Source organism: Melanostigma gelatinosum (assembly GCF_949748355.1).
Source record: "Melanostigma gelatinosum genome assembly, chromosome: 4".
NCBI lineage: Eukaryota > Metazoa > Chordata > Actinopteri > Perciformes > Zoarcidae > Melanostigma > Melanostigma gelatinosum.
Genome location: NC_136637.1, coordinates 22,932,191 through 23,003,048, shown reverse-complemented (window position 1 = coordinate 23,003,048; position 70,858 = coordinate 22,932,191). Strand labels below are relative to the sequence as shown.

Here is a 70,858-nt window from a genome sequence, read left to right as displayed (position 1 = left end):
ATAAAATTTACTTTTTCTGTCATCAATTCCCCCCAAATGTGTTTCGATATCTGACGGGGCATTTATTTGAGTTCTTGTGAGAATTTCGCCCCGACATGCACCGCGGCGCCCACAAGCCTCCCACGCGCCCCTCCCTCCTCCTCCTTCACTTCGCCTACTGCGCGTGCAGTGCTGAGCGTCAGGCTAAACGGCTGAAGCCAACTTCTTCTCTGACCCGGAGCATCAGACAGACAGGTAATGACAGTGCAATACCCCGACGTTGTTTGGTGATAAATTAACAACAACAATTAGCGCCGCTGAAAACATTACGTCGCAACTGGTCCGACGTTTGCTAAAAAACAAACAAAAAAAACCCTCACGAAATCCATGATTTAAAAGCCTTGCCCAGTTGTTTACTGACGTTTGTCATGTTTAATGAAGAGAGAGGGGAGAGAGGCAGGCAGACATTAATTATTTTAATTATTAAAAAGAAAGGTAGGTCTTAAGTTGAGCTACATGACAGTCTGGTGAGGTATTGTGGTAGGCTATAGGCTATTATTAGTGTAATGCTGCTTATGCTTCAACTGTCAGAAAACAGTAAAAACATGGCTGTGTACTGTGTTGTCAGCTTTAGAGAGATATGTAATGTCTTGATTATTATGCACAACATTGATTTATGTCATTTAAAAAAAATTGCAGCATAATGTCAAGAAAAGAGAGACTACAAAAACAGAAGGACAGGGAAAAGCAGCAAGCAGAGAAATCTGGAAGCTATAATGATGCTCCTCAATGAGATCTGCGAAAGACATCCACCTGACCTGGCCCTAGGGGATGCAAAAATGTACAAAAATGCGATTAACTTCGCATTCATTCTCTGCATGGAAATCACCACCCCAGCATTTGAAGTCACTGCTCTTGCATCAAATGCCATCAGCCCGTCTTTGTTTTTGTCTGGCCTTGTTTTTGCCTATTATTCATTTATTTATTCAATTTGATAATTTGAGTTAGTATTGGTTGCGTTAACAAAAATAAATATATACGTTGAAAATATCCGACTGTGTTATTTATTTATTTATCATTATTTTAATTTCATGTATAATTTTGGCGATGGGTGCCCTTTTTTTTGCTTGAGCACCTGCCCCCCAAAATGTCTGTGCACGTGCCTGTGTGCACCTGTAGATAGACCTACTTGGATGGATGAGTCAAACAAACAGGCATTTCAACCAGGAGATGGCTGTTGTTCTGTGAAATCAAAAGTCAACATTGACCGATTTACTTTGACTACTTAACTCACATAGGCTATATAACTTTACTCGCACATCAAACATACTTATTTTAACCCAAACCACCACGTTTAACCTAAACTTAACAAAGAGTTGGTAATGATTGATTGATTGATCTACTTTATTTCAGACTCGGGGTCCATAGAAACAAATACATAAAAAGACAGACAATAAAAGTACGTAGGCCTAGCAATGCCTTACAAAGAGACAGCTGTAGCAATGTCGCCACAGCTGGGACTGTTGTACGACAAAACTCGGATATACATTTAGCAAGGCAAGTGAGTGCCCACAGCACCAGTCGGCAAATGCCCCTTCTGGCCAGAGCTCCGGAACGTACATTTCATCAAACTCATTGCATTCAGCAGATACTTAATGAGAGAGTGTTGACAGCAGCATAGCCAGACAACAATTATCATCTCCTTTGTCCTGTTAAAGATGCTTAGTTTTTACACTGCCTGTATGTAAGTTAAGTATTTGGCCTGAAACCTTGTCTTATTATATAAAACAATATATCTTGAATCAATAAAGTATAAATCTGCTGGAAAGCATACAATAATGTAAGTGATTAAGCAAAATATGCATCATATGACAGACAGATGTTGATTGATTGACTACTAAATAGTTTTAGGGCAAGAAAACCTTTACCACTGACTTTCAGACACTCCCAAAGTAAGATAACAAGACTTTGTTGCCAGAACCAGACCTTATACTCAATAGGTTGTGTGCATTGCCAGAGACTATGTGGAACCAATGTTTTTGGTAAAGTGATCTTTTATATCACTGGTCAAAGCAGGTAGAAGAAGGTTATGATTATTAAAGGGAGTCAGAGAGTCTCAGATAAACACAGACGGGTAAACCTAATTTGAAAGGAATAGGAGAGCAGCCATAAAATAACAGATAAACCTCCAGTGACATGCTTCCGACATGTTTTGGGTGATATGTTTGACAGAAGCATTCAGATCTCACAGGCTTTTTGTGTATTTGTGTCAGTGTCCACTGGGCTTAACAACCTAACACTGGCATCCATCCGGTGCAACAGTGAACAGCTGTTCTCTACCGGCTGTGCTGTTCCATCCCTCTGCAGCCAGACCTCATATCTCCACTCTGTCTAAATGAACTTTGCAGTGTATCAAGAGTTTGAAAAAGCTTCTTTTCAGTGTGTTTTTTTGGATATCTGCCACGAGTTGATCCTGAATTTACTGTTGAGGTTTGAGTAAATTGGTAATATGGTTTGTGTGGGGCCATTGTTTTGTTGATATGGTAATTTGTTTGTGTCCTCTATTGATAAAGATTACATTGTGGGTGTTATAATTTCAGCTCGTTTAAAGTATCAGCTAAATGCAATGAGGTTGATGAAATGTACATTCCGGAGCTCTGGCCAGAAGGGGCATTTGTCGGGCGCTTTTATGAGCTGCACAGGGAGGGAGTTATCGGGTCAGACTCCGCACATGCTGTGGGGGGAATAAGTGTGCCTGCTGGTGCTATGGGCACTCACTTGGTTTGCGACATGATAATCCGTTTTTGTCATACAATTGTCTGCGTGTGGGCCACAGCACAGGGGATAAAGCTCGCCGCATGGTTGTTGACAATCTTTTGAAAATTGTGACATACTATGTACACAAGAGACATTGTTAGCAAAGCAAGACTTGAAAAAAGTAAATTCTTTTAATGATAACTTTAATGGGACACGGGAGTCTACAACTGACCGTGGGGGGTAGCTATTCTATGGAATAATAAGTTTGACTCATTGATAAATGTGGTCAGGCTTGGTGTTGACTGGTAACCATATTATGTATGCAGGTGATCTTGTGATTCTTAGTCCATTTGCGCTGGTCTTAAGAACGCTCCTTACTATTATGTACTATCTATGGTGTAGAACATGATATCAAACACAATGCCAGTAAGAGTGCTATCTTGATCTATAGAACCAAAGAGAACAAATGTCAAAAGGTTCCTGACTTCAAATTGTCTGATAACCATCTTGGTGTCTATGATAAGGTAAAATATCTTTTTTTTATGACAGAAAAGATGGCCGATGATGATGATATTTGTAGGCATGGCGTAGGATGTATGAACAAGCAAAGACTCTCTCACGCAAGTTTGGTCTGTGTACAGATGGAGTGAAGATGTCTCTGTTCAGAGCATATTGTACTCCACTCTACACTGCATTTAACAGTATATTGTTTGCATCTTGCAATAAATATTAATATGTTTTTGATCACTTTGTGTTGTGTCTATTTGCCTGTTCTGTTAAAAAAAAATGTGTTTCGAGGCACTGCTGGCCTTTCAATGTAATTTATAAATGCTTTGTAAGGCATAAATAGTCCTCACTTTCGATGAGGTCACACAATATACTTAATAAATGCTTTATAAGGTATAAATAGTCCTCACTTTAGATGAGCTCACATAAAACACTTTACTAACGAGTAGTAACTACCTTAATAAATCATGAATTAATCATGAATTGCAGTATTAATATGCATTTATAAAGCATATATTAACATAGTCCCTAACCATTATATATATAAATGCATGAATAATGTACATCTAAATAAGTTATTTATCATTTTCTAACACTTTATAAATGATCTTATTAATCATCTACAACTCCTTAATAATTGGTTTGTAAAATATCTAATACTTCATTTACAAATGTGGAATCCATCATTCATAAAGTATGAAAACACAATAAAACACATAATAGACGGGCTTATTGATCAAGAATGAAACATTTACAACTGTTGTTATGAACTGCATACTAATGAATTATTAATGTAGGAACAATGCTTTATAAATGATGAATTAAGTGTTTACTCATACTTAACTAATGCTTCATAGTGTGTAGTTATTATAAAGTGCTACCGCTGCATTATATTACACATTATATATTGAATTATTCTTGTCAAAAATGTGACGTCCGCAAAGAAATCTTCATAAAACCGTTTCCATAGTAGGTTTGCTGAGAAGCGCGATGGATTTCATCTCCATTGTGCCCATTTGAAATAGTTCCACTGCACATTACTGCACTGGGAAAGTCAGCTCAAAATACATTGTAACAAATAATCATGTTTAATCTCACAAAATACTTCCCTTCAGTGTTTGCCGAAATGTCAAATATAATTCTATTCAGGATAACCCTGACTATGACCATGTACTATCTGAAGTTATATTACTTTCTCACTGCAAAGCAAATTGAAAGGTTGACAGCCCTGAAACTGAATATGTGACAAAGGAAAGAACAATTCATGCCACGGGTAAAGGCCGACAGGGCTCTTGGGAAAGGTTACACTTGCAGCCACTGGATGACTGAATCCAGCCAAAGTCAGTCATAATCTTGAAGAGCATCTGCAGCAGTGCACAGTTTCACAGATAGGCATTGCGTCTGAAGGGAAAACGATGTTCGAACACATCAGTGACCCCAAGCAAAAAACTGTGTCAGTGTCGGCATGTCCCCAATGTCCAAAGTTAATTCCAATGAAAATTTGTGAGATGATATTGGGACAACACTTAACAGGCAGTACATATTCAAGTACACCAATTTTAAGGAATACATACCAAGATAAAAGCCTTAAAGATATCAGACATCTCAGAGACCCCAGTACAGTATTGATCTGACGATTAATACACATCTAAAAGTTGTGTATTGTAAAGAGCTAATGAAGTGAGTGTGAGGTTAGGGATGTGAGGGGAGGACGGTGGAATGAGGGGCTGCGGGGCGAAGCGGGTGCATAATGACAGCTAAAGAGCTTTTATTTTGGGCATTAAGCAGAGAGAGCTTAGTTTCCTGGATAAGAGCAGGATCACCACTCGCATACAGCGAGCAGAGAAGGTTTCTCCTGCGTGTGTGTGTGCGTGTGTGTGTGTGTGTGTTCATGGTACATGGTGACACAAAATGAAACATTAGGATGGAACTAAACAGAATCACTGGTAAAAAAAAAAAAAAAAAGGTACCGGTACAAGTTTGACTATGAACACACATTCTTTCATCTTGTTTCTTTGAATCATCACGAATAAAAGTGAGAATTAAAAGCAAAATAACTCACAGTGCTCAATTTACCTTTTGTCAAGCCCCGTCCCCTGCTGATACTCCGTCAAGCTGTCAGAGCTACCATGGAGCCCACACTGTCATTAACTGCACTCGCTGAATAGATATTCTTGAATTTTAGCTAAAAACAAAAAGGTAATTTTATAGAGAAGCAGGCAGAAGGGTCTACAAGAAGCATTCAAAGGATACATTCAGGATGTCAAACTGATTCATCAGTGAAAAAAGGCTAGCTCTATTTAGATAGAAGCTAAAGCCTTCAGATCACAGTGTAAAAGTGAACCACCACATCACCTGGTGAGCCAGACTGAAGACAATGAAATTAAGGAACAACACTGTTCCTGTAAAGCCGAGTTGGACTTTATTCACTGTTACATTCATTAAAGAGCAAAAGCAGCATGTGTAGACATTCAGTATACCTTTAATAGCTAGCATAGCATAGACGTGCTAACTAATGTAATGTTAACTCTACAGCTTTTAGCGTCGAAACGTAACATTTTAGAAACGTATATCTCCGTCCAATGTCTCCGGGTAACAAGTATTACTCTTACACAACGTTAAACGATGACTAGCTCCAAATCCACTAAACAGGCCTGAAAATGAGGAAAGTCTAAAACGATGTCATGAGAGACTATGGAGCAGAACCAGATAGGTTTCAGACCCTGGTCGGAGTTGGCTAATGCTACCCTATGATTGGCCAGTTTGTGTTTGAGGGTGGGATTTAGCGAAGGTTAATATTAACAAACTTTACATATTAAAATACTTGTGAATTTGAAGAAGGGTGACATTTTCTTTTCTTTGTAAAAATGTGTCATACAGAAGCTGCTGATTTAGGGAGCATTATGGTATGGGTTATTATTACCGGTATATAAACCTGAGGATTTGACACATGCCCTTTAAGATGAGCCTATATGCCTTTTGCTGAACAGCAGAAACTTTGGCCACAAGTGACAATTAAAGAGTAAAAGAGCATAGCAGTAGCTAGAGGTAGAAAGTAGTACATCTACTCAAGTATAGCATGTAAGTACAATTGTGAGGTACTTGCACTTGACTTGATTATTTCTTTTAGGGTATTTTATACCACTACTACATTTGAGGGCCAAATATTTTTTACTCCGTTAACTTTATTTTACAGCTACAGTGAATTTTAAGATTGTACTCACAACACATTTGGTTTTGCTAGACCAGTTCATAAAGTGTAATGCATTATTACAGATTAAACTAAAAGCAGATACAATTAGCTCCTCCTCAAGATTGAGGTACGCCTTAAATATTTATTATACATTATAAATAATGACCCAATAATATAACACTGACATGGCCCATTCTGCCTCATGACTACTTTTACTTTCGATACTTTAAGTACATTTTGTTGCTTTTACTTTTAGTCTTTAACTTAAGTAATAATGTTTGAAGCAAGGTTTTTACTTTTAATGGAGCAATTTAATAGTGTGGTATTGCTGCTTTTACTTGAGTAAATGATTTCAGTAATTGACGGTAGTAAGACAGTAGGAGACGAGCTTAAGTCAAACCACTAATACTGTTGTTGCTTCTTATGTAATCTGTGTTATAAATCTCTGACAGACTTCATACTGCCCATTAAGCATCACGACAAGACATGAATGTTTGAGGTATTCAGTTACATTTGACAGTCAATACAACTTTCAGGAACAATGACCATTGAGGCTATGCTCACCAAGTAATAGTAGATGCTTTCAATACAGCGCTTTGACAATAGTGGACTCTGACCTCAGTCACCTTTTGCCAAAAAGAGAACTGCTGCTGCTAGCAAGAATACTGGGATCCTCCATCATACAATTGCAATTCTAATTAATTTCCAACCACTTGACAAGGGTTTTTTCTTTGTTGGGGCTATGGAATATGTGGTAAATATATGAATAAGCAAGGATGGAAGCAGATTGGTGGCATTTAAAAGTCAATGTCAAGTACCTTACTACTGTTGATCTAAAAGTAGCTACTGCTCTAAAAGTAGCCTAACTTTGTAAATATCTCCAAGGTGTGTCTTCAACAACTGCTGAAATGTTTGATTGAATAAATACAAACCACAATTGTCCCCTGTTTCGACCGCAAGTGTGTCAGGTGCGTTTTTCACTTGATACGCGCTCATTTTAATCTATGCACCGTCTGCACCAGCTCCTTGCAGCAGTACAGATTCGATGGGTTTGGTAATGCATGCCTATCTCATACAGCCTATTTGCAAATGACTAGTTTGGGTGGTAGGGAGACCAAATAGCACAAACAAATCTATTCTGGTTGGTGAAGGACTACATTATTGCAATTTTATTTGGAAAACATCCAGCTTGTTGTTTGGGTTCTCGTCTATAAATCTGGATTTGTGTTCTGAGACAGTCGTACATTGCGAACAGCTGCTGATTCTGTTTTACTCGGCTATCATCCAGTCTGTTGTCTGTTCTTCCATCACTGTGTGGTTTGGATCGGCCACTAAACCGGACAAGAACAGATTACAACGAACTGTCAGGTCTGCAGAAAAAATCCTTGGTGCCAGCCTGCCCTCCATCCTGGACTTGTACACTTCAGAGTCAGGAAACGGGCTGGAAAGATCACTGCAGACCCATCACACCCTGGACACAACCTGTTCCAACTCCTCCCCTCTGTTAGGTGCTACAGAGCTCTGTACACCAATACCACCAGCCAGACACAGGAACAGCTTCTTTCCACTGGCCGTCACTCTCATGAACAATTAATCAGACATACTGCACCTCCATTTGCACTACTACCACCATTCTGCACTAATATCCCAAATCCATTGTCTATTCTCATTGTTGTTGTTCTTTATGTTCATATATATTCGTCGATATATATATTTATATTGTACATAATAGTTAAATATGTATGCTTAGTTTCTCTGTTCTACTTTGATGTCTTTAATATCCTTGTTTTTATATTTTTCCTGTTTATTTGTATAGTCCATGTATGTATGTTGAGATCAATGTGAAAACAAATCAATGCAAATACAGAATAATGATTTGGATTGACCTTCATAAAATAATACATTCATGGGATGCTCTTCTGACCAGCATTATTCAAGCACTATAAAAGCCTGCATAACATTTTCTTAAAGGAGAATTCTACATAATTCATAATTCCGATTGAACCTTCTCTGTGCAGAGAATAAATACTTTAAAGACAAGCGTCTTTTCTCAATGTTTCTTAATTTCAGTATCACAGAACTCACTCTGTACTATTAAATCGTTTTTTCCACCACACCTCAGTAATAAACATATAATTGAATTTGCACATTCTCAACAATGTGAACACAAACTGAAAATGATCAACTTTGTAAAGGTAAACAGCAATCTATGGTGTATTGCAATATATTGTGAAGGTGCAACTTGTAGTGGCCACTGAGTGTGTGTAACATGCAAAATGTCCGTCTGTCATCTGACGTTCGGTCATTTTACTTTCTCACGGCCTACTAAATCAATCACTGTCCTCTTTCTGTGTGGAGGCACAACACTGTTTAATAAAGATCAGCAGGAAAACATGATACAGATAAAAGCATCCACACCGTTTCATGAATAGTTTTAGGTAAACTAAATAATGTAAAATGCTGTTCATGATTTCAATATTCAATCAAACTATTATTAGTTAGATATTGTCTATAAACTGATATTTTCTGTTTCTGCAGTTGATGATGGGATTCTACAGACCCCCCCCCCCCCCCTCCCTAATACGATAATCCAGATTTATGTCATAGATTCATCCGTACATTTCTACTCTGTGTTTTCTTGTGTGGAAACTGTTCAGCATGTTTACATACCGGTAGTTGCATCGTTTTTTAATTCATATTATTTTTTTTTTACATTTGGGATAATCCTTCAGCATTTTTGCTTCTGTCTACACAACACACACACACACACACACACACACACACACACACACACACACACACACACACACACACACACACACACACACACACACACACTACCCTCTGTGCGCTCCACTCTCAAACACAGAGGGATCAGGCCTTGATAAATTGTCTGAAAACATAAAGGTCTGTGCCTCCTGTGTACTTTGTCATCGCACAGACAGGCACTCTCACTTGATATACAATTAGAGAAAGCATTTCACATGATTGGATTGTAATCCCAGAGCCACGGGCTATTTTTAGGCCTATTTGAGAATATGATAGAGCTTTACTCAGAGGGGTGATGGGAAAAGAAAAGTCTGCATTTTGTTTATGGAGCCCCTCCATAAAGCTGCTTGGCTGTATTTAGAGCAATGTGCCGAGGCTGTGGCATGTATTAACCTCCGTGTATTTACAGTGGGTTTGTTTGTAGCCTGGTTTTGTGCATAGATGTTTTCACACACCACACTTCACTGCATGAAACGCCAACTGGAGCATTTTTCAGCTTGTGTATTTCTATTTAGTTCAAAGGACAAAGGTCAGAAGGAAACTGGTAACACTGCTCACCTATTAATGTGAGTTTAAATGATTTGCCGACTCAATATAGCCATAGCCGATGAGACAAAAATATTTACACGCTAGAAATTTCTCATTTTACGCTTATAAACCTTCCAAAAATAAAAAATGCATAACACTCTAATCACAGTAAATGAAGGATTGCCAGTTTAAGGATACAAACACTTTTGTGAAGCCTTTAATGTGCAAAATTATTAGTGTTGGCAACTCTGATTTTGCCCTAGTTTCTCCCCTTCATTTTTCCCTCTGTAGAATTGCCGCCTTGCTCAATGGTTTTTTCGGCAGTGCCACGGAGGTAAACAATGAGGGTCTAAACAATATTTGGCTGCATAGCGTAACTTTGGGATAACTGGTTATCATCCGTCGAATACTAGACTTTTAAAATGTGTTTTTCTAAGCCTCCATGGCAGTTCTGCTAATACATACAGATGACTGTGGTATGAAAGTTAATTGGCAGACAATAGAGGCTCCTGTTTTTAAAGTAATGAATCACAGTGAGCATCACGTCTGCTTTTATTATTGCTGCAGGTATGCTGTTGTTGCTTGCAAGAGTAGATTGATGAAGGAAGTCTGCACTGTGTTACAATGTAACAATAACAAAATGCTATCTTTTGAAAATAGAAGCCAGAGTGATGTTCATCGATGTATTACCGAAATCACAAGTGTAAAATAAGATTTTCACAACACAGTGACATGGACATATTATCTGTTTGGTAGACATAAAAATCATTTTCATATTTCAACCACATTTTCACGTTGATTATTTGATCGATCTCAGCTATGATGTCCCCAAGACATGACTGAACTGATGACATCATCTGTGAGGTAAAATCACAGAGTATGAATTACTCCTCCCCCACGCAACAAACTTGCTGGATTTAATTTGGTTTATTTTCACTGTAGTTTAAAAAATGGTCTGTACGAACGGGAAATAAATCCCCAACTATAATAATGCAACACTGGGGCTCCCCGGTGCTCACCTGCTGTGCGGGGCCCTATGTACTGAGGCTGAGTCTTCACCACAATAGAGTTGGAGCCCCCTCAGCTTTATGTGACATGATAAATGAGGCAGGAAGGAAGAGAAAAAAGTGATGTTTTTTTCGCTTTTTTCACTTTTCAAGTATTCAAGAATTTGAACTATTTGGGCCTCAAACCGTTATTTAAATGAAACCATGGGAGAGGTTTAGAGGGATAATGTCTCGGGTGGAACTCCCAGCAACTCACAGACATCTAAAATGGGACACCAACAAGACACAAAGGGTTCTCAAACAGGGCATGAGTTGGTCTAAATTTTAACAAGCTTACACTTTTTATGTAAAATCTTAATCTCATGAATGCAGTGCTTTAAAAAAAGAGTATTTTCCTCTGAAATTCAATGGAGCAGAAGTAGCATAAAATGGAAAAACTCAAGTAAAATACAAGTACCTCAAAATTAGTTCCACAGTACTTGAGCAAACACACTTTTCATCACTGCAAAACTATAATAGACAATTATGTGCTTTTGGAAAATCTATTAAAGGGTGTCAACATGATAATGACTATAAAGCACAGAGGTCAGCACTGATATGGGGCCAAGTATCAGTGTGACATTGTGGGGGAGAATGCAGTAAAGCAGGAGAATAAATGAGGTGAAGCACGAAGTGTAAAGCCCCGCAGGTATTAGAGGCCATCTTCTGCCTGCATGACGCCACACTGGGTCAGGGGGAGGAGACAAACCGACCTGCTCCGTGAGGCGCCGCGTCCTCAGGAAGAATCCCAAAAGACACCCAATGACCACAGCCAGCACCGACATGATGAGGAGCCCATTCTGCTTGCAGACGTTCTTCACCCTCAGCCACACTGCGTCCAAAGCCATCGTGAGTCAGCTGTCCTGCGTCCTATTGGCAACCCATAAATGTTCCCAACCCAAAGCCTAAAATCCGGGTGCAATGATCACAACGAGGGCAAACAAGAAAAGAAACGATGAAGAAAAACTCTGCCTTGTGAAATATCCAATCCTCCGTGATGTTTTAAACCACCTTCGGCCTCAACATCCCTCTCGTCCTCTGGCTGCGGCGATCTGCACTGAGCTAAGAAGATCCACTCTCACTTTCCAGGCATCCCCTCCCACCCTGCTCCACCCATCAGCCAGGGGGGTGGAACAGCTGGCGACCATGTCCCCGGGGGTTAGCATCACCAATCCTGTTAGTGTGCTGCTGTAATGAACAGGTCTGAGGCTGGATTAAAGATCCATGAACAATTTGACAAAGGTTAGCAGAGCGGAGTCATTTCGCTCAGTGACCACAACAATGTCTAAAAAAACAGTACACGGTGGTTAATGAACTGCACACATTTAATGTTGTTGATGGATAAATCAGCAAAGCATTATTGAGGTGCATTATACAGCCATTTGGCACATGACTAGATTTAAAAATCATTACTATATGTAGCACAGGTTGACTTAAGAGGTGACGCTGTCATTGTATTTGGATCCACTTCAGCTGTTGCATAATAAATTAGATATTCTGATTTAATTTAACATGTTTTTATGAGACAGATTAACAAAAGTCACAATCGAGGCAGCAGAGGCCGAGATATTCTGCCTTTTTCCATTACATTTCCCATAATGCAACTCGTTAGCATGTCTTCGTTGGACCTTCACTGACTGGAAAATTCACGAACAGTGTCTATTTAACTCCCCTTCCCCAGTTTGTGACGCCTGATGACAACGTTCGGGTGATTTTCTCAGACCATATAAAACTAATCTCGACTAATCTATCAAAATGTGTCCCCATGAGGAGTGAACTGACTGCAGAGAGTACAAAAAAACATGAATGCCCTAATCATTCAATTACATAATTCGGAATATTATTGCAATCATAATTATCTCAGCTATCAGAAGAATAACAATTATCCTCAGCACTATTGTAATCATCATTATTATATAATTATCACATACATCTATACAAAGGCTGTTACCTGAGACGCCAGATCAGTGCACTATGTGAAGGGAAAGAGAGGCAGCACCGATTGGTCCTCATTGGGCTCTTATCCAGTATTGCCCAAAGCAAGACACTTTGCTCCAGTTAATTTACTCTAATCCCGAGGATGACAGCTGCTTAACTTCATGAAAATAACTTTTAAATATTTTTACAATAATCATTTCATTTATCATGTATTCATTTAAATGTACCCCATAAGGCCCAAAACTCATTTATTCAGTCTTTGAAATCTGATATGTAACATAGAGTTTACTGTGTATGAAATTAGGAAAAACCTTATCGCAATATTTTTCTCCTTTCTGATTATCTTCCGTCATCCGTTCTCACCTCCAGATCATCTTCAGTGTCACGTTTTCCTCATACAAGTTTTTGTACTTCGGATATGAATTTGAGATATGACATTGGCAATTTGTACCGAGCACCACCCTCTCCTGATGCAGATGCCGACCAGTGCAAAGGGTTTGCCCAAGGGCCAGCTTCATGGCAATTCCTCACCTTTTGCCAAGGCATCACTTTTTTCCCCTGATCACGTGAACCGTTTCTCCTTAATCAGAGGTTGTCAGAACATTATGGCAAACATGTGAGTAACAATAGTTTTTAATATGTAAATCGGGGGGGAAATAATCGGAGAACAGTTACCCTTACCGAAGTGGGTAATGGTGAGCAATGTGAGGTCTGGTCTCTCTCATGAACTTCTGCACATGTCTGGAATGCCTTGGCCTGGCCAATGGTGAGCAATGTTACAAAGAAATATATTTTTGTGACCCTAGCTGCACCAACTGGATGTCGAGTGTTTCGTTTGGTCTTTATACCATCATAGTTTAACTGCCCATCTTTGCACAATATCCCTAATTTTGTCATGTTTCTGTGCTACTGCACTCGATGAGTTTGACAATCATTTTCTTCAACACTCCACACCATCACATAAATGATTACCTGGTGTGTGTCTGCTCTCATGCCACCACCAAGAACCATATTGGTGATGAGTTAGCAGGCCGTTACGTTACAGACGTTGCGTTCACGGTGGCATTGGCGTCACCTATAATACGTTCTGTTCGGTTGCACGCTCATTGGGGTGGGAAAGTGTTGGAAAGTCGGAACCGCACATGGAGGTGAAAATGGCAGGCTGACAGAAATCGCAACTCGGCCTCCATGAATTCTGTGAATAGCCCTCTCATCACACCTTTCTCAATATTGATCAGTTAATGAGCTGCTGTCGGACACAGAGGCCATTTGACCTTTTCTTGTCTCTCTTTCAACCTCCCGGCATATTCAGAATTTGGTGTGAAAAATAAAAAAAACATTTTAATAAGGTTAATGAACTTTTTGCTCCCTCAAAATCATTTGAGCAGTTTCAAACTCATTCATAGTGAAAGTGCAACTATTATTAATTGCTTGTATTCTAATTTTACATCTCTTCATATAAAAACACTGTTGAGTGTAAAATTTGATCTGCATGATTCCGAAAACGGTGTCTTGAATGAACTTTGTCCCAGCCCCACATCATATAGGATTATTATGATAAATTAACTATTATTTCCTGTGTACTATTCGGCATTTAGCCTCATAGACTACAGTTTTCTAGAAAATTATACAAGTGAGTTGACTTTACAAAGCCTGGGAGAGCTTTTGAAATCTGCCAATATAAGCAAAGTTTTTAGTCCTTTACTTTTTTATTTTCTCAACACCATTCATTTATTTTCCTCCTGAGAGGAAATGAGAGCGCATCTGTTGCGTGAGACATGTGAGTGAAAAAGAAAGAACTGCTGTTGCTGGCAAGCTCACGGGTTACGTTCTGTTTACATGCTAGAACTAGTCAGTCATGTTTTTTTTTGTTTGTTTTGATACAGCCTGCCAAAAACCCTGAATAAGTATAGGAGTTTGGTTTGATCCGGAGCAGAACGGATAAAGTATGGGAGCTTTATATTACGTTTGTGTGGTGAATGTTGGATATTACTACCTTTTACCTAATGTCATATCCCATACTATACCATGATTACTGTATTACACTATATTATGTTAATATGTGACTGACCATTGCACCATATTCTATATTATATTATATTAATAGAGACAAATGCTAAGTGTCATTACATAATCATATCAGTCCGGTGTACACTGACGTATTGCTGACTCTGCTGCTTTATATTAAATCACTACTGTCAGTTTACCTTGTTGGTTTGTTTCTATATGCTCTTTTTATTCTTACTTTACTTTTTTATATACCTCGTATCATTTGTTTCTTTTACTTCCTCTATTTATCTGGACAATTGTTGTCTTTGTTCTGCGGCAACAACCAAATCTCCATGCTGGAGACCATGAAAGATGTATCTTAGTTCTTGGTGTTGGGCAGGTGTTAGGCAGCTTTAGCTGCGAGGTATATTATTGAGATTTGAGGCTCATGTTGCATCTTCCTCTTTATCGACTGCTAAAAAGTGCCTCAGAATAAACTAGGCTGTCTGTCCAAAAGGAAGCTCACAAGTGACGCAGTCTCGCTGCGTGCTTGCACATGCCCAGCGCTGGACCGTTCTGTCGGCTGCACAGATTTTATTTTATTTATTTATTTCACCCAGAGAGGAGTTTTAATCTTTCGCTAGCCCAAAGCCCGAGTGATTCAGGTCGCTTTGTCCTTCACAGTCTGTCCTCAGGACGAGACCATGTGTGTCAGGCCACACAGATTCCATTTGTCGATCGAATGTTTCGTCTTTCTTCAGCAGTGCGTTGCTCCCATTAAGGGCTCGGGTTCTTTGGACTCTGACGCTCATGCCCTCCTAATAACACACATGCTCCTCGCACCCTCCTCACATTCCCTTGCATGTGGAAGAATCATGAATGGAGGCCTGTGCTGTGGCGTGTTGCCTGTGCGCCAGGGGAGAGCTGCATATGTGTGAGTAAAGTATGTGTGAGTAAAGTATGTGTGAGTAAAGTATGTGTGAGTAAAGTATGTGCTCGTGCAGCGATCACATGTTTTGCCAGACTCTATGGTCAGTAATCCCTCTCTTTTGCCAATATTTCCACTCTATCTGGTTTCATCAGGCAGGGATTACACCGGATTAGACAACCTCCCACAAACTGACATGCATTCATTCATTAAAAACCCAAATGCAGTTGCTCACACGCCTCCAATTCAGCAAAATGCACCAATTAGACCTAGAGCAAGGACACATGTATGTATGATCCAGTTGTTAGAATGGCTTCATCACGTTTACTTACCGTTGACTGTTGTGCCAAGATCGTGTGCTATGTGATTATGTAATGCACTGGTGATGACAGCATGGGGACCCTGATGTCATCAGGGTGGGAGTGGTATTGAGGTTGCGGTTCAGCAACCTTAGCTTGCCCTTTAGCTCGGAGCAGCGGGCAATCAGTCCGAGCGTGATCCTCCGGCGGCCTGCTTCTCCGTGCAGATATGGAACTGACGCTGGCAGGCAAGCCTATTTACAAAAGATTACAGCCAGCTGACATTGCGACATTGTAAACAATATGATCGTATAAAGTTACATTTTAGAATAATCTGAATGACTACACTTGGATTGACAAGTGTTTTTTTCCCATCCCCCCAAAGATGCACTTTATGATTTCATTGACTAAATGTCTTGAGTGTTTGAATGTACATATATGTATATTTTATTTTTTTTATATGAGAGACTGAACCAGTTTTGATGCAATCTGTACTCAACCAGGTTGCTTTGTTTTTCCTCACAAAGCCATTGTGCTCTGCAAAGGCTCATCAAGCATCTGCTTGGGACAGATGTCATTTCAAGTAAGCCACACACAAAATGATTGACAGGCCACTGCTTCAATCAGAGCAACACAAACACCTACTGACGGCCGACTGGATGAATGCACCCCTCGCTGGACTGGGATTGTTTTTTGGTTTTCAAACGGGAAAACAACATGGAGGTTGCGATGGAACATTTCTCTCAAAGCATCTTCTGGTTCTGAAAGTGAGAAATCCAATTTGTATCACGCCTTGTCAGTTGTCATGGGCTCTCTTTAGAGAAACAAGATATAAAGAACATTCTGTTCTTCCTTTCAATATTAACAATCATTTTAAAAATCGCATTGACAGTTACCACACTGATCTGTCAAGAAATGGGAGCTCTTTGCTCCCATTTGCTCAAGGGCAGCGCTTTGCTGTGGCAGCAGTGAGTCATTGTGTCCAAACAGAGAGGAAACGACACGTTTTATGAACAGCTTTCAGTCAGCGATGTGTCTCGGCTTTGTTTGAAATCACAGAAAAGACATTTTAACAACCGTTTCATGAAGAAATGGCACTTGAATTTGTAATTCCTTGTAAGGAGGGGTGGGCGATATATCACACACACAAAGATCACTAGTTTTTGGTCTTTTCATGGGATTTTATTCACAGATATTATAAGAGTTACCACCAGCCTGATCCTGTCTTAAACGCCACAATTAGAGTTTTATTTAGAAGCATATGAAACAATACATTCTACAATTCATTGACTCCTTGAATAACTACCGACGCTCAGATCCTAAAGAAACGTCTTTCGTCATATAAGCAACGTCTGGCATTTTAATCATTTGACACTGTTCAAACCCTCTGAACCCAAAAACCTGCCGCTGGGATGGAAAGGCATGTTTTCTTGAAACAATCGCCAAAACTACATCATTTACCACAGCCAGAAGCTGTAAAGACTGTGACGATCATCAGATTTGCATCTTTCCGACAGCCGTTGAACACGTGTGACAAACGTTTCTGTCAGAAAATGCAACCGAAACTAAACTTAAAATTGTGATATTTCATCAAAAACATTTTATTCTACATGTCTCATTTAAAATGTCGCCCCAAATATACCGTTTACTCTAGAAACTAGGAAGCCATCATTGATTTGCCTCAGAATGAGAGCTGATTTTCCAACATAACACTTGTGGCAACCTTTAAACATGTTGGATATATAGATTCCATTGCTTGTCAATTTCTGTAAAAGAAATTATCAAAGAAATTCAACTTGGCATGATAACTGTGTTATACTGCATAAAAGATATTTTTGAGTTATCTCTACTTCAAGCCATGGTTGTGCTGTTTCCATAGTGCAGGACTTATAGGACTTATAGGACTTATACTGCAGTGAACTCAAGGCTACACAGAGAACAATGTGATGGGAGGGGAAAATGCCCTGAAACTGCTCGGCATTCAGAGGGTTAATGGTGAATGCAGTGAGGCCAGAGTTGAAACGTGTCAATATTTCATTTTTTCGAAATGACCAGAATGCAAGACATCCACTCGGAACCCCTCAATGCGAGTTACAGTGACTTGCAGTGAGAACAGCAGCACGGACAAAAGGTCAAAACACCACAACCAGCAGCATCGTCCCTCCATCCCCTCTGATGGTGTCAGAGCCAGACCGGTGATGTAGGACGTTTGCCCGTTAGGTTTGATGCCCCCGTCAGGCTGATCGGTGTTACTGCTGAAATACCACAACACATCATCATCATCATCCCTCCAGTGGTCCAATACTAAGGTCTCTGCAGGCGAAATCATTTGTGACATTAAGTATTTTTTTCAGCAAAAATATGAATAATGTTGTGTAAAATGCACTTTAACAAGTAAAAGTCCTGGATTCAAAGAATTACTTGAATAAAAGTACAGAAGTATCATCGCTTAAAAATGTATTTACATGTTTAGGTTGAAGCCCCCAGTGGATTAATGTGTGGGGAAATTACTTTGGAACAGTTTTTTTTAAAGAATCAATTATCTTTTGTATACATGCAGTTTACAGACCCAGACGAGGTCTCGTTCCTTCACAGAAGTTGTTTCTTTTGCTGTTAGGAATACGGGATGTGTTCTTTCTGGCTGGAATTTCTTCAGCAATTTCATATATAATCATATTTTTACTTTTTAAAATCAATTGATGATTTCAATGAAACCTTGAGTAATTGCTTTAAGTATAGCAAAGGTAAAAGTATATAGATCGCCCCTTCCACAGAGTTATATTGTTGTAGCTACATTATCCAGGCAGGTCAAGGTTTCAAGGTTTAAAACATTGTAGTAGCAGTAGGTGTCAGCAGGGAGGAAGGACCAGGGTCCAGATATAATCACGATCCATGGAAACATGTGAGGCGAGAAAGCACAAAGACGGAAGAAGCAAAGTGAGTAATGAGCATTAATGGGACATGAATTCATACAGAAGGAGAGAGAGAAGAGGCGAGAGGAGCTCAGTGTATCCTGTATAGGAGGTCCCCCGACAGTCTAGGCCTATAGCAGCTGATCTAGGAGCTGGTCCAAGGCAAACCTGAACCCTATATGAGCACTATCAAAAAGGAAAGTTTTAAGCCTACTCTTAAATGTGGTGAGTGTATCTGCCCTCCGGACTGAAATGGGAAGCTGGTTCCACATCCGCTCTGGCTCCCATCCTACTTTTTAGGACTCTAGGAACCACAAGTAGCACCGCATTCACTAGAAGCTGCTTAAGATATGATGGTGTCGGACCAATTAGGGCTTTGTAGGTGAGGAGAAGGATTTTAAATTTTATTCTTGCTAGAAACAGTGATAACGCTCTCCACCCAGACTACGCTAAGCTAATGGAGTGCGTCATGTTGCAATGCCATGTTTCTAAAGTAGCCCAGAACGGAAAAACCAAACACGCCTTTCGCGTTTTTACGTTACCTGAAGGCCAATGTCTATAATAGTGTTGAAAAAGGCATACATCTTCAAGTAATACCTGAAGATTTCACAATGTGACACAATGTTGGTGCCAAACCTCATATCAGATGACTGTAGACTGTAGAGTCTTCCCGAACAGACTCAACACAGGATTTAATGAGGCACCTATCCAGAGCCTCACATTGTTCTGTACCACCCTCACAGATGAACTGTCATAAAAGAGCCTGAATGTGGACGCTGCCAGTAGCCTTGAGAGCTCAAACACTGTCGGGAAATGAGCAAAAATGTAGTTGTTTTTTTGGGGGTTTATTTAAACATCAAACACTGTGATCGCACAATTCAGATATTTTTGCAGATAGTCTGCTTCAAGGCTGGCGTTAGCCTTTTGCCTGTTATTAGCCAGCCAACTCAAACAATCTGACAAAATACACACAATTGAAACAGGCTAACGTTACGTTAGGGCTATAGTTACTTTCAGAATTGTCACCTGGTAACATTAAACGATGAAAATGAATTGCACATTGTTTAATAAATGATTTAAAACAAGTCAAAATAAGTTGCAGTTTGCCGGCTTTAATAACATTTAAAAACTTTATATTTGTTTAGTTTTTCCACCCTGCCATTTGTTTTTGTCCGTGCCATCAAGGTGTTATCTGTCTGCCATTTGCCTGATTCTTTGTGAATGCAGCATTATTGTTAGGTTCATGCTTAGTACAAAACAATCTTGTAAGTGCATAAGAAGCACTACTCACTTCAATAAAGGGGCCTAATTTATCAAAAAATATCACTGCTAGTGCTCTCTCAATCAATCAATCTTTTAATCATACATTTACTCATGTCATTCAGAGTCATGCGAATTGATGTGTGCAGATGTGTAGCTTCATGTTCTTATGTGACTGCTTTACAAATAAAATCGTATTTTGATATCTATATGGGTGATTGAATTCACATAAAATAAAAAAAACTAAATAGGTCGCTCTTTTTAAACGAAAACGTGATGTGGAAGACAACCTGCGCCTGTAAAAGCTACGACGCGTGGTGAGGACCCTGAATACATCCAATTTGTATTCATAATGGCAGGCAGTGATCAGCGAGGGAAAGCAGAAAGTTATGATGGTGTTTGTTATTTATTTGGGAAGGTGGTATGATTTTTTTTCAACACTCCAAATTGGGACTTAAGTTGCAAAAGGTTTGGAAGCCCTGGTCTACGGCTTTCTTTCGGTAACGCTCATTGACTTCTTACTTTGTCACTAAATATTTATTGTACGCCTTTATGCTCTATTAACATGTTACTATATTAACACGTTAGCATAGTTCAAAGTACTGCGCTGAGTATGCCTACATCATAACGGAGCCGCAAGGATGCTTGTAGACTTGTTTTTCATCAAGTTATCTTGATTCATAAAAAGTCTCACCCTATTGTATACATATAGGTATTCATATGGGTGTCAGAGAGAGGGTGGGGGTCAGAGGTAGAGGGTGTCAGAGAGAGAGAGAGCGAGAGAGAGAGGAGAGAGAGAGCGAGAGAGGGGGGAGAGAGACAGACAGACATGGTGCCAGAGAGAAAGAGAGAGAGAGAGAGAGAGAGAAGGAGAGAGAGAGAGAGACAGACATGGTGCCAGAGAGAGAGACATGGTGCCAGAGAGAAAGAGAGAGAGAGAGAGAGAGAGAAGGAGAGCGAGAGAGGGGGGAGAGAGACAGACAGACATGGTGCCAGAGAGAAAGAGAGAGGTTTAATATATCTTTATTTGTTTGTGTTAAGTTCCATTTACAGAGTTCTACTGTTACTCAAAACAAACCGAATTTGTTTCAGAACACGATACGTCATCATATAAAACGGTTCAACAAATACGGTCCATCAAACATGAACATGTCTTTAATTGTCTGCAGGCTGAGATCTGACTCTCACTTAGCGCCCACTTTGTCCAGTTCTTTGTTCACTTTGTGAACTATTTTCTTGAGTCTGTATCCTTCCTGCTTCGTGAGACCTCCTCTGTCCTTGCTCCTCATGTGAGATCTGGCAGAGCTGGAGAGCTGCTCCTTGTCAGAGAGGTAGTCCTCCACTCTGACTTTTCTCACGTTCTTACTCCTCCTCAGAAACTCCTTTATCTCCTCCACGCTGTAGCCTCCAGAGCCCCTAGAGCTGCCAGCACCGTGTGTAGAGGGCTCACTGTTTACAGCAGAGTTCTCCTCCTGACTGGACTCAGAGTCCTCCAAACCGGACTCAGGGTCCTCTTCCAGCCTGGACTCACACTCGGCTGCTCCTCCACTTTCTGTAGTTGCCACTTTCTTGGCCTGTGAGCTTCCTCTGTCTCCTCTCTGTTTCCTCTTCAGCTGAGGGGCCTTGAGCTGCTCCTCGTCTGCTTCCATGGCCACCTCCCTACCTGCCTCCACCTGTCCTCCAGCACTCTCCCTCACCTGCTGGACCTCACTTGCCCCGTCCTTCATTACCTCTTGTCCCCTACTTTTCCTCTCTTTTTTCGCCATTTGTACCCCACTTGTCCCCTCCTCCCTCACTTCCTGTGCTCCACTTGTTTCCTCAACCCTCACCTCCTTGGTCTCACTTGTTTCCTCAACCCTCACCTCCTTGGTCCCACCCGTTTCCTCCACCCGCCCCCCCTGAGCCCCACCCGTCTCCTCCCCCCTCACCTCCTGAGCCCCACCCGTCACCTCCACTCTCGCCTCCTGAGCTCCACTTGGTCCCTCATGTCCGTCCTGCTTGTCCCCTCTGCCCTCCTCCTCAGCGCCTTTCTGGTTCTGGTCTTCATGAGAACCGTTTTTCCCGGGACACTCTCTGCTCATATGCCCTTCTTTCCCACAGCTGTAACATTTAAAATCATCAGTCTTCGCAAAAATGACATAGTCAAAGTCCTCTACAGTGATTTTGAACACGAGGTTCACCTCCCTGCTCCTGTTGCTGGGGATCATGCGGACCTGTCTCCTGTGAGACACTACGTGTTTTAACAGCGGGGACTTAAACCCAGAGGACATTCTCCTAACCGGAGACACCACCTTCCCGTGTTTGGCCAGCTCTCTGATGATGTCATCGTTCCTAATGAACGGAGGAACGTTCGATATGGTGACTTGTACTGCCGGTGAGCTGAGAGCGTAAGCGGGTAGGAAAAGCTCGCCCACCTCGACCCCGGTCTCCGCCACCACTTCCGCAGCTTCTACGCAATCTAAAAATACGACCACAGCGCTGTTCATCCGCGCTGCGGACTTCACGCTGCTGTGGCCGACAAGCTCACCTACTGCCAGACTGATCTGCTCCACCGAACACCCGAACAGCGGCGGGATCCGCACCCCGTGCTTCCTGGTCAAATCAATGAGGCTCATGGCGGCGCCTAGCCGCCGACAGCTCGCGCTGATCGGCTACAAACACCCCCAAACAAAGTCCCTGAAAGTGCACACAACCCCCGTGAACCCTCCACACTACACTACACTATCATCCCCAACATTACCCAACAAAGAAAAATGTCGAAAAACACGTTAATTCTCGCTCTCAAAACTCCGCTCCTGCAGCTCCGCACACCTCCTTCCACTCAGAGAGAGAGAGACAGAGAGAGAGAAGGAGAGCGAGAGAGGGGGGAGAGAGAGACAGACATGGTGCCAGAGCGAAAGAGAGAGAGAGACATGGAGGGAGTCAGAGAGAGGGGGGAGAGAGAGAGACGGTCTGCACCTCCACCCATTCTGGAGCCTGCAGACTTGTTGATGTGGAGTCTTAATGCGCGCCACCTGCGCTACTGTGGCTGATATGAGTTCGGACTGCGAAAGTTACTACGGCAAGGAAAACGTGTTCGTGGAGGGCTTCACGTGTCCGAAAGCGGACGGCGACACCACGGCGCTTTTCTGCTGCGGGTTCAATGACTTGAAGTACTGCTGCGATGACCCAAACAGCTTTTTCCCTTACGAATATGGATACATGTGGTGGTTAAGGTAAGGTGTGATAAACACAGTCCCAAAAGTGTCTCATTGACTCTTTTTCCCCCGTGTCAGAATGTGTAGTGGAGGTTGAATGTACCCGTTAACTTCTCATATGCTCTCCAGATTTGAATTACGTGCACCAGGCATGGTGTCAGTGAAGGCAAACTAATTCTGCACAGAATCATTTATTGTGTTCAAGACTTCTAGAAATGTGAGTTTTTAAGGGGTTAAAACGTGCACGTGTGGTAGCACGTAATGAAGCCAACCTGTTGCTGGTATTTTGCTTGCCTGCCTCTTTGTGTCTCAGTTAGGCTATGTGGCTGTCATAAGAGACTATCGACTAATTCGGAATACATTTGATTGAAAAACAACAACACCAATTGATGCTCATTAATGCGTAATGTTCCACTGAAACAGTGAGGATATAATTTCTCAATGCACGGCAAACACAATGTCTCCTCCATAGTATTGTGTCGGAGAGATTTAATGGATATTGCAAAAGCTGCATAAAACCCAAACTATCTGAGGTGCTAGAGAGCACTACAGGTAAGTGAGGTCATTTAGTGCGAACTGAGCCTTTAAGTCATTATGTCGGAATCATGGGAGAGGGAAATTACCCGGCTCGGCATCATTATTTGTCATTATGTGTGAGTAGGAACATCTTTCACTGAGTACTTTTTGTGTTTTGGCTTATCTTATTCTCCCCACCGAAACCTTTAAACCTTTAGCTTTAGAGCTGCTGGAAGGTGCATTCATTCTGCTGACACAAACCACTGAATCACAACAACAAGTGGCAACAACATTGTGTTTTTCAGAAAATCTCACATTCTGCCACTTGTTGTTGTGATTCAGTGGTTTGTGTCAGCAGAATGAATGCACCTTCCAGCAGCTCTAAAGCTCCCTCATTAATACGCTGGATGTGACTGAACAGCACAGGTGTAGGTTTCGGTGGGGAGAATAAGATAAGCCAAAAGGTGAAACTCTAGTGCAGTCTAGTATTGGGGCCAATGCTAAAAAAAATAATAAATCATAATCGAACAGGTTGCTTCAAATCATATGTTCATGTTTTAGCATTATCTTGACCGTTGACTGAAAATTCAGACAGCAGTGTGACGTTTTTCTTCCGACCCGTAGCTCTGTGTCGCTGTCTCTGCGTCGCCCTGGCTTAGAGATAAAATAATACATGAATAATAGATATAATAACTTTTCAGGGAACACAGAAATGTGGTAAATATTTTGAATGTGCTGAAAGTTTTGAACACAGACAGAATTCTTGCTTAAAAATATATCCAGGACTTTAGAATGCATTTACAAGAGTCCTGCTGTGTCTTTGTTCTCTGTTTCACAGTTTCGGAGCTCTGGTGGGTCTCTCTGTAGCAGCTTTGGTTCTTCTCGCCTTCATCGTCACTCTGTGTGTCCTCTGCTATCTGTTCATCACCACCAAACCCAGAGGTCTGGACAATGGGCTGCCGCTCCGAGCACCAGGTACCGACTGCAGCTCCGTCTCTCGGTGGCGGGAAAAAATCTGCGAATGCGTCGATAAATTTCACTGAACCGGGTGTCGCCTGACATTTATTAATGGCCGACACGAGAGCTTTGAAAGGAATAAACTACCAGAATTGAGCAAGCTTGTTATTTTGGTATCTTAAAACGGACTGCTCATACGTTCAACGCTTTTCGCGTGGTTAATGATTCAACTTTTTTGTTGTTGTTGATTTTGACAATAATGAGAAAACTATTGAATGAGCACAACACAAGATTTTCAGCAGCTGTTAAGTCACTTTTTGAGAACGTATCCTTCCTATTCCTGACTGGACACAGGTGATAGATGCCACAGGTGTCCACCAAGGACCTATACTGTCCTTAAGATTTGCCTCAGCTGTTCAAACTGAATACATTTTAGGAAACAACGAATCGATATAGAGGCTGAGTTCTGCAGATAAAATAGATGGAAATTCAGTTCGATTTTAAATGGTCTATAATAAGAGTGTAATTTGTCATGTTGTTTCAAAGCCTTGTTTAAATGGTAGCGATTACACTGAATCTGGCCTATTTGACCTTTATAAAATCACATTTAAAAGCGCCACACACCCCTGGTACACCGACACATGTATTTTCTCTCAAGTGGTCGAACTAACCTCTCCTGAGGACCGTGTGGGCGTGTACAGCTTGACTCACATCTCTCGCTCTCCTTTCACAGCTGTTGAGGCTGGGCACCTCACGACTTTATCAGTGTTATTGGCACGAAGAGTCCGGTAATTGATGTAAGCTATGCCTTGAGTTATCAGAGGAAAACAAGGAATCGGCTGTTATATGTTCTCGGACTAGACTGCCGTGCAAACAAACACACTTGCAATGTTTCCATTCACATATTGTTTAAGCTCATTTTCTCATGAGAAAAGCCATATGGAAACACCAAGAGTCGATTAAGCGGAACACTGTTCTTACGCACGCTTGATGTGGTTTTTTTACCTGTAAGTCGAAAAAGAATTGATGCGGTACATGGATTATGGAAACGCCTTTGCTGAATAAATTCTTATTTAGCGAACATTTTACTCACATGACTGATCGTCTGTTTCCGATGTGGGCGCACAACTTGCCAAAGCTTGTCTTCGTCTTCAGGCAGCATGAAACCTGGTCAGTACCGGCTGTAATGAAAGAGTTGAAATGAATTCCTGAACACCTGTCTCCATTGTTCTCTCATAGATGGGCGATATTTGTTCAGACGGCCAAGCCGACTTGTTTTGTTTGCGGTTCGCAACCTTTTCTACTCTGTTTGCTGGCGGATTACAGACATGCATAGCCTATAACACCAACCTCTCACCAAACTACACCGAGTTTATTCACTCCAACCCAGTTGATGGAAATGTACCTTATTCACATTTTTTTGCGACATTTAAGAAGTTTGCTTAAAGTTGGCTTGACAATTCAATGGAAACATAGCTAATGTAAACATTATTATAAGATAATACAAACAGGTTTACTTACTGGTGGTTTGCACAGTCGGTCAGGCTCTTTGCACGCAAGTTTCTAAGTGAACTTTCTGTCTTCTAGGCTCTACATCGAGTCCACAAAGACCAGGACCGAGCCATTCCAGCCCCGCCGCCGGTCCTCAAGGCCTCAAGAAACACTTCCTGAGGGGCAAGCTGGACTGTGACAACCAGCCCCCGGACCCTGACCGCCTTTTCCAACGTTGTTTCATGGCCACTGTGCCATCTGTTGAGGTCTGTGCGCCACCTCCGGGCTGGCTGAGCTCCTCACATGCTTTCCTCCCTGACCTGAAGTCTGATCCTTGCCCCCTTGAGATGACCGCACCTCCAGCCTCCGGCCAAACTGACACTAACTCTCCATTGGCCGAAAAGCAGCCTCCCGCTGTGCGCAGAGGCCCGCTTATAAGCACCAACACATGTGCTTCATTGAGTGTCAACGTGGTAGACATGATACAATCTGCATCTCATACCCAACTGTCAGCCTGATGCTCACGTCCTGTACCGGTCCGTGTTTCGCTTTGATGGTGCGGAAGGAGAAACCAGAGCTTCATGTTGTAGCTGCAGATTCTCATGTCGTGCCCTGACAGTTCTGCTCATTAAAGGAATATTTGTGTAATGTGTCTCTCTGTTCACTAACAAATTCGTGAGGTCATTTAAGACCTCAGTACAGCCAGTAATGTTTACTGTCATTGTAAGATATTGGGCAGCTGATGTGCCTCACTGATTCATGTGTATTTTCCAAAACTATTATTAAAGCTATGAACCACACTTGCTTGTGTGCTCTTTGCCTTGATGTTCTTAACTTTGATCTTTCTGCAACTCAGCCTATCATATAAGTAAGCATCAGAAGCATTTCAAATTGAAGATATGTGAGCATATACTTAGAGATGTTGTCCAGTGTATCCCATTCAATATTTTGTTTCGCAGTGTGCAGCTGCCAGACAAAACATGTTTAGATGTAAAGAAGGTTCAACGCTGTCATAAGTGCATTTTGTAGATAAATGACTGGCATAAAGAACAACATTATTCTTTATTTCAGCGTCAATTTCATGGTGGTTAAATCGTGTAATGTTTATGATTCATTAAATGATGTAACACTGCTGCCCTGTAGTGGTTAAATCGTGTAATGTTTATTACTCATTAAATGACGTAACACTGCTGCCCTCGAGTGGTTAAATCGTGTAATGTTTATGATTCATTAAATTATACACTTGCTTCTTATACCTCTGACAAATGTAATCCCTATCTTCAAAGAGCTGCTACATCGGTCCTATTTACAGATTTTTACACTACGTTGTATAAACCATGGCACGTAATGAACAGTTGGCGGCGCTAATACCCGGATGAGGAATTGAGCTGCCATTTATGATGATGAAGAAGAAGAAAATAACCGCTGTCCCATGGATACAAGGGACGCTTGAGCGGTCGCCATGCCTAAAGTAGGCAGTATGTAACGGCTAGAAGTTGGCAACACTATGAGCCGTTTTATGAAGCGCTACGTTAACCGTATTGATGTGAAATTGTAACTTACATATACTTGTATGAAGGGCCTCGAAGTGCATCGTATGTTATATACCATAGCTTAGCTAACCGCTAGCTAACTCGACTGTCCCCCAGTGCAGGATGGAACAGTCGCAAACGGGGTGAGCCGCTGCTAAAATAAGGTGTAAACATGTCGCTAGTTACCATTATAAGAGCGCCAGTATAACGATGTGGAAACGAGGCGGTCGAAGCTCCGCTCTGGATCGAGCTCAAGCGCAGCTGTCCGCCAAGAGGAACAGGGGAGACGTGGAGTCTGTTCAGGGGTCCACAGGAAACACAGTGAGTCTCAAGCTGCAAACATGTTTCCACGAATTGTGGTGTCACTCTCTCGCTGTCTCTCACTTTGTGTGATGTTTGAACACTCTGTGTCTTGCCTTCCTTTCTCTTTAGGGTGCTGTGGGTGGATCTTTAAAAACCAAATCCGCTTCTTCGGGTTCACACCCTATATTGTCAAATCTGAGTGACCTGTCCTCGGTCAGCTCAGCTCCTGAGCATGGAGGTGACACCATGCTGGGCTCTGCTGCTGCTAGTGGCAAGACCCAGGCAAGAGAGGGGCTGTCGACCACGGTAAATGCAATTAGACTTTAGAAACCTCGACAGTGGGACATTTTTAAATCCGATTTGACAACAAGCCACCACCTTTTTGTTTTCTTCTGCCAGGATCTCAGACCTCAGGGCTCTCCGGGTGGAGGAGGGAGCAGGTTCTTGAAGAAGGCTCCACCACCTGCAACCATCAGCAGCCAGTCACCTGTCAGCAAGAGCCACATGCAGCAGGTGCCTGAACACAGGTATGGTTCTGTGTGTAAGATAAATAAATGTTATATTAATCAGTGGATTCTGGAACTGATTCCACTCAAAACATTTCCAGTTCTAATAATCACCTCTGCGGCTATAACTCAGTTCTTGTGTTATTCTCCACCTTCATTCCTCTCTGGTCAGAAATGTGTCATCTTCCCAGCGGGGCTCCCAGACTGCTGCTTTGAGTAGGCTGGCTCAGATAGAGAGCCGCATCCGCAGCCGCAAACCGGTTCAGGTTCAGGTTCAGGAACAGGCCAGACAGGGGCCAACACCTGCGGAGAATCTAAATTCAGATGTGGAAGTCTCTCCACCACCAACCGCCCGGTCCCTGGAGGCCCCAGTGCAACTCTCAGCACAGTCCAGCAGTGACCAGATACGTTTCCTCAAGAACAAGACGGCTGTAGCTGGTAACAACATTACTACGGCTGCTGCTAGGTCGCCAAAAGGCGCCGATGTTGGTGTCAGGTCCAGAGCTGCTGATGCCGTAGTACCTTTGGCGGGTTTGGAGACAAAGTCAGTGAGAGGAGTGAGCGGTGTCAGTCTGGAAAGTGATGAAGAGGACATGAGGAATCTTCTTGGAGACTCGTTGGATTGGGTAGACAACAGCTTCTTGATACCAGGGAGACGCTCTTCTATGAGAACAGCAGACAAGGTACCTTTCAACTTTGAAGGCTTTTTCTGTCACCACATGTTGTTATTTTCAGTATGCTTAGGCTAACACCATCACTACACATGGACATAGTTCTGTACAAACTCTAAAAATAGTTTTTCATTATTTCAAACTATTTTTGATTTAGAAAAACTTCCCCTTTTATCACAAAGGAATAGAAAATTGCCGTTGTAATTTGTTTACACAAATGTACAGAAGCACCGTGGTTGACAATACTATGCTTTTGTCCCTTACAGATGGGCCACTCCTCACCTCCTCCCGCTGCTGCCCCTCCCTCGTCGTCCTCAAACAGAGCACCCCCTCGCTCCCCAGCCTCTCCTCCTCGCCACAGTTCTCCTTTTCGATTCACCGGTCAGGCTCAGGCCCACTTCAGCCCCTCTGTGCTCTCTCCATCCCCCTCTCCTCCCTGTGACTCCCCTCACGGGGCGGGGAGTCCACCACAGCGTTCCCTCTCCTCCATGTCAGGCCGCGGGGAGGTGCTTTCTCTGGAGGAGCTCTTCTCTGAAGAGCCCCTCAGTGAGATGAGTGCAGTTACCTCTGAAGGTGAGAGAAGTTCATCGGGGCATCAAATACATCTGGAAAGGTGGCAGTTAGTGTTGTAGTTTTTTTTTTTTTTTGGAATATTTTATTTTTCCAAGTATTTTAACAATGCAAGAGAGCATACAGTACATTAAACATTACAAACAACTACAGAACAAGTTAAGAGAAAAAAAACACAAATAAATGAAATAAAATTAAGTAAATAAATAATTAATTCCCCCCCACCCAAACAAAAAACAGAAGGCTGGTGCCTAAAGTGACACAGCACAAAGGAGACTGCATTGACAGTGTATATTGTCAATGTTTTGTTAACCAGCCGTTGGTAAAGTTCTTTAGACCCAGATTGTTGAAACTCCTTTTCCAATTTCAAAATATCTGCTTCTAGCTCATTTATCTCTGCCATACATTTCTTTTTGATACCCTTTGTATGAGATATTATTTGTCCTCTTAGATAAGCTTTTAGCATGTCCCATAATATGAAACTATTGGGGGAGGAGGCACAGATAAAAATGTTATCTGGTCCCTAATAAACTGGCAAAAGTCTGGTCTATGAAGGAGAGTAGGGTTGTAGTTATTAAGATCAACGGCCAGAAGGACTTACAAACAACAGTGCGTTCCTCTGTATCTACCAGTTATACTGTACCTGTATTGTTTAAGGATTTATTTATGTCAAAAATGCATTTTGCAAGAGAGGAAACGTGTTGTTTTTGTTCAATAATCATGTTTTATGCCTCGCTCTTTATTTCATGCATCCTAGATGGACAACAAGGTACATCAATCATCCCTCTGTAAAGTCAGGATGACCAGACCACAGGACTGATATGAGACGCTGTGTAGGGCATCACAAGTTTATGATGAGCGTTCATGGGGGGGGTTATGCAGATATTATAACACACTCTGACATGCACCACTTTGAACATATAAACATGTCATGAGATTTTGACACAGCAGCCTAGAATAATGATTCATTGTTAGTGGTAGCAGACTAAATCACGTGTTGATGACACTTATTCATGATGAGTGTATATTCACTTATACGTGGTGTTGATTACACTGATTGAATTCTGTTATGATCGTGTGTTATTGCAGACTTCAAGATTAATGTGATGACATTAGACGACCTTGGATTTACTGAGAGAACGTCAGGAGAGGAGGTGGGTAACTAACGACGGAAGGTAATTAGGTAAAATACAGTTAATGATGAGCTGTGTGTATTATGTCATGCTATCTCAACGTCTATATATTATATTCATGAATTACATTAAAACTAAAAGAGCTTCATGGAATTTGTGGGGGTAATTTTGGCCATTATTTCTATGTTTGCTTTCTTCCTGCTGCCTAAACAGAGAGAAGTCAAACACAGCGTCCCTCCTCCTGAATCCCCCAACAGACATCAAGAGCGGCCCCGACTGAACAAGAAGGAGAAGAAAGACGAGCAGCAGCAGCAGGAGGACGCGTTGGACTATCAAAGTGACTTTGAGAGTGAGAGCCGGACAGAGCCTGATCACAGTGTCAGCCAGGTTTCAGAGCACTTGCAAGGAGATGGAGATGAAGAGGAGGCTTCGCATTCAGACGTGTTCCGTGGGAGGACAGGAGACGATTACTTGAGCACTCCCTCAGACACAAGTCGCTCCTGGACCTCAGATCACAGTCAAAGACTCAGCAAAAGCAGCGACTCCAGATCCTCCCGATCCTCTTCATCACGTGGCAGCCGGACATTACCTCGCCAGTCAAGGAGACGTGCTTCAGCTAGAAAGGTTTTAAAAGAAACAGCAGTACAGACTCAGCCCGATCCTCTGGCTTCCACGTGGCCCGCCGGTTAGTCTGCCACACAAGGCATTTGTACATTTAAGATGTGGCCGGGCCTGTAATCAGCACTACCACTGTAACATTTCTTCACAGTAGCACAAGTCCTCAGGATCGGTGTGACACATGTTATCTCTGGCTCTCCTCCCTCTGTAGGTGTGGCTGCTTTGGGTCCTGCAGTGGCCATGACTTACATGGATCCCACCCCGGCGGTTGCTTATACTCTCAGTGCAGAGATGGTGGACGGTAAGACACGCAATCAAACAGAAGAAAATACAACATAAATACACGGAGAGCAGTCTGAGAGGGCTCAACTGTATTATGTCGGTAGAAATAGATGAACTAGTTTAAAACCTGCACCTGGATCCAGATGGTAACTATAATGGAGTATTACGCTGCTAAAGCCATGGTACTGATTGTGTGTGTGTGTCTCAGCTCTCAGCATCTCCAACCCAGCAGCATTTGCGCTCAATGAAATGCTGAAACAGCAGCTTGCCATGACACGGCAGTTCATTGAAAGCAGGAGACGCCTTCACTCCAGCCTGGTGCAGAGCCTGGGACCACCCAGCTACAGATACACCACGCTGGAGGACACCAAGGAGGTAATAAAGCATCACACGACACAAACACTACATAGTGGAGTGTAGTTAGTTGTGATTAATCCTGATCGGTAGAAGTTTGTCTCAACAAAAGAACTGCCCGTTACATCGCTGTTTCACATCCTCGATGGTCGAATGTCCAATTTGTGAAAGATCAGACGTGTTTTCAGCAGTTTTCCTGCATTTTCTGACTGTGATGGAGTTGCCATTCAGAATAGAGGAAGATCATTCAGTATCATGAGACAGAGGAATCAAACAGTCATCCTTTAAATCTGTTTACATTGTTACATTACATTGTAACAATGTTAAACGCATTGTGTCCTCCTTCCCACAGTACATTCGTGAGCACAGACCTCCCAAACTGAAGATGGAGGAAGCGTTAGAAGAGGTGCTGCAGGAGATGAGAGACAACCATCATATCTGACCGCTGGTACTGAGAGTCCCGGATTACTGAACAGCAGACATTATGCCATGTCCTTTTTTAATCATAATTAAATTACATTTTTTCTAACATGAAAGAATTGTGACATTTGTTGGTTATAGATCATTCCATACAGATTTGAATGATTTTAACAATTTCCCCCGCTTTACCTTTTGACCGGGAACTTAAGCAGTTATCTATGCTCTCTTCAAAGCCACCAGACGATTTTTGGAGGTTTTAAGGATTTTAATTCATTAACCGATCGAGTCAGCGGTAGACCAACAACTATCGTGTTCTGCAGGGTCAAGTTCTGGTTTTGGTCAGTGGAGTCCTCTGGCTTTGAAAAGAGCATATATGGATATAACGGCTTCAGCTGTCTGAAGGCAAGATAAAGTATTCTAAATATAGCGTACACTTGAAACTTTACAGTTACTAGAGTGACTCAATGTGTATATCTGGCATAGAACACCTCAAATTAGATTTTTGTTGTATATTGTAAAATGTAGTTTTAGATTGAGACAATACTAAAATCACTGTATTTAGCTTAAGAGTAAAGGTCCTCACCGAGTTCACACGAGTTTAAATAAAGACGCCTGCAGATGAAGTAACAAAATGTTTATTTAAAAAATAACATGGACGTAGTTTGTATACAGGCATACCAGATTTTCCAGTCTTCATCGGCAACAGTAACTTGTAATTCTAATAAGAACAGGATTTGACACGATCTAAAGACAAACTCCAGGAACATTTATTAGTGATGGAGGGGGGGGGGGGTGAAGGCACAAATTCAGCTTGCAGTGGGAGTCGTCAGAAGAGGTCGTTGAATGGGTAGTGAGGATGTCCTGCATCCCTGGGGACTCGTTCTCCTTCCATCTGCAGCACCCAAACCAAACGTTGATGCTTCTCTCTTTACCTCCACGTAACACTTTCTCTGTCACATTTTCCTTCGATGCATCAGGGCATTGAGGAGTAACACTTGCACTATTGTGATCACAACTGAGCTTGATCAATATAACGTTTTCCAGTTGACTGTAAACAATATCAACAGCAACCATTAAGCAGGTAACTTAAATACATCGTGTTCTACTCATTAAACAGAGTGTACATCAGTGGTTCTCAAACGGTGGGGCGCGGTGGTATTACAGGTGGGGCGCAGGGGGAAATGCATCATTTTTGTATTTAAAAAAAAAAAAACTATATATCTTTTTTTTTTTTTTTAAGTAATGAATAAACACATGGCGAAATGTCTGTACTTTCGTGTAAATGTTTACGTTACGCCGTTAACAGGTTACGCATGCGCGATGGCCATGATCCTTGGCGACTCACATGTGTGGCTTAGTGTTCCAAATGAAGAGACATTTGGCAGGCGGGAACAGAAAAGCTTTCGCAAGACGAACAGCAAGCAGCCAAGAAGAACATATGATGAGGCCTCTCTTGCTCTGGGTTTCACAGTGAACGCGGTAGGAGATGAGGAGAGACCAGTCTGTGTTTTATGTCTGAAAACTAGCTGCGGATAGCATGAAACTTGTTTTGTTTAGTTTTTCACAGGTTGCACTTTATTGTTATCTTGAAAAGATGTTTAGTGCAAAACAGGTTAATTGCAGCCAATCGCAATAAGCTATTTTTTGCCAAATTGTAGTTCTTTTTTGCAGATATAACTTTATTTGCATTGTTCTAACAAAGTGATTGCACATTGTATTCGTTTTTGGCTGATGGAGCAATCTGGTTTACTTAAAAATGATTGCAATTTTCTTTATTCTATTATTTGAAAAAGCACAGATGGACAAAATGTTGTTTCAATAAAAATTCAACATGGACCATTTTGTTACAATTTTGTTGGGGCGGTGGGGCATGAACATTTTTCTTCCTCCAAAGTGGGGCGCGACAGAAAACGTTTGAGAACCACTGGCGTACATGAAGCCCACTTACTTGGATCATTGGTAGAATGTAGCGCCAGCCTTTGTTCAGGGCTGTGATGCTCTTCATTTCCTCGGCTTTGAGGGTAAAGTCAAACACCTTGACGACAAACACAAAGAGGTCGACACATCACAACACACTGCCTATTGTTCCACCAAAATATGATTCACAATGTGCACAGCTTTTTCAGGATAATTAGCTTTTAAGTACTTGCAGGCAAGAATGGAGCCTTAACGAGATATTCTGCAGTTCAGAAAATCTCATTAAGAAGGATGTCTTTTTTTTTTTTTTGAAGTGCCTCATTGTTCGGAGATAAATTGCCGGACTGAGATTTGACTCCACCTGAAGGTTTTCTTTGATCCGGGATTCTGTCACACTCTTGGGGATTGTCACCACGCCTCGTTGTGTCTGCCACCTGCAAACACAACAAACTGGTGTTGAAATGTACAACACTACAGCAATGATTGGGAAAAGAACTAGTGGTAAAGCACACAGGATTTCTGGTAGTAGGAATGCAAACATGTTTGCCACATCAGCATTATGCTGCATGCTGATAATACCGTTTGTCACTGTTGGCTTTACAGCCTGTTGCATGAGCCCCAAGTGGCCAAACGGTGTATTACTGCGACTTTAACCATTGCTTGACTGTATTTCTGAACTACAGCACCGATTTAATGTGTATTTAAACTGCTTGATACAAGAAATACTTTTACATATTAAACTCTCACCACACAGCTATTTTTCTCCTTTTGCACTTATTCTGTGGTTGCCTTCAATGACGACTTTAGAGCTACATGGAATCAATTTAAAAATGCTAAATACAGAAACAAACCTTTAGAAACTTCAGTATTTGGCTGATGTTGATGTGAAACTGCCAATGTGCACATCAAAGTGCTGTATAATAAAGCAGATGGATGCATATGTGATCAACATGTGATCAAATATTTAACAACCGGATTTAAGTTTGTTTTTTTATTGTTTTAAGATCTGAAATTTGAAAACTCACGACTTTTCTAAATGTGAAGGTATCTATGTCATAACATAGCCTGTGTGTTGTTTGCTTAAAAAAGTCGATCATTACACAAGTAAAATCACCTCAGGAGAATCTGAGCAGAGGACTTTTTATATTTCTCTGCGAGGGTGGCCATCACAGGCTCCTGAAGCAGAACCGGTTCATCTGGATGCTTCCAGGACCGGTCAGCAGAACCCAGAGGGCTGTAGGCCGTCATCACCAGGCCCCGGTCCCGACAGTGGGCCAGCAGGTCCACCTGGGCCAGGTACGGGTGGCTCTCTACCTGCCCAATCAAAACACACAGACACCAGTGGCTCAGTTAGTGGCTGACACTTAACCTGTTGAATTAAGATGAACTCGCTCATCGTCACAAACACCCTGTACCTGCAGGACAGTGGGTTTGATGCTGGCGACTGACAGGACGTCATCTATCTGCCTGCTGTTGAAGTTGGACAGGCCGATGGATCTGACGAGGCCCTTCTCCACCAGCTTCTCCATGGAAGCCCAGGTCAGCTTGTAGTCTATGTCGTCATACAGCAAGGTGCCGTCCTCCTTTTTGGGGAAGGGAGTGTCTCCTTGTCTGGGAGATACAAAGTGAGAGATGCATTCCAGACAAGTAAAAACTCTAGTTTTGCTTTCCATTCATGTCCATTTTTTTCAGATCTGCTATTTTGGGATAAAGATTAGTAAGTTAATTAGCTTGTTATGCAAAGAAAACAAAAAGGGCAGTTTTCTCAGGATAACAAGTTAATGCTCTCATTGTCAGAGCTTGGTGGAGGCGGAGCTCACTGAAAGGCGTAGGGCCAGTGGATGAGGTAGAGGTCCAGGTACTCCAGCTTCAGGTCCTTCAGGGTCTTCAGGAGGGCCGGCTCCACGTCCTCGGGGTGATGCCGGGTGTTCCACAGCTTGGACGTGACGAACACGTCCTCTCTTCTCAGGGCCTGGTTTACAGACAACACCGTCAGGTAAAGTTTGACACACCTCGAGCTTCTAATGCAACCTGGTGGAGCTAGTTCTATACCTTGCCGGGGCCGAAGGTCTCCTGCAGGGCTTCGCCGATCTCAACCTCATTGCCATAGATGGCTGCACAGTCAATATGGCGATACCCAGCCTCCAGTGCCCAGATAACGGCTTGCTTAACCTGTGACAGTGGCAAAACAGGACAACGGTATTAAGTATTACATAGATGCATATAGGTCTCTGTCAAAGCTATGTATTTACAGCAGCATTAAATGAAGTCGTGGCAACAGAATGGGCAACATTGACTTATTATTACCATATTATAAAGTTGATATGGCAAAGGTTGCCTATTTACAGAGCAAATTATCATTCATTAAGAGTAATGTGTCCACACATCTGAACAATATATTTACTGTCCTTTTAGCTCAGTTTTGTCTCCACAAACTCCTGAGGAAAAGATGTGGCTCTATAGCTGCTATGTTCACGTGCTAGTCGCTAACTTTGGCGGTCTGCTGTTTAGTGCTGAGCAGGCAGTGTGCACTGGGGGATTTTTTCCACAGAAAACTGTCGCCTGCTGGAACAGAGGTCAATAAGAGCACTGAGCTAAAACAGTGAGTTGCAGCCAACAGGAGCTAATACTAACTCTCCCTGGATTTGGATAGAGGAATGAGGGGAAGTGGAACTCAATGTGAAACCATGCTATGACAATCATCTGTCAGAATAAATAATATTGAGAAGCCTGCTTTTCAAACACTTTTTTTTTTTTTTTGGAAAGTGGACACAAGTGCAGCCTCTACCTGTCCCGGCTCACTCTTCCACGTCCCCAGCCCGAGGAGGGGCATCTTCCGCCCCGTGTTGAGAACTGCAAAGTCATTCATGCCTCTCAGCAGCACCTTGAAGGGACGAGGAGAGCACGATTCAGTCAGTGAGGGTTACAGTTACAAGAGTTCTCTATAAAAATACACCCCGGTATTTGCCTCATGAAGCTATTTAGACTGCCACACTGGAGATATTTATTTTCCATATTTTATTATACTGTAACATTTTATTTTAAAATCTGAGTTTAGTAGGAAGTCTCAAACGATACGCATTCTGTGCATACATGCTTGCCTCTAAAGTTAAAACTGAATTTCCTTCATCTTCTGATTCATGTCTCTGCTGTACTTTATTACATTTGGGGGAACGTATTACTGCACTTAAATGCATTCAAACATTTGATTCTGTTATTTTGGCTCTTTGATTCTATTATCATCCAATACGTTATGTTCTAATGCATTTCTCTGCTTTATGTAAAACACCCTATTTGCAAAATAGATATTCCACATTTTAGGCAAAGCAAATTACTTTGTATGGCACTTAACCTACTCTGACTCATGCACAATATCTATCCCGCTAAAAACAGCATGCATGCGGAACTTAAAACAAAACCACGTTTTGCCTTAAAGATATTAACTTGCTGTGAATCAAAACCAAAGTGGCGTGTAGCGCCACTGCATTCTGAAAGGACAGACAGCCGTGTTCCAGATCCTTCCTAAAATCCAGGAGGTCTGTCAGCTGATTTCCTGGAAAGTCACGCGCAACCGCCACACCTCAGCGACTGACCGCGCGAGCTCAGCAGCTGTGACACCTCAAAACGTGAAAATCTGGTCAACATTGACGCTCCTATTAATATGTAGCAAACGTTAGCAGGCAATGGGTGAGGAATGACATGAGTAACATTAGCTAATGTATTAAAGACAGTGCAGAATAACGGTGTGCTCACTGGTCACTATGAAACAAAAAACGCCTGTAAAAAAATAAATCCAGACACCGCTGCAGCTCTTAATAAAATGACAGCTAGCTAGCGTTAGCTTCTCCTGAAGCAGACTCCCGTACTAGACTTTGCGTTACTGTCCGCATTTTTTTAATGCTGCGTTCAAGGTCAGACCTTTTTCATCGACTTACTCACCCGCTTGTTGCCAGCGTCAAAACATAAACGGCGCAACATCTGCTTTAGGACCTGACACTTGAACGCCTGCATGGTTCAGCTCAGTGGAGACATTACATAACATGAGCTGGTCCGCAGCGGCTCTGCCTGCAGTTCAAGTCTCCGACTTACTGTTTCAAGGTTGTAAAACGTGCGGCTTCAATCAAGGACCTCTTCTTCTCGTCCTCCTCAGCGGGACAGATATGCAGGAGTATCGTTTTCTGCCAAATGTTCAAAAACACCACCTCATTTTGTTGACGTTTCCCTTTCCGGGATGCTGGTTCCTCTATTTCCGGTGAAAACACTTCCCAGACCTAAGGAGGAGATGGCAGAGAAAGGTTGTAACTGAATCTGGAGAGACTTGTATTGATGTAGCTGGCCTCATATAATAACATCACATGGCAGTGACTTTTGACTGTTAGCTCCTCGACTACAAGAGCTGACAGATTCTCTATAAGTCACATGATGCAAAACCCTGCTTGAAAGAACATTCTAGCAAAGTTGTGAGCAGGCAGCAATTGGAGAAATATGTGCTGAAGATCATTTAAGTGATGTGTTGTACAATACTATTAAAGCGTTTCTGGTTAAGTTAAGCATGAGGTTTGACTTTTGTTTGAGTGGATTTATTTATGTTGGAGATGGTTCGTTTCGTTGTAAGGATTAGGAGATGGTGAAGTTTATTAACTAAGGGGCACTGTGTTATATATATTTGTTTGGTTTGTTAAGTCATTCATACATTGCATTAGAGAATGATTGTTACCATGTGAAACAATTTAATGTCATACCAATGAGAGCAACCAAAATCAAAAGAAAAAATCAACAATACTTGAAAATTAACTGGTTTTCTTTGCTGTTTTGGTTTTGTGGTACAATATGACGTTCACTACATGGCTGAGGTATTGTCTGGTCTCAACAGGATCACCTAGTATTTCAGCTGTTTGAAAAAGAATTACACACATTAGGTGTATTAATAACCACATGAATGTAAGCCATATGAGTAGGCCTATACAATAGATAGAAAACCAGCTGTTTGTGTGTTTCATTTGATCAAATCAAAGGAACAGAGCAACTGAAAACACAGACGAATTTGAATGAAAGACAATTTCATAAGAGGAACCCTGAAAGGGAAAAAGAAATACACAAACAAAACAACAATTTTAACCTTTTGTTGGAAACAACAAATATTGTGCCCCTCCTCACCGGCAGGGGGCAGACTGCAGGAGAAGATGCACCGCAAACCTACAGGGAGGAAAGCAGAACGGAAGTAAGATTAATAACAACAGCCTGAGTTGCAACTTGGCCAAAACTTGACTGCCGTTAAAACATTTGTATTTACGTTATTATAGTCGATACGGACGAGGTATTACGGGGGAAGAATTGTCCTGCGTGTCGTGGACGTGGTTTGTGCTGGAAGTCAACGGTTAGTTTAGCCAGTTTGAGCAGCTACGTCAGCTAACTTTGTGTAAGACTAGCGTGACGTCCTATTGACAACCTCAGCAAGCAAACAGTAGTATAATATGCAGAGGTATTGCTCTGTGCTTAGTTTTAACGAGGCTCTGGCTGTAGGTGGTCTGTCTGTAAACTGTCGTTGACACGTGCTGGTAGTTTTTATGCGGCGCTGACAGAGCCCCGGTTCGCCCGCAATGCTCCCGCAGCTGCTCATACCTCTCAACTAGCTGGCTCCTCTCCTCCTGTCTCCCGTCTCCCGATGGCTCACTGCGGCTCCTCCGAGCCGAGTGCAAAGGCACCGGGTACCGACAGCAACACGCCGTCACAGGGCGGCGTCGACCAGAGCATGAAGCCGGTGCTGTTCGAGATCTTCGGTGAGATATGGACCGTTCAGTCGCGGCTCGGCCAGGGAGTCTCGGCCTCGGTGTACCGGGTCAGCTCCACCGGCAGAGCCACCGCCACCGCCGCGGTCAAGGAGTTTCAGGCCGACACCCAGGGAGGAGATTACGGGTATCACAAGGAGAGGTCCGTGCTGGAGGACATCCAGGGGCATAAAAGCATCGGTAACAACATGGTTTTTTACTAAAACTATTTGATTAACAAAACGCTGACATGGAAATTAAATGTAATTTCTTACTATTCGTACTACTAATATGAACTTGCTTGTCATCTGTGATAGCCTACACACGTGGTAGAATATTCTGTAAGAACATTTACAAATAGTAATGCTCTGTTTTTTAATTCTGCATATGATAACCCATGAAACATGATCTGATTTCAGTAAAACATCAGGCTTTTACGTTTGTCACAGGGTTTTGCAAAATAATCATGGCTGACAGCTCTGTAAACCTATTTCAAAAAACATGAAACTGTTACTGGCATTATCCTGTACTAAATGGTATTGCCTTGTTTTCTTACACGTGATACAAATCCAACAGTACAGGCCCAGCTGTTTGTAATGACAGAGTTTCTCTTCCCATCAGTGACACTGTATGGGGTGTTCACCAACCACAGCTGTATGGGTGTCGCTACCCGCTGTCTGCTGCTGGAGCTCCTGGATGTCAGTGTGTCTGATCTGTTGGTGAGAAGCAGCAGTGGTACCCAGGGTGCCAGGTGAGTGACGTTAAATCCCTGTTTCCAAAAAGAAAATACATGAGGGCTGTTTTGGCCTGCAGGTCTTTAATGTTGTATTTGTCCGGCTTTCATTCTCTGTTGCCTCCTCAGGACAATGAAGATTATTTGTTTGTGCTTCTCAAAGCATAAAATGTACTCACTAGCGATGGTGAAATTAAGTAATGACACATTGTGTAATAACCTGCATCTAATTATTTTATATTACGTACGTCTACACCTAGTTCAAACGTATGCAGGAATAATACCACCGTCATGCAATAACGTCTCCCTTCATGAAGGTTATGATGTTCAGTTTTTTGTTGAAAGCTGCCGTGGGTAGCGCTGAACTGTACTGCATTACACAGAGAGAAATCTCTTATTTAGCCTGCCCTCATTGTTATTAACAGGGTGGACAAAACAATAGGAACAACTGTCAGTATAACAATACAATTCTACAACCACAGACTTCAGCCTCCGAAATGACCATACAGTTGCATCGAGTCCTTTCAACAAATACTCAACAATATAAGCTTAATGACAGGAGGATTTATTTGAACGCTATTGCATTAGTTTTAGCTATGAGTTGCTAATGAACCTGTAATTGAGTGTAAGTAGCCCCACTATGCATTTGTACATAAAGCTTAATGGCATAAACCTTTGCCTCCCATACAGGAGATGACTGCTTCGTTTCCCCTATTTTGAACTCGTGATTCCACTGATCATCTTACAGCTAGAGCTGTATTACAGCATGTAACTCTTTAATTATTAAATCACATTTTGTGACATTACATTAGAAAAAATTGCAACTTGATGTGAATCATTTCACAATTACATAACATCTATAACTCTGCAGGCAGGAATAACCGACGCAGTATCTCTTTAGCAGCTCTTTGTTACATCGAGGTAGCCAACAAATGTTCACTGTTTCCTCCATGTTAAGCCTCACAGGGATTTTATTAATGATCTTACGGAAAGATGGAGACTCGATAGTTGATATTGGTAGCATCTTGTCCACCACGTAACACGCTACAAGCTCGATAATTTCCCTCGGAGTGACAGCCGAAAGCTGTTCCTGTTTCAGAGATGTAGCACCGGCGTCGTTCTCCTTGATTAGCTTTGCCACCCACCAGTGTTGTGAAGCTGGGCGTATGCAGGTGTTTCTTTAAATTTGAAGTGGAGTTCTTTGCAGCTGTGAGACACCCGTCCTCCAGGCACAATTTACATTCCACTGTGACCTTCTTGTAACGGATTGCTCATTTGAAAACTTCACTAAATATCTGATCACTTTAATTGCAAATTAATGCGTTATGATACTGGGTATGATGCATGCTGCATGTGGCCTTCACGAATGAAAAATTTATGTTTGCCGGCAGACCCCAGCAGGGCCACTCCATGTGGCTCGTCCAGCACTGTGCCAGAGACATCCTGGAGGCTCTCGCCTTCCTCCACAGGGAAGGCTACGTCCACGCAGACCTTAAGCCTCGCAACATTCTCTGGAGCGCCGACGACGAGTGCTTCAAGCTCATCGACTTCGGCCTCAGTTTCAAAGAGGGAAACCAGGTGGGCGTGCCTGGGAATCTGAAGGTCAGTGGAAGTGTAGTCGAGTATTGCATTTCTGACTCGCTCCCTGCCTCACCTCCTCCAGGACGTCAAGTACATCCAGACAGACGGGTATCGCGCTCCGGAGGCCGAGCTGCAAAACAGCCTTGCTCAGGCCGGGGTGGAGGTGGACGGGGAATCGGGCTGCACGGCCGCCGTGGACATGTGGAGCCTGGGCATCATCCTGTTGGAGATGTGCTCAGGAATCAAACTCAAAGAGACCGTCCGCTCGCAGAAGTGGAAGGTATGACGAAGCTCTGCTCGTGGTGGATCGAGGATATTGATTTAATGGAATCAGACAGACGCTCTCCAAATGTTGCATTCCGGCACAAACAGTTGACTGAACAAGATCTGATTCTCTTTAGAAACATTTAATAGTAGATTTGATGATCAAAGGAAGAATAATCAATTAAAAACATTGGCAGACTTTTGATGTCTGTCATTAAAAATCGATTCATTTTTTTTTGCTGTTTTTCATTCTAAAATCAAAAATAAATGTTGTTGCATGTTTAAACATAAAGTAACAGGGAAAAATATCTGTAAACAAATGAAGGTAGTTTGTAGAAGTTTTGAATTAACTGTTCAGTAAGGACGAGTCAAATACAGCAGAAGAAAAACATGTTTTCCTCTTCTTCAGGATAACAGTGCCGGCCTTGTAGACCATATTTTTGCCAGCAACAGTGTGGTGTGCCCTGCCATCCCTGTCTATCACCTCAGAGACCTCATCAAAACGTAAGTTCTCACACATATAGCTTTGAATTCGGACCGCTTGTACGTGACTGCGATGCTACTTACTGTGCGGTGTATTGACCGGCTTACCTGTGTAAGCAGAGGAATAGTGTCTATTGTCACGTTGGTACTTTGTGTCAACAGCATGCTTCTCAATGACCCAAAGCAAAGATGCACCGCTGACACTGCCCTGCTGAGCCCATTCTTCAGTATTCCCTTTGGTATGTGTCAATGTTTCAGACGTGTGTCACATTTACCATAGACATATTCTGGATACGGGAGCTGTCATCGTGAGGTTTTGAGGTCATTTGACAGAGAGACAGAGTCTGTGCCGTAGTGATGGGCGCGTCTAAGCTGCATTATCGAGGTCACACCCGCCTGAGCCAATCGCTAGCCGAGCACGGCCACCGCTTATTAGCGTGAGCCTCTTAGCTGCTACGTTAGCACCACGATAGCTGTTTGACTAGAAAGACACAGCAATTAACCATCATATCTCTATAAATATATTTATGATCAACCTGGAGCACGTTGTATTACAGACTGGTGATTTGTCTTTGTGATGCTGTCAATCACAGCTGTCAATCATGACGTCAATCATGATGTAAATTACAGCTGTCAATCATGACGTCACCCCACATTTCTATAGCATCAAAGAACTCATTCAAACCTACCGTATCAGAAAAATTAACAATCAGCTATCATGGAGGGGGTTTATGACCTATACTACAGCCAGCCACAGGGGAGCGATGGAGACGTTTTGACTTCACTTTTAGGGAGGTGTCATGTCGTCCGTCTTTATATAACGTCTAAGATATTTACCTGTGTGTGTCAGCTCCTCACATTGAGGACCTGGTTCTGCTGCCCACTCCTGTCCTGCGTCTGCTCAACCTGATCGATGACAGCCACCTGCACAATGAGGAAGAGTATGAAGGTACAAAACTCTTTAAATTATGAAACGACTTCCTGATTTCCTGTTTCTGTTGGTAAAAGTAAGTCAAAATGTCTGTCGTTGTTTCTCCCAGACATCCTGGAGGACATGAAAGAGGAGTGCCAGAAGTATGGCTCAGTAGTTTCTCTGCTCATCCCCAAGGAGAACCCTGGGAAAGGACAGGTTAGATATAACCGCAATCTTCACAAGTGTTTCAATTAAACTAAAAATGTAAGCAGTGATAGGAAATTCTCAGAGTCAACAATAACATTTACAGTTATTATTCTGCTATGAAGTAAGACAGAAAGAAGGCAATATTCTCTTTATTATATCTTTTGAATATAAAGACACAGATGATTTTAGTAGTTTTCTGTACAGCTACTCTTGCTACACTGATAAAGTGGTCTGTCCTTTTAATTTGAACTCATTTGAAGCCCAATGTCCACTGGGTGCAGCTGTTCGGCGCCCCTCTCTGGTGCTGGAGATGAACTACTTGTGATTGTATATCAATGCTTGTATTTAACAACAATTGGGTAACAAGCGTACCTATTTGAACCCAAACCACAACCTTTTCCTAAACCTAACCGAGTAAGCATAAAAACGAAGAATACCGAACAAAGTTTTATTTTGAAAAGACGATGTATGCAGGCAACAGGTGGAAACTGTATTACCGTACTTCCGTGAACACAAGTTTAGTTTGAAACGCTGCATCCCTGATGCTTCCAAAAAAGCGTAGGGCCACTGTCCAACCCGTTGTTATCTGACGAGTTGGGAGTGAGAATGAGTTGACTACACACAACATTTATTTATTTATTTATTTTTAAAAAAAAAGCATGGCTGCTGCTTGAAAAAGTGCCGCCTCTGAAACCCTTTCAGCGGACTTTGATCCCCAACTAAAGCCATGGCGGTACCAGAGTGTGACTGGGCGCCGCATCCAGTGGACCTCTGGGGTTACGCACACGCTCCAGTCATTCACGCACTAACCCATCAACATGTCCTGTGTGTGGCCATCAGGTGTTTGTGGAGTATGCCAACTCCAGTGACTCCAAAGAGGCTCAGAGGCTGCTGACGGGCCGCACCTTTGACGGGAAGTTTGTTGTGGCCACCTTCTACCCTCTCAGCGCCTACAAAAGAGGTTACTTGTACCAGACTGTGCAGTGAAAGTCCCTAAAGCTCAATTTACACCTCTGCACTTGTTTGCATGAAAGAACACAACCGTATAGCCCACCACAGGGTCCATTTCCTCCCTTGGTGGCTAAGAGTTCTGCATGTCATTCATGTGTTTTTTCTACCGTGAATCTGTGTTTCCTGCAGAGTGTAAATTGAACTCCGCTGTCATTTCTGCTGCCTCCAGTCCGCACTAGTCTTTAACTGTGCCAGAGGTCTGTGGTCTGGGTACAGCGGCTCCTGCTCGAGCTTCCGCTTCACTCTCATTCATTCATAGAAATGACCACACTGAAAGAATGAGGAATGAATGAATGAATCACAATAATAAGGACGAGTGAAATCTGATCTGGACGGACGGCGCGAAAGCCGTTATCAAATGAAGCGTTACGTTTGGGAGTCTGTAGAGTGTTAGAGAGACACTTGAGTCTGGTATGTGATGAGAGACGTGTAGCACAATGTTTGGGAGTTTCTTGTCGGTCAAACACATCCTGTTAAATGAATGACTTATCAGATTATTGTTTGTTATGTTGAGCATTTAAATTGAGGTAACGGAGTGGTACAAGGGCATACACAGTTACCCTCTGCTGGCTCCTCAGGCAGTCATCAGGGAGAAATGGTTTGGAGTGACCCACCAGCTGGTAGTCTTCACCCACTCACCCACCCTCTGCCAATATCTGAGGAAGCCGAGGGCCCCTGTCCTGTAGCCTTGAAGCTTTCTTTTTACAACAGTACATACTCGGAGGATATTCTTATCATCAGTTGATTGTGCGCCCGTTTATGACAACGCACAGTGAGTTCTGTGTTTTGACTGCAACACTTAAAAGGGCACAGGATCAATAAAATGTTATTGACTACATGCGGAAAATGATCAGAGGTACTTCCTGCTTGAGCGGTAAGAAAACGACCGACGTATTGATACAATCTGAATTGTTAAGCACGCACAGAATTTGCAGAATCGTTCGATAATGTTTTCTAACTCATAAAGCCAAGTACGCTTTAATTTCACCTTGTGTGATTGTCATTATCGTGTTCAGAGTTCTATAGAGCCAGTGCACACGAAAGGAGGAGTTTTAAGCCACTGTGTGTAACATTTGTAGCATCATTCTAATATAGTCTGTAGAAAATGGGGACACTCCTGGTGGAAATTGGTGCAATTTCTGTGTTGCTTTTGCCCAAGTTGGACATGTTCAAATCCTACACATAGTGGCTGTAGCACTATGCAACGTGCGGTGGCTATTGTACTGAGTAGACCGATAAAGTGTCATCTTCAACTCATATCTTCAATCTTTCATTTAGTTTGCGCGCGAACCAGTGGATTGATGGGTGGACCGCAAGCCCTCTTGGGAAACAGGTCTGTTACCCACAATGCAGGGCACAGTATTGTTTCATACTTCTGTCAGTTTACAAGAAATGTAGCTAGATGCGTGACACGGTATGTGATGGTTATGAATCAATAAGTGTTGTAAAATGTGCTGTCACAAAACAGATTTCTTTGAACCAACAAAGTAATATGAAGTTATGATGTATTATTATATCGGGGCGGTAGGACAGTTTTATATAGAAGTGTGATGATGTTGCAAATCAGCGACAAAGACTGTCCTTTTGCAGTCGAAAGTACTTTTTGTTGAATCCGAAACCAGAAAGTTTTGTTCTCTTGGTTCCACCTTTTGATACCAGTTGATAGCCAGTACCCATTGAGCAAGTCTGTAGCAGCAGAACCTCTGGTGCACTGACTTGAGGAAGGCTGTGTGTTGTTCATTTGTCAGCAAAATAACGAGTTATTCCTTCTCTAGAACTCCCACAGTCTGGCTTTACAGTCTGGTGTGTGAAGAACTGCAGCTGGTTCATGTTGTAGAGCACAAATAAACATCTGTCTCACATAGGTAATGTGATTTGAGTATGTGAGAGAAACTTTATTTTCATATAAAATAAGATGATCGTTAAAGCTTTATGGACATATAACTCTTCCTCTGTCTCTGAGACCTATTTCATAATAATACTGTGTTGTTCCTTCCGATCTAAAAAAATATATTTAAACTCTAACAAAAAAAAAATATATATAAGAACATATACGGTAGTTGGGGGTAAAGTATCTCAAGTTCTAAAAACAAACGTATTTTTCTACCACCATTATCTGTACGTGCCTAAAATGTGAATTCCAAAGTTTCCACTCGAGAGTGTCGCTGGCCTAAAAATCTCGATTTGAAACTCCAACTACTTGACTATTCAGCACTTTTAAATCAGCAAGCTGTGGTGCGTCAGCCAGATGGTGAGTGTTGTCAGTGACTTGTCACCACCCAGATAACAATACCAAGTTAAAAACACTTTGTCTTCCACAGTTTGTCACAGACCTGGTGCACAAAATTGATCTTTGGCAATGTCGAGATATTCCTTTGAAGGCATTTGAAATTAGATTTTGTCGTTGATTTTCATTTGACATATTTAGCTCCATTATTATCTTCTGTGTGTATGATTCTGCTGCTCACCTCTGACATAACATAGGATAGTGTCAGTACTTTTCTGCCAAATGTTTACAGACTAGATCCCTGCAAGACTAAACTCCCCACAGGTTTACTTTACGTTATCAAATAGTAAGTACGGACCTTCATCTCCAGAGCTCAGCCCTGCCTTGTTCACGTAAAAAGCTTCTGGGGTCGTCTCTCTACTCGTCAATAAAAGCTTCACCCCTTTTGGAGAGAAGACCACTGAACCACTGCAGCTGATAACACGGAGAAGCACAGAGGCATGACGTTCAGGGATGACTTCTAACAGACAGGATATGAGTTGTATGTTATGCACCAGACTTTATTCACATGAATCCACTATTTAAAGACACACTGCCATTGTTTAATGCACTGCAGCCTGATCAGCTTGTAACGGGTTCATTCACATCTTGTGTCTCATACCGCCGGATGCTACTGATTCTGAATCAGGTGACGGTAATGTGTGTTAATGTTGATTGTAGCTTATTGGTTGTACTTTGGGTTTTTATTGTTTGTAGTCTAAAAAAGGCAAAGCAGCACTTCATCACTGACATTATTTCGTGTGTGTGTGTGTGTGTGTGTGTGTGTGTGTGTGTGTGTGTGTGTGTGTGTGTGTGTGTGTGTGTGTGTGTGTGTGTGTGTGTGTGTGTGTGTGTGTGTGTGTGTGTGTGTGTGTGTGTGTGTGTGTGTGTGTGTGTGTGAGAGAGATAGCTGAAGCGCTGTATGCCTGTTTTTGCTTGCAATCTCAATTTTGAAATCACAAGGACAAACGTGAGGAAGTGCATTATGCAAGAGTGCAGCCAGCTATTTACACTGTGATGTCTATGTGATCCATTCCTAATAACACTGCACACATCATTCAAGGCTCGTCTTCACAGAACACAAACAATAGAATATGACGACTTGGTTCTGCTCAACGGAGCGTGACGCAGCACTTTCCCTCAAGTCACAGTCAACTCGAGGGTTCATTAAGAGTCACAGAGACTGTGGGCGAATAAGAACAATCACACTACAGCTCTTCATCTGTGAGAAGTTAATGTGATACACATTTAATAACAGACGTACTTTTTTTTTCTAAATTTAAAGCTGCGTTCATCGATTTGATTTTGCGGGCCGGAAAAGCAAAACAACTTTCCAGCTGTAGAGCTGAGATATGCAGAGTTGGGTAATAGTTCTCTGATTATCTGGTTTGGGCTCTAAGAATGACCTCATCCACATTGCACGCTGTTCTTGGTCCATTGTTAGTATGAAGATATGAACGAGTACAGCTTTACCTCAGAACAATGATTTGAACCCAAATCTGACCGTACTGCTATTAGCTAACAGAAACCAAGAATGATTTGATGAGGAGGGAGAACTTCAGACGTTCAGATGTTGCCTTTTTTGGTTTTGCTTTTGGGTTTTCTTTGTACCAGTTTGCTTGAGAGGCAGTTGTGATTTTCCAGAGAACAGTGGGATGTTTGAAGAAGTGGCGAAATAAACTCATGATTTTACTCAATGAAACTTTAAAATATACAGAGTTCATGTTCATTTCTATTCCCGGATATTCCACCCTCGGTGAAATGTCCCACAGGTCAAACTGGACTGAAAGCAAACGATGACGCTTAAAGAAAGCACAATGTGTGAGAAGGTACGCGAGACACATGTAACATGTATGAAGCTGTGTGAGATGGTCCATGCTGTACAGCCTTCCAGCTGGGAGTGAGTCATGCTGTTGTCTGAGTGTCTCATAATAAAGATGGTGATTGACTTGAACTGATGTTTGTCTGGTGTTTTTGCCTGAACAAGTGACTGGTCTGGTTTAAGATGTGTATTTGAGATGTCCATAAGGTAAACGGTTTAACTTCACTCAACTCAAATAGATTATATATATGATGTGTTCACATTCAAGGTTTTATTCTCAGCAGCAGTATTGACATTTACAAAAATGTTGACGTTAAAAACCGTGTTCATGGGGACGTCCAAAACCAAAGTTGTCTCTCTTCTGCTAAGTGCTGATTTCTTCCTTTGGATCGGAACATCATGGAGTTGTGATAATGGATGTTAAATCTTTCGTCGGCTGCTCCTGTAATGAAATAGAGAGGTATGTTGTACTTAGTTTTCAAACACAAGCCAACAACGTGACCGTCTGCTTTAGATGCGTGAGCTCGAATGAGGCACGGTTAGTTATTGCTGTGCTGTGAATTGATGCTGACACTCACTTCCACGAATGCAGTCACGTCCTGTATGATCACCACCTCGTCGCCCTCCTGCCGTCTCCTCCTCGTCCTGCAGGCCTTCCCTACGATCACCGTGGAAACCGCCAGCATGACCGCTGCCACGGACCCGACCACTGCTGTGACCACCGTGGGGTTTCCAGCACCTCCCTGCGGAGCACCTTGGTCCGCCGCCTTCACCAGCCTGCCGTCAGCTCGGACTGCGGGGCGGACGAGGGGCCGAGAGGCCAGCAGATCGGATATATCTGAGGACGAGCGGACAAGAACCGTGGCGTTTCAGAGACGGGCTGATCTTAGATGTACATGACAAGATGTCTGAATGACTCCACACCTTCCAGACTGAAGAGGAAGAAGGCATCGTCTCCTTTGATGAAGTCCCTGCTCTTTAGTCTGCTGTGGGTGATGAAGCTGCTCGTTCCGGTGCCTGGGCCCCGGTAGTAAGAGCTGCCGTCAGACGCAGTCACTTTGGAGCCCACCTTCCTGGGATCGTCCCAGTAGAACTCAGTGCCTGTGGGGAGGGGGAGGTGATTCTCCGTTTGACAAACAAAGCAACACATTATCGCGCAAAGAACAGAATAAGTGTCTAGTCAAGTTATCCACCCTTCTCTCACCGTCAGAAGACATCTTGTCGGGGTCGGTGGTGACCATTCGGTGCATGTTCATCTGCTGTCTGACGTCAGAGTGCTGATCCATCAGGGCCAGAGTCGCCTGCTGCCACGGACACGGCCACTTGAGCTTGTGGTCGTTGGGGCCTGAGGTCAGGTAGAAGTAGGTGCCCATGTATCCCGGACGGTCGCTTCTTCCGTTAATGTACACACCGACCTACAGAGCGTGTGTGTGAAGCAACGTTAAAGCACCGCGCAAGCATGTGACGGTCATGTAAAGTAAATTGACCGTTTAACGAGAGGCCTCCCCAGAACAGCAATTGTCCAATTGTAGCTTAGCAACCACAACTGTCCACAGTCAGGCGAGTCAAGCTTTGGCGTTCTTCAAGATTGAGAGAATCGGATATTTTAAAAAGGCGTTTACCTGGAAGGAGTAACCTGCTGGTGACAGTAAGCGAGGGCTGTACAGCTTTTCTCCTGCTGGTGTGGTGGCCAGCAGGCGGGTGATGTTGCGGATGTGCCAGATGTGCTGAGGGCACTTTGTGGATGACAGGTTGATGTCATCCAGAGAGAAACCTCCCTCCGATGGACCCTTTCCCCTCACGCCCTCAAAAACCACACGGGCCTTCCGGGAAACATTCAGATTGATGGCGTGCAGTTCCCAGGAGCCCATGACGCCTGCTGTGAGGAGAACCGATAGAATAGAATATGAAACGATTAATGACGCATTTATATTGTAGTTGAGGTTAGAAATGAAATATTGATTTTCCAGCTTCTTTCAAATTGTTCTCAAAGTCGGAAAACTTGCCTATCGTGAATACTTGGGGCTTATACTGTATATCACACGGTGTGTAATATTGTAATTGTTACTCGTGTACCTGAAATGCTCTTGAAGAGCTTGAGTTTACCGCCGGGGTTGACCTCGTCATACTCTCTCACCCAGATGTTGAGAACATCATCCGCTGCGGCGGTGTTGTGGAGGAAGACCTGCAGACACTGGACTCCAGGTTTGGGGTAAAGCCAACGACTCTCCAGGAACGCACGGTCACCGGGTTCAGCAGAGGCGGTGCTGAAGTGCATGAAGTGGCCTTTTCCTGAGGGCAGGGGAGGACAACAGTGGGTAAGGTTGTCACATTTAGTCAATTCAGTTAAAGTCTCCCCGAGGTTGCACTGGCTGGACTATGAGGGGCTCGAGTTGGATTCGCCAGCATAGGGTGGATGGCAGCGAAACCAAATGATGTCTATTTCTAATAAATCACTTATAATTTGCGATTGATCTTGAACGACTATCTGTTTTTACTGCCAGCCTGTACTTTGTACATGTCACGTTATAAATCACTTGAGGCAACTTTTGTTTTTCAATATCTTCAGACAGTAACTCTAATCAAGGCCACATGAGGCTCGATAAGCTGATAAAGTGTATTAACTGCTAACTGGACAACAACACAGAGAGCTGTATAATAAATGATTATATTATGCTTTATCCACATTTTCCGCTGTTTCACTTTGCACAAAGTTCAGCACCTCGACATGCATTTGTTTTTAATGGCAGTCACCTTTACACTGTCCCATGTTGGAGAAGTCGGTCTGAGGCCCTCCGCTTGCAGAGCTGCGTTGTTCCCACTTTGCTTTGCCGGGACCCTGAATCATCCCACAGATGTTCTCCAGCTCAAAGTTACAGCTGTCCACGAAGGCAGAAGACTTGGCTGTGGAGAGGGAATGGTAAAGCTCGCACTTCAGTACAGTACACTAGAAAGACTTTCATCTTACCTGGCTGGAACTTTCTCTACCTTTCCCGTCACAATCCTTGAAAGCTGCTAAAATGTACATATATTTGAACAGATAATATATAGATACATAGCCACTTATTTTACATTCTCTCACCATTTACAATCAACGAAAAAGTAACAAAATAACTTAAAGCTTAAAATAAGTACGTAGACTGCGTAACATAAGAACAGAAACGCGTCACAGACATCACTCACGTAACTTCACAATAACTCAACAACCGTTTGGGACACAATGTCTCTACCACCGATCTCCTGGGTTAAAGTCCTGTGTTTGGTCTGAGTCAAACCTTCTTTCTGCTTCAACCAACACGATGATCAAATCTACCGTACATCATAATTCCTTTTGTAATATTCAGTTAGACCTAATACTCTCCTCGTGTTGTTGTCGTCAGGGGCCACGACTGAAGATAAAGATCAATATCTTAACGAGAAACGGGCCCATAAGAGGAAGCAGCAGATTCCAGACTATTCTGCGAGTGAATGTACATTCTCATTAGTGCACCAGTCTCAATAATTATTACATGCAAACTTCTTATGTCAAGACTTTTTAATCAGGACACCGTCGGTCAAATATGTTTATCCAGCTTTTATTTGCCCTCCATAAAAGGAGCGATAACGGGAACAATATATGACATAGTGCTGTAACAGTCGGCCTGATATTGCAGGTGGAGAGCAAAAGTACCACCACACAAATATGATAACATCATAGAATAAAGAACAGAAAGGAGCTGTCGAACTTTACCAGCACACTGAATATATTACTGAATATCTGAAGCCTGAAAACAATCTGTTTAAATGAGGTATTTATGCATGATACGTATTACCAAAGATGATGAATTATAGATTATTGCCTCGGATTATCAATGTAAATTAGCATCATTTTATGACAGATACACTCTGACCTTTAAATGTAACTCTGCTAGGTTATTATGGGACACAAATCATTCTGATGTTACGAGGTGAATTGATTGTTCAAACACTTAACCGTGAAGGTTTTTATGTCTCATTTATTGTTTGATGGACAGAATGAGCGGCTGAGAGGACTCACTGCATTTGTAGAGGCTGTTGAGCTTGGTTAGGTCACTGGCACTGAAGCCCATCCTCTGACCAATCACATCCATGAAGCGGGGGATCTTGGTGACGATGGTGGGCTCAGAGGCGATGTTGAAGGACGTCTCGCTGTAGTGCATCACAGAGCCGTAGTCGTAGGGGACGCCTAGGGCGCTGGACACTGCGTCGTCGTACGTTTTGAAGTTGTGCTCTTTACCTGAGGGGGGCACAAAAAAGATCACCAGGAGGAGTTCAGCCCTTTGTTCTTGACAAAAGCAGTAGAAAAGAGTTCCTGTAAAGTTACTACATGAGTATACATTAATTCAGAACAAGTGGTGAGCTGTAATTCAAGGTGTCGTCACCAGGTTCAATGCGATCCCACATGATGTTGACGTAATCGTCCCGGTCGGCTCTGGACTGCTCATGCCAGAAGCCCAGAGCGTGCAGGAACTCGTGCTCAACGGTTCCCAGACGGTCACAGTTTCTACCGATGGACAGCCGCTGCTTCCCCACATGCTGGTTGCCCACAGACGAGAAGCACCTACGGAGAACGGGAAAGCAAGATTTTACTGTGGTGGGGGAAAAAAAAGATGCCTTTTAATCCCTGGAGAGACATTTGTGCATAACTAACAGCACATTATATTGACATTAATAATGCACTTTGATTAGGTTCCTGTTGAAAAAATAGAAGTATCAATTAGTGCAGCTTCAAGCATTTGATGGGGATGCAGTGTTTGCATCGCTACCCTGCATGTTGTCGATTCATCTGCCAGGACACATTTAACCAAAGACCGTCATAGTTAACGATGATACAGTTTATATGAACTCAAGGCAGCGCTCACCCGCTCCCTTTGAACACAGAGATGTAGTTCTCCTCTCCTGTCCACGGTGTGAAGTCAATGCAGGTCTTCAGTCTGTACTGGTCGAATGCCTTCAGGATCACTCCCTTTGCATTCATATCTGCATGTCACACAGTGTGAGACAAAGAAACGTATGAAAAAGCAGCGTTGTTTGGTGCATACCTATGACAGTGGTTCTCAAACTTTTTCTGTCGCGCCCCACTTTGGAGGAAGAAAAATGTTCATGCCCCACCGCCCCAACAAAATTGTAACAAAATGGTCCATGTTGAATTTTTATTGAAATAACATTTTGTGACTCCTCCATCTGTGCTTTTTCAAATAATAGAATAAAGAAAATTGCAATCATTTTTAAATAAGCCAGATTGCTCCATCAGACAAAAACAAATACAATGTGCAATCACTTTGTTAGAACAATGCAAATAAAGTTATATCTGCAAAAAATAACTACAATTTGGCAAAAAATAGCTTATTGCAATTGGCTGCAATTAACCTGTTTTGCACTAAACATCTTTTCAAGATAACAATAAAGTGCAACCTGTGAAAAACTAAACAAAACAAGTTTCATACTATCCGCAGCTAGTTTTCAGACATAAAACACAGACTGGTCTCTCCTCATCTCCTACCGCGTTCACTGTGAAACCCAGAGCAAGAGAGGCCTCATCACATGTTCTTCTTGGCTGCTTGCTGTTCGTCTCGCGAAACCTTTTCTGTTCCCGCCTGCCAAATGTCTCTTCATTTGGAACACGAAGCCACACATGTGAGTCGCCAAGGATCATGGCCATCGCGCATGCGTAACCTGTTAACGGCGTAACGTAAACATTTACACGAAAGTACAGACATTTCGCCATGTATTTATTCATTACTTGAAAATTATTTTAAAATTCATTACTTTTTTTTTTTTTTGAAATACAAGAATTCTGCATTTCCCCCTGCGCCCCACCTGTAACACCACCGCGCGCCCCACAGTTTGAGAACCACTGACCGACGACAACATGGGAGGTACTGTGAATGCGTCTTACCCAGACTGTCCTCTAGGTGGTAGGGAATGGTTGTTGGCCAGCGATACCTCTCTTCTATCATGGAGTTTCTGCTGTCTGTCTGATGGGAATGGAGAAATCGAAAGGTGGAGATGGATAATAAAGAAACAAAGAGTGCAAACTTGAACAGACTCACTGAAGTGATGCACCTGAAACCTTAGTCCAGCGGCATAGTAAAAAATACGAAACCAATTGTTCAAATTGTTCTAAAAGCACCAAAATTGGCACACATGTAGATTAATACATTCTGAACAATTTTGGATATGGAGGCATTCAAGATTCTCCCCGTAGCACATTTGGCGGCCATTTTTCAAAATGGCCGCTATTTACCATTAGCGTCATTGAATATGTACCATAATTTGTCTTTTTGTGGATGCTAGAGGTGATAAGTGTGCTAGAGGTGATAAGTATTGTACAATTACACATACTTGTGTGCTTACCAAATAGAATGGCTACCATTTTACAAGAAAAATGAGTTTTACTTTGCAGCGGCAGCGGTGGTGGCAGTGACGGCGGCTGCAGTAATAGTATAGTGTTGAGTGTTGATAGTCATGGTACTTGTAGTAGTAGCTTGTGTTAACATGGTGTTGTTTTGTGTCTTTGCAGTTACAGAGACTAGATGAAGGACAAGGTGTTGAGGCGACAATGGTTGCCCACCAGGCCAAGTGGCATAAAACATGTATGCTCAAATACAATAACACAATGCTACGAAGAGCAGAGAAGAGACTCATCGCAAGCAGCTCAGCATTTGGTAGTACTGACAATGTCCCAGGCAAGCGCGCCAGAACACACTCTTCAGAAGCTACTACCAGCGACACCTCCTGCTTTTTCTGTGGAAAGTCTGGCACAGAGACCCTACATGAAGTAGCAACCTTCCAGGTGGACACACGCGTACGGAAGTGTGCAGCGCAAGTTGGGGACAATGAACTCATGGCCAGGCTCAGCATGGGTGATATGGTGGCTCTGGAGGCCAAGTACCATTCCAAGTGTTTGTTGGCTCTTTACTATCGTGCAAAGACCACTGTAGAAGCCGAGCAGAAAACTGACCATGAAGGTGTGATGTCAAGAATCGTACTGGCTGAACTGGTCCTGTATATCGAGGAAACCCACCTAGAAGAGGGCACCGCCCCAGTCTTCAGACTCGCAGATCTTACAAAGCTATACACGACAAGAATGGAACAGCTCGGGGTTGCTTTGTGCAAGAAAGTTAATAGCACAAGGCTGAAAGAGCGCCTGTTAGCCCAGTTACCAGGCCTGAGATCCCAGAGCAAAGGCCGGGATGTTCTACTAGCGTTTGATGAAGACATTGCTGAAGCGCTAGGCAAAGCCTGTGAGCAAGACTGTGACACTGAGGCAGTTCACCTTGCGCGTGCTGCACAGATAGTTCGTCGATATATGTTTGAAGACACTGGCCGATTCCGTGGATCATTCCCGGGCGGTTGTCAGGAGGACTCTGTGCCAAACGTACTAGTTGCAATGGTAAATATGGTGCTGGATGGCCCCAACATCAAGAACCAAAGCCATTCCTCTTCGACACAAGCAGCTCTTTCCATTGCGCAGCTTCTCAAGTTCAACAGTGTCAAACAAAGTCGGAAGCAGGGAGCAACCAAGACACAGGAGCCTCCATCTGTCAACCTACGCTGCTCTGGAGCAGCATGTGAAGAGATCTGCCCTTCAGGGTGGTCATGTCTGGGGCCAGGCATTGGTACCAGAGCCCGTGCTCCCTCCACCAACAGACTGGGGCTGGCATCGGAGTGATGATGGGCCCTACACACCACTCTGGACCACACTCCCTGAGGCATCCAAGACCTGCTATGAGCTGGTGTCTTGCGGATGCAAGAAAGGCTGCAGAAAACGCTGCAAGTGCAAGAACGCTTCACTGCAATGCACTGGTCTGTGTTTCTGTGAAGGCGAATGCCAGTAGATTAGGACAGAAAACTTGTTAGCCAACATTATGATCTGTAGACATTCATAATCCTGGTGACCAGATTTGAAAAGTTCAGAATCATAGTGTGGCAAAATCGACGTTATTGTATTACATGTATGTACTGCAGGATTACACAATACTGAAAGTTATTGTATTGGCAACTGTTTATTGTGTCCACTTAGATTTGTTCATTTATATTAGATCTATCCATAAATGTATAACTGTAAGTACTGTGCCTAGAGACGGCTTCTGGTCGACTATATAACTACAATTTGACCATACTGTAAACTCCCCGTACTCTGTGTATTATTTTGACTACCATTCCATTGCAATTTTGCCAGCAATTTGAAAAAAAAATTGAATTTTGAAATAAAGTATTGAAATCTTCATCAAATGTCTACTTTTTCCACAAAATGGCGGCAAGTTTGGGAGCCATTTTTGAGAAGATTCATCTAAATATCTGTTAAACACTTATTGATGTTAATTCTGATGTAAAAAAAGGAATTATGTAAAAAAAAAAGGAATATGTAAAAAAAAAAAGGTAAATGGCGGCCATTTTGAACAATGGCCGCCATATCTTCCACATGGCTAATCTTGAATGCCTCCATATCCAAAAATGTTTAGAATATATTAATCTACATGTGTGCCAATTTTGGTGCTTTTAGAACAATTTGAACAATTGGTCTGCTATGCCGCAGGACTACCTTGTGTTTTTAAATGGCTGGCTTTCCTTCATTGCCATGCAAATTAGGTTTCCTTCAAGACAAGGACGGCTTTCCGTCCCACTAGAAGACTTCACCATCTGTAAGCTTGTCGCTCTATAAAACGGTTCTTATCTGGGAAGGTGTCTTTCCACAGCCTGTACATAGCCTGTACATAGCCATCATTTACATTGTTTAAATTCATGATGTCAAGCAGATATTATTGTACTGTTACATGAGTTGAGTCGCACAGCTTTAGCAAATATGGTATCATATTATGCAAATTATAATTCAATCTGAGGAAGCAATCAATCATCCACATAAGCACATGATAATTGTGTGTGTGTGTGTGTGTGTGTGTGTGTGTGTGTGTATATATATATATATATATACACACACACACACACACACATATATACATATATATATATATATACATATATATATATATATATATATTATATATATATATTTATATATATATACATATATATTATATATATATATATATATATATATATATATATATATATATATATATATATATATACTGTGTAGGATCAAATTGAACAATCAGAGTAGGTTATTTCTGAGGAACATCAGTGACGAGGGAAGAAAGGACACACTCTCTTAATGTGTGAGCGATAAACCCTTTCTGTGCTCAAAATGTCCTATCATGCCCAGAATTAAGACACAAATATAATGTTGTACTCAAATAGACCTGAATATGTAGATTACTTCAGCAGTCTTTGTCTTACTTCCTCCTGTTCGATATCTCCCTCCAGCAGGTCCAGCCCAGCCGCTGCAAAGACAAGTTTTTATTTTGTGATGAAAGTCCTCAGAGACATATTGTACAACAAAGCAAAGCTAAGACTACTGCGTTCACAAACCTTCATTGATGTTAAAGATGTCCCAGTCATGGCCCTCATCAACGTCCGTTTCTGTAGATGTGGAACCAAAAAGGGGGATTGCAGGATGATCTTACTTACGATGCAGTTAGCATTGAGCCCTGCCCACAGACCTGCCTTTACTTTTTAAAATGTCACATATATTTTCATTCATTCTTACATTTTAATTCTGCCGTCTGACTATTTTAAGACTTGAAAAGGACTTCCAAGTCGTTCTGAGTGACAGTCCATATGGTAATAAACTGATTTATTTCAGGTATTTAACTTGCTGACACCTCAGTACAGCTAAAATACATTCAAGGAAGTAGTTAGAACGTTCTCTATTAAGCTGAATGTACAGTGTATGAAGGGTGCAGTGATACTGTTCAGCAACCGCGTACAATGCAAGACATCACCATCATGCATATGCTGCCTAAAGATCACAAGTGTGTTAAATCTTAGAGTGTAATCTAACTTCAACCTCAGTAATGTACTTTTTCACATGAAAACCATCATTACGTGACTCACCTGTATCCCCTGTTAGCTTAGCTGCTGCCTAGAAAATGCAAAATACATTAATCAATCAACAGAGAAAATTGATGACATGATTTACTAAATATTGAATGAACAACCTGGGCCACAACTCAACATTGGAGCGAAGTCACTGTTTTGTACTGGAGATGCAACATGTTAAAAGTTTCACAAAAATGCATAAGCATACACATACCAGTCGCAGGACAAAGAGCAGAACGATCCACCTGAGTGCCATGGCTGCAGACACACACACTCTCACACTGTTGGTTCAACCTGCCTCAGACGTGCTGTGTCTTTGATTTTGGACTGAACAAGAAACACTGACGCGCACGCAACATTCATATGATCTGACTTTTACGACTCGAGTTGAGGGAGATTACACGGTTGTCATATTAATTGTTAATGTATTACTCATGATTAGTTTATCTTTCTAGAACATATGATTTTTCTACAGACATGCACTGGTGAAGATGGTTTGTTCCAACACACACACACACATACACACTCAGACGTGACCTTAACTGACAGTCTGCTTTGTGACACAGTTTTGACCAGTGGCTATCGCATAATGGTAATTTAAAGGAACAGTGTGCAGGATTTAGGGGGATTTATTGGCAGGAATATGATAATATCAATCAATATTTTGTTTGTGTATAATACCCTGAAACAAAGAATCATTGTGTTTTTGTGAACTTAGAATGAGCCTTTCGTATCTACATAGGGAGCGGGGTCGTCTCCACAGTGTGCACCATGTTCCACAGCCATTTCTCTACAGTAGCCCAGAACGGACAAACCAAACACTGGCTCTAGAGGGCCATTCACATTTTCATTTTACCTGAAGGCCACCGTAGTTCTCCGACACTCACCACTAGATGTCGTGACTTTTCATCACATACTATACAATTGCTGTTTTGACAAACTGTACAGGGACTTTTATGATTTTTTTGACATATTATACTTTTTATGACTTTTTCGACATACTATACTTCACTAAATTGAGACGTAAGAAGTTTGACAGCCAGAGGCAACTTGACACTTTCTGAATTCTAGTTAGTTGCGTCCAATTAGCCAGCATGACGTCTTGAGATTCAAGTACAATACGATTGGGCCACTCGTGGGGCTTTTATAAGCCCTATTTTATAATCTTCCTGTTTATGAATACATTTTTGCGTGTCTGTCCAACGTATATTGGAATGACCACAGTTAAAGAAGAAATGAGATGTTTCTCTGTCGAAATTACAAAAAAAGCCTTAATATAAGCAAAGTTTAACAAACAAATATCTTAATCCAAGCTGGAATTCATTTCTAACCTTGCAAATATCTTGAACATGTATTTTAATTTTCCAACTTTTTTGATGAGTAAAAGGACGAGTTTTCTTCTTTCCGAGTGATTCCAGACTTTTAAATGGCAGTGTATGTTTTTGCATGCTTTTTCAATTGAACCAGATGTTATGTGGCTTAATACAATTCCTCCAGATATATTGTACTCCAAATAATACTAAAACTACATTTCTAAGAGCAAGGCAACAACAAAAACAACCATAGCAGGTTGTCCTGTCCCTGTAACACCTTTGATCACAACATCGGATCAGTCGGTCCACAGCAGTTATTACACTGACCGTACGGTCGGATGAACAATGGGCCCATTCGATATTTACCACCCGGTCAACACAGGGCGCGTCAATGATGTCAGTCATCGTGAAACAGTTGTAGTTAAAGCTATTTCAGTGTCAAACTTCATCATCAAGCGGTAACAGGCACATGGTGTTTATTGATAGTGCATCATTTGTGTAACAAAACATGTTTGGATGGAACATTTAAAATCAGTCACAGGCAGCACTGGTGTAGTGAATGAAGCTATGAGTGAACACTGTTCAGCCTGATGAGTACAAAATAGGCTTCAGTGGTTTTCCTTTTCAGAGGCCATTTCCTTAATTGCACTATATGCACAACACTGTATCTGAAAGGCTGCCACTAACCTATCCTCTGGTCTTTAGCCTGAGAGGAGCGAATCAAAGACATTACTGAATGTGCTGAGTGAGCAAACAGTGGAGTGAAGCAGACAATTGGTCTCTTTGGTATTGTATGCACTTTGTGCACTCCGTATTCGCACTTTCTAACACCACAGCAGTGGTGGGTAAACAGGCAGGTCTGCATGGGGACCCGGATAGCCAGAGGAGCACTTTCTGGAAGTTGCAGTTTAAGATCTGACTCTAAGGAAACACTTCGACGTTTTGGGAAATACCGCCCATTCGCTTGCTTGCCGAGAGTTACGTGAGAAGATTGAAACCACTCGTGTGTCTCTGTGCTGAATATGAAGCCACAGCCAGCAGGCTGTCAGCCCAGGTTAACACATACTGTAGATTACTAGCAGGGGGATAAACAGCTGGCCTGTGTCAAACAAACAAGATATAGCGTGTTAATTGGTGAGGCGTGTTTTATGTTGAACTATTCCTTGAACAACCAGCGTTGTAAAGCTACATAACGCAGAATTGTTAAAAAACATTACGTCACATTTGTACAAATTCTTCAAAACTACTGATTGGCCAACACGAACAGTGGAAATTATGGTTTAAAAATGCGTGACTGACTTCCACCAGCAGCAGGTCGAACTAGTGTCAAGTTGCAAACCAGCGTTAGACCCTGTCTCAAAAAGATATGCTCGTCTTGCAGCTTTTAGATTGTCTCTGATACGCGTCTTTGAATCCCAACATCCCAGCTGTCACAGACTGACCGCTTCTCTCTACAGGGCTTTCACTGTGTCCTTCAGTCTCGGCCCCTTTGAAGCTGCTTCAGTTGTCCGTATATCGGGAGCTTCCTTTTGAACTGAAGGCCTTCCTTCCCCTTCACCTCTGAATGCGGCATACTCCCTCGCACATGATGGACAGGTACTGGGTCAGCTTCACCATGGCGATGATGATGGTTCCTCCAATCAAGGTGCAGGTTGGCCAGAACAGGGAGTGGAAGACGGCCACCCGACCGTAGATCTGTGTCAGGATGGCGCTGTCCGTTCTGTCCGTGGGGTCCACGAAACACTGCACCGTGTGCTGAGACCTGAGGCGCTCCGAAATGTTCTGAAGCACAACGTGCGTGGCCGCGTAGTCCTTACGGCACTTTGGGATGTAGAAGCACTGAAGGGAAGAAGAAAAACAATGAACATTGTTTCCTTGTATAGAGCTTGTTCATCTTGTGGTAGTTCAGCGGTCATAAGTGTTTTGGCCCTTCGCAGTCCAGACCTCAGGATTGCTGTCATGCGTCTCCTCGTTGTGCAACAGTTGCACCACCTTCCCTGAGGAGTTGAGGCTAACGAACACCTGGAGACAGGGGTAACGGGAACTCCTCCGGCACTCCGTTCCACAGCTGTACGAACAGTTTACATCACACACGATGGTGGAGTTCACCACGGTGCAGCTGGTCTCGTCCGTCCACACGCTGTAGAGAAAGAGCAATGGTTTCCAATGTGAGCTGCAAACACACTTTCAACGGTTCGGGTGGTTAGTTAGTCACAGAGTGAGAAAAATGAACATGAACTACAGCGAGGTCACACACCAAAAAACGTGTTCCGAACTGACACAGTGTGTGGGTGAGCTTGTGACTTGTTGTTACCGGTCAGAGTAAGAGCGCAGGACGGGGATTCCCAGGACAAAGTACATCATGATGGACAAAACGACCATGCCGAGGCCCAGCAGTATGGCTCTGTCCTCCCCTGCCCTCAGAGCGGTCACTGTCTTCTTCTTGTCCAGGACGCCATATTGGATCTTCTGGTTGACGGATCTGAAAAAGAGGTCAACTTTAAAGATGCACCTCGACAGTTTGAAATGTATTTTTGTTTTTTTTCCCTTTTCCAGATAACATTGGACACATCTAGGCGTTCAGTCCTGACACCGCCAACTCGTTTGTCGGGTCCACTAAGTAGGGAACTGTGTGCTGAGACCTGTGGGCTTTCCCTTTTAAAATATTAGATTCATTCATTTTAAATCACGACATAAAAGACTTATGGGGGAGAGATACCACCCCAGTCTGCATGGCTTGAATTAAAGTCAGCTTAAGTTTTGTTTTAAAACATGTGAGGCACTTGGCATCGCAATGCAATAGCGATGCTTTTCAAACATTTGAATCTGTTATTTTCAGCACTCGTACATTTCCTTTCGAAGATGTTCTGGACAGTATTAAATACCTGCTCTCACTTCTTCCATCTGTTGCGTTACCCACTGTCCACAGAAACATCCTGTCTGAGGAATGGGGGAACTGTAGTCCAGAGGAGCTGACCCACCTGCAAATATAACAGGCCGTTATTCAGAAAACCCTGCAGAACCTACGGGATCTGACTTCTGTTGTCCTGACGGGCCAGAAATACTGTACGCTCAGCGAGAAGTAACGCGAGAAGTAAGTATTCATCGCGTTTTTAATAGATTCAATTTATTTCATCATGTTATGGGGATTTCAAAAACAGCTTTACTGGGACCACTTCACAACGATCTTGTGTTAACATCGACTGAGAATATCAGTGGCCGTACGTCACACATATCAGGTTCACTAGACTAGAGTGAACCAGAAGACAACATCAAAGAGGACAAAACAACCCCTTCTGGCTGTAAAACCATGTCATCACTGAGCTGGACCAGCGTGCCTCACTATTATTTACAACCCAGGATTAACAGGTCTCTTTCATCAGTCAGCAATATCCACACTGCCTCTGAGAGGTTACAGTTGTGTCAGCTCTGGTGTGTGTGTGTGTGTGTGTGTGTGTGTGTGTGTGTGTGTGTGTGTGTGTGTGTGTGTGTGTGTGTGTCTTTCATCTGTTTCTTATGTGTTCCTTTCAGAAATCATATCTCTCTATGGAAGAGCCTAATCTTATCCCCGACCTCCTTTCCAGTTGTGTATACAGATACATTCACTTGATTTTGCTGTGATTGCGTGTAATGTTTTCAATGTAAAATAACCCGAATGATGTCATCAGGGTTCGCTCCGATTGGGTTTTTGGAAACTAAATAAATATAACAGGAAGCCTGCTTTACAAACTGGGAGCACGGGGTTTGAAAGATGTGGGCATTAACCAGGCAGGGGAAGTCTAATGAAAGTTCAACATGAAGGAGAACAAACAGAAGATCAAACCAGGAAGCTGTTGGTACCTGGAGCGGTCAACATGACAGGACTAAATATTGACTGAGGCATGCTCCACTACACACACACAGAGACCTACACCTACACACACCTACACACACACACACACAGACACGCACACACACCTACACACAGACACACTTGGTCTATAAAACCAGTAATAGGGCCATGAATGGCGGACCACCTGACGGGTGCCTGAGTCAACATTTGCTTATCCTGTGTGTGTACGCTGTCTGGTTGGTTGTTGTGAACACTGTTTCAGACGGAGCTCTTAGCGGCAGCTTGGTGACAGCCTGAGTTTATTGAAATCTACACGGGTGATAAGATGGTCAGTGGTGGGAAATGTCAATGCAGCTGGTGAAGGATCAAAATCGAAGATTGAAATCCAAACTCGCTCATGAAAACCTCTAATCCTAACACAAGACAGCAAGTATCAAAAACAAATCACAAAAACTCAACAGATGAATGCGAGCTGGCTCAACACAACACGACATCCACAACATCCCATTGAACAAATCCACTTACTTCAGCTTACATCTCTAGTCCTATTGGTATATATGTAAAATGATGAGGTGATGATGATGAATTGGAGCTCACCTGATTTCTGATGGTGGTGTTCGGAGAAAAGTCGATGGTCAAACTGTTGTAGCCGTTGTCCCCTAACATGGCACCTCCCTCTTTATATATAAATATGCTAATGGAACCTCCCTCTTTATACATAAATATGCTAATGACTTCTACAGTACTTAGCAGGAAGCAAGCTGATGAGAACTGAGAAGAAAACATGAACCGGTCAATAATGATCATCCATCCCCTGGAGCCGTTCTACAAATAATAACCCACAAGCCTTTGTGGCTGAGGCGAAAGAAGCCTCATGGTTTTGTTTTTGACTCTTCTGTCTGAAGTGCCAGGTCTCCATAACAGCAATGCCACAGAGTTTAGGTCAGCGTCATCAGCATCTGTCAGTGCGGATGTGGGAGGTGGCTTGACTGTGTGGATGTGGCTTGTGTGTTATTTTTGATGTTGTTTTTTGACCCTGGGACACAGCCAGTATGTCTGTTTCACCCTGCTTCAAGTCGTTATGCTAAGCCAATCAATTGCTTACTCTGTCTTCATATTAGGAAAGTGATAATAATAATAATTTTCTCAGCTAACTCGTTCTTTAAAAAGTGAAGAAGCATATCTCTCAAAAGTTCAAACTATTCTTTTAAGGTTTGGTAAAGATTGGGGTTATAGCAAGTAAAGTATGGTTTAGTTTAGGCGACTAAAAACACTACATGTTTGAGAAAGATTGTGGTTCGGGTTTTAAATAAGAAAACAATAATTGATTCCTGTCAAAGTCCTGTCATGTCCATGCCCCATCTGGACCTCCACGCCTTTCCTCTTTGTAACAGGAAAGCATGTAAAGCGACATGCAGAATCGTGTAATATGGATGTAATTCGTGACACTGGACAGTGGAGACCAAACAAAATGTAAAGCTGGCGTTCTATTCATCAATAGGCAGAAATGCGACTTTTGTTTTCGTATTGGGTTGATGATGTTGCTGCGTGTCATCAGGATATTCATGTAGACAGCTGCTTGCTAACAGTTGCCCACGCGTCCTCTTATGTATTCTTGTGGCCAAAGATAGTGTTTTCCATATTCAAATGTCTGGCACCACAGCAGTTTGAGACACGCTGCCTTTGACCCTCCCTGTTAGGTACCTGAAACAATAGCTTTGTCTGTATGCATGTATATGAGAGTGGTGTTTGTCTAGTAGCACATTATTGTTCCAATGCTACGTCATACTGGATTCAAACAGAGGTATAAATAGGTGATGGTTGTGCAAGAATGTAAAAAGGAAGAGGAAGAAAAGGGTTCATTTCACTTTGACAGGAGTGCTGTCATGTTGGACACGCATGCAAAGAGCTATTTATTCACTTTTCTTACAAGTGTTAAAAAGGTCACGGCAGCGTGTCTTGAGCTGTTGAAAAAACAAGAGGAATGTTCTCTGATATGGTCATGCATCTTATGCCACATACACAAACGCACATACTGTCCCCAACTCTTTCATACATGAACCCCGCGGCTTTTCTGGAAGGCGAGATCGTCAGGTGGCACGGTGACGGCACAGGTGCTGCAGCTCTCTGTGACGGGGTTAGACACACACACACACACACACACACACACACACACACACACACACACACACACACACACACACACACACACACACACACACACACACACACACACACACACACACACACACACACACACACACACACACACACACACACACACACACACACACACACACACACATACACACACACACACACACACACACGCCTACCAACACGCAGACAGACCTCAACATGATATCATCCCGTCGTCATATATTGCCATTTGGGCAGAAACAGGGCAGCATGGGGGTTTTGTAACGGTTGCATAGGTTGAATAGTTTGACATTATGGGAAATATGCTAATTCGCTGTCGTGTGGAGACTTCGATAAGATGATTGATACAACTCACATATCTGTCTGTTGAAAACGAAGCAGGAGCTAGGAGGCAGTTAGCTTAGCACAACAACTGGAAGCAGGGAGACACAGCTCCTGGCTCTGTCAAAGGTGAAAACGAAAACCTACCAGCACCTCCAAAGCTCAATAAGTAACACGTTACTTGTTTTTACATTTCAGTTTTAGGAGGGATTAAATGAATGACTCGGCTATATTCCTTTTTCCATTCACGCTATCTACAAAATGGCCAAAAAAGAATGTTACAGTTCTTTAAGGGCAACTTGCAGGTTGAAAAATGTCGAATGGATGCGTTGCTCAAAACGGCTTGTTTTGCAACCGAATTTCTGCCCTTACGTCTTGAAATCGTTTTCAGGAAAGAAAAGAGAGAAAAAAAGAAATTGACCTGCAGGTTGCTCTTTAAGTGTGAAAGAAAAACAGGACACGAGAGCAGTGGGCTCACCCTGTCGTGCAATGAGCGCTGGCCTTTCTGAATCTCCTCTGATGTAGCATGCTCTGCTCTGTTCGTTTCTCATTGTCTGTGACTCAGAGTGAGAGAGAGAGTGCCACACACTATCCTCTACACACACACACACACACACAATCCAAAAGGCAAACAAAGAGAGAATGGAAGGAAGGGGAGGCTTTGCTGCTTCTCCTGATGGTGGGCGAGATCAGCTGCGATCAGACGTTTCCATCCAGTTCAAACTGTGGCGAAGTTTGAACTTTGACTTGGTGAACGCAGTTGAATGAATGAATGAATGAATGAATGAATGAATGAATGAATTTTATTTATATAGCGCTTTTCACAGACAGTACTATCACAAAGTGCTTAACAGAGCAGACATTTAAAAGCATAAAAAACACAATGTGACCCTACGGTCAATAAATTACATACACAGAGTGAATAAAAAATGTTAAAGAATAAAATTAAAATAAAATAAAAATGTAAAACAAATGTTAAGAGCAGGTCTAGGACATGGGTTTACTTTTACACAAACGCCAGCCTAAACAGGTGGGTTTTTAGCTGGCTTTTAAAAGTATCCACAGTATCTGCGAGGCGTAGAGTTGCAGGCAGAGCATTCCAGAGCCTCGGGGCCACTGCCTCAAAGGCTCGGTCACCTCGGGTCTTAAATCGTGTGCGTGGGACTGACAGAAGACCTAGAGCGTTTGACCTGAGAGTGCGGGCGGGTGAATAGGGGCGAAGTAGATCAGCTACATAAGTCGGAGCCTGACCATGAAGTGCTCTGTAAGTGATGGTGAGAATTTTGAAGTGTATCCGAGATACACTTCAAAAGTCATTATTTTTTCAACAACAAAAGGTATTTTTATACTGCATTCAAGTGTGCAATAATAATGTTCAGTTATTCTCATTAATTAATAATGTGAGTTAGGCATATGTCAACTTATAGGGTCAGGGTATAGTTTCTACTGCGGATAAGTGAGACATCTCCACCTCAATTTTCAAAATCCACTTTTAAAAGTTTGATTTACCCACAAAAATATTGTGTCCAGGGTTTTGCTGCCGTGTGTTTTGGGGCTGTAAACAATCTAACAGGAAGATCTGCTGAAACAAGACTAATGGCACATTTCCACAGCATGGAGCAGCACAGGCTCGACTCCCCTTGACTTGCTTGGACCTGGTGTTTTTAGGTTACCCGTCGTCACACATCCAATACTCCTACTAATACTTGAGATATTTCAGTCTGGACCAAAGTGGCGGACCAACCAAAAGGCCAACATTCCTCGAGCCTCGTTACTAGCACTGTTAGATGTGCATTAATTAACAGGAAGATAAGATTGTAAAGGAGAGTGCTCTATTTTTAGTAAAGATGCAAATACACAGATGACATCAATTATTGGCACCATAGTTAACAGCTGCATTTCATTTCAGTTTGTGCAGAGAAAACAAAAGTTATCCAAACATGCTTTATTCGGAAATGTGTCAAATCAACAGATCCTGGGCTGTCACCACTATAGAAGCAGAGAGGTGATCTGATTGTGATGTGAAAATGGATTGTGGTTGTAGTCTTGAACGAGGCTCAGCAGGTGGCAGTGTGGAGTCATACATGCTATCACGGAGGGGCTACTGTTTGTCCATAGGAGGCACTATGTCCCTAACCTTCCCTACTCTCTTACTTACACACACACACAGACATACATTTGTGTGTGTGTGTGTGAGTGTGTGTGTGCATGTGGCTTTTACTGTGTGCAGAGGTGGGAAAGAAGAAAAGACGGGGACAAATCAAAGGAGCAATGCATGAGGAGGAAATGTAGGTCATGTTGGATAGGAGGGAGGAAGAAGTGAAGGGAATGGAGATAGAGAGAGACAAGAGGGAGGAAGAAAGAGGGGGGACAAGACACTCGGCCTCCCAGTATCCCTCAAGTGTCCTTTGGCAAATGAACAGCAGAGACAAAGAGACCAAGAAGAATCACAGAGGGATGGCGAGCAGCACTGGTTATGGATCTGTATTCTGTGTGTGTTTGCGAGTGTGTCTTTGCACGTGTGTTCGTGCTTGCAAGTGTGTGTTCTGACCAATGAACAACCATTACATTGGGATGCTCCTTCCCTCCTCCTTCTCTCCTTACACAAAGAGGTGACCTAAATACTGAAGCCTCCAAACTGTTGGAGAAAAACTAAAGAAACTGCTCTCTGAGTGAGTGGGTGTGTGGGTGAAGGTTGTGGGGGGGGGGGGGGGGGTTATGGTAAATGTTGCATCAGTCATGAAAGCCAGAGTACTGCAGCTCAGAGCTTTATTCTCGCTTGTTGGCATGGCAACCACTGAGTCAAACCAGGATGATCAAAGAGGGCCTGATTACCCTGTGTGTGTGTGTGTGTGTGTGTGTGTGTGTGTGTGTGTGTGTGTGTGTGTGTGTGTGTGTGTGTGTGTGTGTGTGTGTGTGTGTGTGTGTGTGTTGTTTGTTTGTTCAACACACTATTGGATACAGAATATGATATGATGTATCAATGGTACAGAATGCTATGAAGCTATATTTCCAATCTGGTATCAGCAGAAACAGAGAAATGTGTTGAAGTCAACAGCAAGAGTCACAATGTGGATGTTCAGTTATACAAATCATTGTTGGAAGTCGAGCTGTTCTGCAAGCATTGGTTATTTCAACCAAGAGGGGCGAAGCTGAAAGAAGAAAAACAGCTGTTATCAGAGCGTGCTATCGCCAACTAGCACATGTTAGCTGATTTACTGCCATGTAATAACTGGTCTGGCCGGAACTGAACTAAAAAAGCATGTCAAAAGAATATATGTCCTCATGCTGAAAATAGATAGTTTGTCATTCCCTTCCAAGACTGTCCCAAAAGCATTTGCTTTGGCTGTGCTCTCTGGTGCACCAAGTTGCTTTCTGCCATTTCATTTGAACATTCTGGTTCTTGGAATAAAATGTGTTCTTCGCCTATGATGGATGTGTAAATGATGCGGTGTTTGTAAATGGTTCATTTATAAATGAGTGTTTTTTTTATGTAGATAACAGTGAGTTAGGGACACAGGGAGTGGTATCGAACACAGCCATTGTTTTCTGATCTATCACGGTTAAAAGGTAAGTTTTAAGCGACCAAAGCTACTGGTTTAAGATTTGTGACAGATCACGTTCATTGTTAAAATACGGCAACATTGAC

The 70,858-nt window shown here is 42.5% G+C and overlaps 7 protein-coding genes across 8 annotated transcripts in view; 3 read left to right on the top strand and 4 right to left on the bottom strand.

Annotated features, from left to right (window-relative positions):
- slc1a7b (solute carrier family 1 member 7b) overlaps positions 1-11,627 on the bottom strand; it is a gene marked incomplete at both ends in the record, with an annotated part of 30,168 nt that extends 18,541 nt beyond the window's left edge. The window contains one exon of the mRNA XM_079266537.1: positions 11,493-11,627. Coding sequence (XP_079122663.1) covers positions 11,493-11,627 — 135 coding nt within the window. The remainder of the gene's footprint in view (positions 1-11,492) is intronic.
- Positions 11,628-23,138: 11,511 nt separating this feature from the next.
- Positions 23,139-26,929, top strand: LOC306776508 (protein shisa-like-2A; the record flags this gene model as incomplete). The annotated part of the gene is made up of 3 exons (XM_079267221.1): positions 23,139-23,320; positions 24,657-24,793; positions 26,363-26,929. 3 exons carry the CDS (start codon positions 23,139-23,141, stop codon positions 26,782-26,784), a joined length of 741 nt encoding a protein of 246 aa, XP_079123347.1. The 3' UTR covers positions 26,785-26,929.
- A 779-nt stretch (positions 26,930-27,708) lies between these two features.
- On the top strand, positions 27,709-33,200 carry cUnh19orf44 (chromosome Un C19orf44 homolog). The gene is made up of 10 exons (XM_079267377.1): positions 27,709-28,119; positions 28,231-28,407; positions 28,501-28,628; positions 28,780-29,290; positions 29,545-29,851; positions 30,938-31,002; positions 31,195-31,666; positions 31,811-31,900; positions 32,090-32,256; positions 32,588-33,200. Exons 1-10 carry the CDS (start codon positions 28,009-28,011, stop codon positions 32,675-32,677), a joined length of 2,118 nt encoding a protein of 705 aa, XP_079123503.1. The 5' UTR covers positions 27,709-28,008; the 3' UTR covers positions 32,678-33,200.
- A 74-nt stretch (positions 33,201-33,274) lies between these two features.
- Positions 33,275-38,819, bottom strand: akr1a1b (aldo-keto reductase family 1, member A1b (aldehyde reductase)). 2 transcript variants are annotated; one of them, XM_079267380.1, is made up of 9 exons: positions 38,662-38,819; positions 37,361-37,456; positions 36,625-36,744; positions 36,393-36,544; positions 35,988-36,183; positions 35,687-35,886; positions 34,934-35,006; positions 34,604-34,690; positions 33,275-33,547 (listed from the first exon to the last, which is right to left on the bottom strand). In XM_079267380.1, exons 2-9 carry the CDS (start codon positions 37,439-37,441, stop codon positions 33,482-33,484), a joined length of 975 nt encoding a protein of 324 aa, XP_079123506.1. In that variant the 5' UTR covers positions 37,442-37,456; positions 38,662-38,819; the 3' UTR covers positions 33,275-33,481. The 2 variants fall into 2 exon arrangements, with proteins under 2 accessions (XP_079123506.1, XP_079123505.1); XM_079267379.1 differs by lacking the exon at positions 38,662-38,819 and adding an exon at positions 38,512-38,622.
- A 1,086-nt stretch (positions 38,820-39,905) lies between these two features.
- uhmk1 (U2AF homology motif (UHM) kinase 1) lies at positions 39,906-48,746 on the top strand. Its single transcript, XM_079267378.1, has 9 exons — positions 39,906-40,541; positions 40,962-41,091; positions 42,465-42,651; positions 42,737-42,934; positions 43,328-43,422; positions 43,564-43,640; positions 44,252-44,350; positions 44,442-44,530; positions 45,362-48,746. The coding sequence occupies exons 1-9, from the start codon at positions 40,238-40,240 to the stop codon at positions 45,506-45,508; spliced, it is 1,326 nt and encodes a 441-aa protein (XP_079123504.1). The 5' UTR covers positions 39,906-40,237; the 3' UTR covers positions 45,509-48,746.
- A 1,271-nt stretch (positions 48,747-50,017) lies between these two features.
- On the bottom strand, positions 50,018-59,839 carry mep1ba (meprin A subunit beta a; the record flags this gene model as incomplete). The annotated part of the gene is made up of 15 exons (XM_079267247.1): positions 50,018-50,062; positions 50,199-50,458; positions 50,545-50,721; positions 50,825-51,035; positions 51,243-51,499; positions 51,697-51,912; positions 52,375-52,524; positions 53,657-53,875; positions 54,021-54,199; positions 54,501-54,618; positions 55,538-55,616; positions 58,942-58,985; positions 59,074-59,124; positions 59,599-59,626; positions 59,798-59,839. The coding sequence occupies 15 exons, from the start codon at positions 59,837-59,839 to the stop codon at positions 50,018-50,020; spliced, it is 2,076 nt and encodes a 691-aa protein (XP_079123373.1).
- Positions 59,840-62,450: 2,611 nt separating this feature from the next.
- On the bottom strand, positions 62,451-65,394 carry LOC306776250 (calcium-activated potassium channel subunit beta-2-like; the record flags this gene model as incomplete). Its single annotated transcript, XM_079266876.1, is given in 6 exon segments — positions 62,451-62,735; positions 62,841-63,036; positions 63,211-63,378; positions 63,782-63,877; positions 65,326-65,345; positions 65,347-65,394. Coding segments are annotated over 6 exon segments (813 nt in total).
- Between the last annotated feature and the right edge of the window lie 5,464 nt (positions 65,395-70,858).

Excerpts from the sequence above, each read along its gene's own strand:
- uhmk1 (XM_079267378.1), top strand. The coding sequence starts at position 40,238 with ATGGCTCACTGCGGCTCCTCCGAGCCGAGTGCAAAGGCACCGGGTACC. Across the intron at positions 41,092-42,464 it reads AGTGGTACCCAGGGTGCCAG|ACCCCAGCAGGGCCACTCCA; the intron begins GTGAGTGACGTT and ends GTTTGCCGGCAG. Across the intron at positions 43,423-43,563 it reads CTCAGAGACCTCATCAAAAC|CATGCTTCTCAATGACCCAA; the intron begins GTAAGTTCTCAC and ends TTGTGTCAACAG.
- cUnh19orf44 (XM_079267377.1), top strand. The coding sequence starts at position 28,009 with ATGTGGAAACGAGGCGGTCGAAGCTCCGCTCTGGATCGAGCTCAAGCG. Across the intron at positions 29,291-29,544 it reads CTATGAGAACAGCAGACAAG|ATGGGCCACTCCTCACCTCC; the intron begins GTACCTTTCAAC and ends TGTCCCTTACAG. Across the intron at positions 31,901-32,089 it reads CAGTGCAGAGATGGTGGACG|CTCTCAGCATCTCCAACCCA; the intron begins GTAAGACACGCA and ends TGTGTGTCTCAG.
- akr1a1b (XM_079267379.1), bottom strand. The coding sequence starts at position 38,583 with ATGCAGGCGTTCAAGTGTCAGGTCCTAAAGCAGATGTTGCGCCGTTTA. Across the intron at positions 37,457-38,511 it reads TTGACGCTGGCAACAAGCGG|GTGCTGCTGAGAGGCATGAA; the intron begins GTGAGTAAGTCG and ends CGTCCCTTCAAG. Across the intron at positions 35,887-35,987 it reads TCAAACCCACTGTCCTGCAG|GTAGAGAGCCACCCGTACCT; the intron begins GTACAGGGTGTT and ends TTGATTGGGCAG.